A 72,089-nucleotide genomic window follows, 5' to 3' on the forward strand; every position below is an offset into this window, starting at 1 on the left:
GGCAAAGATGTAGAACCAAGTTCTATATGCAGTTGAAATTCGTCATGACATAGTAAATTGGACTGGCAATAAATTTCAACTGTAGGCTTGACAGTTCTGTAGATATAGGCATAAAAGCAAATCGGGGTGCTGTAGCGCCCCCCTCTGACTGACTGTGACGGGTCAGTGTGACTGAGTAGTGGGTAGGAATAGGAATCTTGTTGCCAAATTTGGTCAGTCTAGGACTTACGGTTTAGGCTGGGCATTCAGTTGTAGGGAAGAAAAATAATTATTGTTCAACTATATGAAGGAGTCCCTGAGCCCGTCTAAATTATAATAAAAGAAGCTTCATTAATCCTCATCTCCCCAGCTCACTTTATGGAGAGTATGCTGTGCACATCAGGATGCGTAGCTCGAGTACCCACCGAAGCTGGGTTCAAACCTGCGACCCTCTGATTACAAGCATACAAGTTTAGCCCACTGAGCCACCCACTGCCGTGGGCAAAATGGGTGAGATCGGTAGACACCTTCCTACCTGATCTGGTAACTCATTTTAGCTCAATGAGCCTAGGTGGGTCTTAGACACATACAGACAGTGGCCGTAGCATTACCGTTTGACCGATCGACACGAAATTTGTATGGTATCTCTGCGGTACAGCCATACATTTGCGAGAGAAATTTTGTAATGATTGGCTGAAGCATCCCTGAGATATAGCTGTCTGATTGAAATGGGCGAGGTACCAGTACAGTCAGGTTGTGGCTGGTGGCTGTACCTTGCCGAAAGTTTAAGTTTTTTTCTGTAAGTCTTTAAAAGGACTGTTTCCTGATTATAAAGACAGCAGATTTATGTAGGTTCGGTGAAAATCCTTGCAGTTTAATGAAATAACCTGTTTTCAAAGAACTATAAATCATGCAAAAACACAAAGATGCAGAACCAAGTTCTATACGTTGTCAGGTTTGACATGACGTTGTGAATTCGATTGGCAATAAATTTCAACTGTAGGCTTGACAGTTCTGTAGATATAGGCAGAAATGCAAATCAGACTGCTGTAGCGCCCCCATCTGACTGACTGGGACGGGTCATAGGGGCTGAGTAGTGGGTAGGAATAGGCATCTTGGTGCCAAATTTGGTCAGCCTAGGTCTTATGGTTTAGGCTGGGCATTCAGTTTTAGGGAAGAAAAATAATTATAATCTAACCGTTTTGAAGAGAGCCTGAGCCATTCTGAATGGCTGGTTTAAATAAAATTTTGTGTATTTTTTTTCCCTCATGTGGAAAATACCTTTACGTCTCCCCACTTGCTTTACGGAGAGCATGCTGCGCACATCGGGCTGTCTAGCTCGAGTACCCACCGAAGCTGGGTTCGAACCGGCGACCCTCTGATTACAAGCATGCAAGTTTAGCCCACTGAGCCACCCGCTGCTGTTGGTAAAATGGGTGAGATCGCTGGACACCTTCCTACCTGATCTGGTAACTCATTTTAGCTGAATTGGCCTAGGTTGGTCTTAGTAACATATGAACAGTGGCCGTAGCGCTCCCATTTGACCAATCGACACAAAATTTGGAGGGTCTCTCCGTGGTAGAGCCCTACAATAGTGAGAGAAATTTGGCAATGATTTGATGAAGAATGCCTTAGATATAGCTGTCTGATTGAAATGGACATGGCATCAGTATGGTCATGGTGTGGCTTTTGGCAGTACCTTACCGAAAGTTTAATTTTTTTTCTCTCAATATTTAAAAGGACTGTCTCCTGATTTTAAAGACAACAGACTTATGCAGGTGAGGTGAAAATCCTAGGAGGATAATGAAAAAGCCTGTTTTCAGAGAAATATAAATCATGCAAAAATGCAAAGATGTAGAACCAAGTGCTATATGCAGTTGCATTCAGCTGGACATAGTGAATTGGACTGGCAATAAAATTAAAGTGTAAGCTTGGCAGTTCTGGAGAAATAGGCAGAAATGCAGATGGGGGCGCTGTCACGCCCCCATCTGGCCTAATGAGATGTCCTTAACAGGGTGGGCTGAGGGTCAGAGCACAAATGTACCAGCTAAATTTGATTTGGATTGGTCATCATTAAGCCAGTCAAATTGCTGCTTGATTTTGATTGGCTGATGACGGCCACTGTTTCAGGACTTATGACTGTCATTGTAGGTGACTGACCTCAGGCTGGGACCTAGTACATATGGGCCAAATTTCACTTGGATTAGCCAAGGCAGTCAGGAGATATTGGCAGTTTTTAGTTGTAGCGCCCCCTATGGACGAAATGCGGACCGCTTTGGACGTTGTCCCCAGAATGCTGTACGGAGCTGGCATTTCAAATTTGGTCAACGTAGGCCAAGGCACGGCCAAGTTATAGCCATCAGACCAAAACAGGACAAATTTGGACATTGTTTCGGCGTGGCTAATGGCCGTACAATACAAAAATGTCTCAATTTTTTTAGAAATTCTTGATTAGCTCACAGTTCTGATTCGTTTGACAACTCATTTGTCTGATTTGGTAGGACAAGCTAGGACTTTAAGAGATAAGTAGTATTTGCAAAATATGCAAATTAGCAAAAAATCTAAGTAGGCGGAGCTTCATGGTCCCATTGACTTTTTGGTAGGGCATGGCTGTCTGTATAAGCAGAAAAAAGAATTTCGGTTGTAGGACAAACAGGACAGGAGATATCGACCGAAACGTGTTGGGGGGTGCTACGGCGCCCCCCTCTGGCTGAGTCGGACGGGTCGGACAACCTGAGTAGTGGGTAGGAATACCAATCATCGTACCAAGTTTGGTCAGCCTAGGACTTACGGTTTAGGCTGGGCATTCAGTTTTAGGGAAGAAAAATAATAAAAACTAGAAACTGCAAGCAGTTACGAAAGGGTCCAAAGCGTAGGATGATCGGACTGGTAGGACAGTAGAGGAATAAGGGCAGAGATCCGGCGGCCATGGTAGTAGAAAGTCAGAAAGAATTAGTCAGCCATAACATGATGGAGATTCAGCGTAGGTCTAATGAGATATGACTATATATGTTCCTGGATTTGGCATGACATTGTGAATTTGACTGACAATAAAATTTAAGTGTAGAACAAGTAGATCAGGAGATATCGACCAAAACATGTTGTGGGGCGCAACGGCGCCCCCCTCTGACTGACTGGGATGGGTCGGAGAGGCTAAGTAGTGGGTAGCAATAGGAATCTTATTGCCAAATTTGGTCGGCCTAGGACTTACGGTTTAGGCTGGGCATTCAGTTTTAGGGAAGAAAAATAATTATAATCGAACCCTCCGGAGTAGTGCATAAGCCTGTCTTAATGGCTGGGTTAATAACAAAAATAGAAGCTTCATTGACCTTCATGTGGAAAACGCCTTTCCATCTCCACAGCTTGCTTTACGGAGAGCATGCTGTGCACATCGGGCTGCCTAGCTCAAGTACAAACTGAAGCTGGGTTCGAACCGGTGACCCTCTGATTACAAGCACACAGGTTTAGCCCACTGAGCCACCCGCTTCTGATGGTAAGATGGGTGAGATCAGTAGACACTTTCATAACTGATCTGGTAACTCAGTATAGCTGAATTGGCCTAGGTTGGTCTTAGTAAGATATAAACAGTGGCCGTAGCGCTCCCGTTTGACTGATCGACACAAAATTTGGAGGGTCGCTCGGTGGTATAGCACTACATTAGTGAGAGAAATTTGGTAATGATTGGCTGTAGCATGCCTGAGATATAGCTGTCGGATTGAATTGGGCATGGCACCTGTATGGTTTGTGTGTGGCTGGTGACTATACCTCATGCAAAGTTTATGATTTTTTTATGAATTATTTATTATGACTGTCTCCTGATTTAAATGATACCAGATTTGTGTAGGTTTGGTGAAAATCCTAGGAGGTTAACGAAATGTCTTGTTTTCAGACCAATATGAATTATGCAAAAACGCAAAGATGCAGAAGCAAGTTCTACATGTTGTTTGATTTGGCATGTCGTACTGAATTGACCTGGCAATAAATGTCGATTGTAGACTTCACCCTTCTCGAGAAATAGGCAGAAATGCAAAAGTTGTCACTGTAGCGCCCGCATCTGGCCGAGTGAGGTGTCCTTTGCATGGTGGGCTGCGGGTCAGAGGACAAATATACCACAAAAATTTGGTATAGATTGGTCATTTATAAGCCTGTCAAATGCCTGCTTGATTTTGATTGGCCGATGGCGGCCACTATTTAAGGAATGATGACTGTCATTGTATGTGACTGACCACAGGCTGGGTGCTAGTACATATCTGCCAAATTTCAGTTAGATTGGCAAAGGCAGTCAGGAGATATTGCCAGTTTTTAGTTGTAGCGCCCCCTATTGACGAAATGCGGCCCGCTTCGGACCGTGTCCCCAGAATGGTGTAGGGAGGAAGCATTTCAAATTTGGTCAAGGTAGGCCAAGGCACGGCCAAGTTATAGCCATCAGACCAAAATTGGCCAAATTTGGACATTGTTTTGGTGTGGCTAATGGCCATAGGATATAAAAATGTCTGGATTTTGTTGATGATTCTTGATCAGCTGAAAATTCTGATTCGTCTGACACCTCATTTGTCTGATTTGGTAGGACAAGCCAGGACTTTAAGAAAAAAGTATGATTTGCAGATTATGCAAATTAGCAAAAAATCTAAGTAGGCGGAGCTTCATGGTCCCATTGACTTTTTGGTAGGGCATGGCTGTCTGTATCAGGAGAAAAAAGAATTTTGAAGGTAGGACAAACAGGACAGGAGATATCGTCCAAAACGTGTTATGGGGCGCTACGGCGCCCCCCTCTGGCTGATTCGGACGGGTCAGAAAACCTGAGTAGTGGGTAGGAATTCCAATCATCCTACCAAATTTGGTAGGCCTAGGACTTACGGTTTAGGCTGGGCATTCAGTTTTAGGGCAGAAAAATAATAATAACTAGAAACTGCAGGCAGTTACTGAAGGGTCCAAAGGGTATGACAAGTAGGACAGGTAGGACAGGTAGGACAACAGATGGTTTGAGTAGAAGGTAGAAATCAGGATGGAGATTGTTGAGTGTCCGTCTAACAGGTCAGGAAATGTAGGACAGAATGTAGGACCCTGTGGTGTAGTGCCTGAACCTGACTGAATGCAATGTTTTGGTGAGATAGTCTGAGTAGTAGGTAGAAATCAGGATATAGACTAGTTAGTATCGGTCTAACAGGTCAGCAAATGCAGGACAGAATGTAGAACCCTGTGGTGGAGTGCCTTAGCCTGACTTAATACATGTTTTGGGTCAGATGGCCTGACTAGTTGGTAGATTTAGGGACCTTCATACCTGGTCTGGTAAGTGTAGATATTACATAGTTGCTTTTTTATACTGCCTGTGTAAACATAGGCTGTGTTGCATATTCTTAACAAAGTGCTGAGTTGCGGGAGTGTGACATGTAACAGCAGTAATATCATGCTGTATGCTATTCTAGGATGTATATTTAGACAGGAGAAAGGCTAAAAGTATTGAAGGCATTATTGAAATGGAGCGCTGACTCCACCTGCTGGCCAATTTATTATAAAATTGTAATTGCTGTAGTGTACACAGCCTGAAGAAAGATTAAAGTTTGAAAGATTTGTAAAAGTCAAATGGCAGGAGAATATAAGCAGATTAAAAATATGGACTTAGATGAAGGGAAAGGTGATTAATATTTTAATTTTTAAATAAACAATAAGCAGATTTCAGCTGCATTAACCAAGGTTGGTCTTAGACATATTATGACAGTGGCTGTAGTGCCCCCGTTTGACTGATTGCCACCAAACTTGGAAGGTCTTTTGCAGCTTGGCTGAGGCAGTCTAGTAACACAGCCGTGCATCAAATTTTGTGAGGATTGGATGAAGCATGCCAGAGATATAGCTATTTGAATGAAATAGGCATGGAAACAGTGTGGCCAGCAGGTGGAGTCAGCGCTCCATTTTAGAAATTGTATTCAATACTTTCAGGCCTTCTTATGTGTAAATTAAGTCTGATAATGTTCTATGAGGCAAATTGGTGAAAAATGAAAGTGAATAAAAAATATGGACTCAGGTGAAGGGAAAGGTAACAATTCTTTCAAGGTTTTATGAGAAATAAGGACATTTCAGCTGAATTTGCTAAGGTGGGTCTTAGACATATATGGACAGTGGCTGTAGCGCCCCTGTTTGACCGATTGGCACCAATATTGGAGGGTCTGTCTGAGGTCCCTTACTACATTAGGCCGTCAAATTTGATGAGGATTGGCTGAAGCACGGCTGAGATTCAGATGGTTGATTGAAATGAGCATGGATATGGTGCAGGTTTGTTGTAGCTGGTGGCCATAGCATACAGGTCAAGATATTTTTATGAATTATCCATAAGGGCAATGTCCTGATTGATGTACTACCAGAATGACCTACTTGGGCTGGATATTGTAGAAGTTACAGTAATATGTTATTTATTAAGTTATTAAACATCACAAGGGAATGAAAATGACTATCATTGGGCATTGCATATGTCTTGATTTGGCATGACTCACAGAACTGGCAGTACAAAATATTTTAACCAGTAATATGTCACTAGAACAGAAATGAGATAAATGTAAGTTGAACTGATTTTCAAGGTTTATACAGACATGTTATATTGTTGTAGCGCCCCCGTTTGACCGATCGGCACCAAATTTGGAGGGCCCTTCCGGACTACTATTCTACAGGATATATTAAAGTTTGGTGATGATTGGCTGAGGCAGGCCTGAGATATAGCTGTCTGATTGAATTGGGCATGGCACCTGTATGGTTTGTGTGTGGCTGGTGACTATACCTCATGGAAAGTTTATGATTTTTTTATGAATTATTTATTATGACTGTCTCCTGATTTAAATGATACCAGATTTGTGTAGGTTTGGTGAAAATCCTAGGAGGTTAACGAAATGTCTTGTTTTCAGACCAATATGAATTATGCAAAAACGCAAAGATGCAGAAGCAAGTTCTACATGTTGTTTGATTTGGCATGTCGTACTTAATTGACCGGGCAACAATTAGACTGCCATAACAGGATGGAGATTTAGCGTAGCTCTAATGTGACAGGAGATGTAGGGCAAACCGTAGAGGAGGATACTAAAAAGTCAGACAGAACTACAGGTCAGCAGATGTCAGACAGAACAGAACTTGTTTAGGTCAGATGGTTTGAGTAGAAGGTAGAAATCATGATGTAGATTGTTGAGTGTCGGTCTAACAGGTCAGGAAATGTAGGACAGAATGTAGAACCCTGTGGTGTAGTGCCTGAACCTGACTGAATGCATTGTTTTGGTCAGATGGTCTCAGTAGTAGGTAGAAATCAGGATATAGATTAGTTAGTATCGGTCTAACAGGTCAGCAAATGTAGGACAGAATGTAGAACCCTGTGGTGGAGTGCCTTAGCCTGACTGAATGCATGGTTTGGGTCAGATGGCCTGACTAGTTGGTAGATTTAGGGACCTTCATACCTGGTCTGGTAAGTCTAGATATTACAGAGTTTTCTTTTTTATACTGCCTGTGTAAACATAGGCTGTGTTGCATATTCTTAACAAAGTGCTGAGTTGCGTATTGTGACATGTAACAGCAGTAATATCATGCTGTATCATATTCTAGGTTATACATTTAGACAGGAGAAAGGCTAAAAGTATTGAAGGCATTATTGAAATGGAGCGCTGACTCCACCTGCTGGCCAATTTATTATAAAATTGTAATTGCTGCAGTGTACACAGCCTGAAGAAAGATTGAAGTTTGAAAGATTTGTAAAAGTCAAATGGCAGGAAAATATAAGCAGATTAAAAATATGGACTTAGATGAAGGGAAAGGTGATTAATTTTTTAATTTTTAAATAAACGATAAGCAGATTTCAGCTGCATTAACCAAGGTTGGTCTTAGACATATTAGGACAGTGGCTGTAGTGCCCCCGTTTGACCGATTGCCACCAAACTTGGAAGGTCTTTCTGAAGTCTAGTAACACAGATGTGCGTCAAATTTTGTGAGGATTGGATGAAGCATGCCAGAGATATAGCTATTTTAATGAAATGGGCATGGAAACAGTGTGGCCAGCAGGTGGAGTCAGCGCTCCATTTTAGAAATTGTATTCAATACTTTCAGGCCTTCTTATGTGTAAATTAAGTCTGATAATGTTCTATGAGGCAAATCGGTGAAAAATGAAAGTGAATAAGAAATATGGACTCAGGTGAAGGGAAAGGTAACAATTCTTTCAAGGTTTTATGAGAAATAAGGACATTTCAGCTGAATTTGCTAAGGTGGGTCTTAGAAATATATGGACAGTGGCTGTAGCGCCCCCATTTGACCGATTGGAACCAAAATTGGAGGGTCTGTCTGAGGTCCCTTACTACATTAGGCCGTCAAATTTGATGAGGATTGGCTGAAGCACAGCTGAGCTTTAGATGGTTGATTGAAATGAGCATGGATATGGTGCAGGTTTGTTGTAGCTGGTGGCCATAGCGTACAGGTTAAGATATTTTTATGAATTATCCATAATGGCAATGTCCTGATTGATGTACTACCAGAATGACCTACTTGGGCTGAACATTGTAGAAGTTACAGTAATATGTTATTTATTAAGTTTTTAAACATCACAAGGGAATGAAAATGACTATCATTGGGCATTGCATATGTCTTGATTTGGCATGACTCACAGAACTGGCAGTACAAAATATTTTAACCAGTAACATGTCACTAGAACAGAAATGAGATAAATGTAAGTTGAACTGATTTTCAAGGTTTATACAGACATGTTATGTTGTTGTAGCGCCCCCGTTTGACCGATCGGCACCAAATTTGGAGGGCCCTTCCGGACTACTATTCTACAGGATATATTAAAGTTTGGTGATGATTGGCTGAGGCAGGCCTGAGATATAGCTGTCTGATTGAATTGGGCATGGCACCTGTATGGTTTGTGTGTGGCTGGTGACTATACCTCATGGAAAGTTTATGATTTTTTTTATGAATTATTTATTATGACTGTCTCCTGATTTAAATGATACCAGATTTGTGTAGGTTTGGTGAAAATCCTAGGAGGTTAACGAAATGTCTTGTTTTCAGACCAATATGAATTATGCAAAAACGCAAAGATGCAGAAGCAAGTTCTACATGTTGTTTGATTTGGCATGTCGTACTGAATTGACCTGGCAAGAAATGTCGATTGTAGGCTTCACCGTTCTCGAGAAATAGGCAGAAATGCAAAAGTTGTCACTGTTGCGCCCCCATCTGGCCGAGTGAGGTGTCCTTTACAGTTTAGGCAGAGGGTCAGAGCACAAATGTATCACCCAAATTTGATTTAGATTGGTCATTGAGAAGCCTGTGAAATGCCTGCTTGATTTTGATTGGCTGATGGCGGCCACTCTTTAAGGAATAATTACTGCCATTGTAGGTGACTGACCACAGGCTGCTTCCTAGTACATATCTACCAAATTTCAGTTAGATTGGCAAAGGCAGTCAGGAGATATTGCCAGTTTTTAGTTGTAGCGCCCCCTATTGACGAAATGCGGCCCGCCTCGGACCGTGTCCCCAGAATGGTGTAGGGAGGTAGCATTTCAAATTTGGTCAAGGTAGGCCAAGGCACGGCCAAGTTATAGCCGTCAGACCAAAACGGGCCAAATTTGGACATTGTTTGGGCGTGGCTAATGGCCGTAGGATATAAAAATGTCTGAATTTTGTGGATAATTCTTGATCAGCAGAGAATTCTGATTCGTCTGACACCTCATTTGTCTGATTTGGTAGGACAAGCCAGGACTTTAAGGAAAAAGTAGGATTGGCAAATTATGCAAATTAGCAAAAAATCTAAGTAGGCGGAGCTTCATAGTCCAAATGGCAAGTTGGTAGGGCTTTGCTGTCTGTATATGTAGAACAAAGAATTTCGATTGTAGGTCTAACAGGACAGGAGATATCGACCGAAACGTGTTGGGGGGCGCTAAGGCGCCCCCATCTGGCTGGCAGGACTGGGTAGGACAACCTGAGTAGTGGGTAGGAATTGACATCATCTGACCAAGTTTGGTTGGTCTAGCTCTTACAGTTTAGGCTGTACATTCAGTTTTAGGGCAGAAAAATAATAATAATAATAATAATAATAATAATCCTAAGAAAAACAATAATGGTCCATAAGGACTTCGTCCTTTGGACCCTTAATAATAATCCTAAGAAAAACAATAAGGTTCCATAGCATTTCATGCTTTGGACCCTTAAAAAGATAACTGCAAGCAGTGACAATCGGGTCCAAAGCAAATGGACAGAAGCAATGAATAGGAATGAAGTGAATGACATAAACTTAAAAGTTCACTAATTATTGTAAATGAAGTACAGACTGTAATTGATGGCCAATGCATTTAAATAGTCAGAAAATATGACATGCTAAAATGATATGATGATATCTAACCTTTAAACATTACTGTAGAAATGTTCATCAATGTTTGATAAAAGGAAAAGGGAAGATGAGAAACAGAAGGGAAATGTGGTGACTAGCTGTTTGAGAAATATTGCAATTGCTGCAGTGTACACAGGATGAAGTAACATTGAAGTTTGATAGATTTCTAAAAGTCAAATGCCAGTAACATATAAGCAGATTAAAAATATGGACTTAGATGAAGGGAAAGGTGATTAATATTTAAATGTCTAAATAAACAATAAGGAGATGTCAGCTGCATTAACCAAGGTTGGTCTTAAATATATTCGGACAGTGGCTAAATTGGAAATGAAGTACAGACTGTAACTGATAGCCAATGCATTTAAATAGTCAGAAAATAGGAAATGCTACTATGAACATGCAGCTTTCTGGTTTTACTCTCTTTTCCAGTGCCTTATCTTCATATCAGTGACACCATACTCACTACATCAAGTTTCCCTGCGCCCATTTTTTCGACAACCAAAGCGTTCTCTAAAGAACTCAGAGACTGCACACAGACAGTATGAACTACAAACAGATACCTGAAGTGAAATGGACTAGAAATCATCTCCACGCACTATAGTCTGACAGCAAAGGTACTTTGAGTAAAATGTGCTGTCTCTTGTGGATATTTATTGCTGTGATGTCTCACAATTTTTTTTGTAGTATTTATTAAGTTATTTTCAGTTTTACTATGCAATAACAAAACATTAATGATGTGTTGTAACAGTTCTGTACTACATATGTTACGTAATATACAGTCACGATGCCATGGTTAAATTGATGTCAAAATAACGGTCCAGCTTTGTTTGTGATGCCTGTGTTGACTTACAATGAATTGTATATTCAAAAGAATATTGCCATGTTGGTAGTTTTGTAGTATATATATATGAGTGCTACTATCACACTTTGTGTTCTTTATACACTGTTTATGTAAGAATGCTATGCACATCATATGCGAAATATTATGTCAATTGTGCTGGCTCAACTATTGTGGTCTCAATGTACTTTTTCAGCCTCCTCAAACAATGACACAAACCTAAATATTTGGCTAAGACAGATGTATTTAATTGCAATTTTACAATGTGTATAATGTGTTTTCCATTATGTCTCTAATGAGTAATAATAAATATTATAATCATTAATACAGTCATCATTCTTAAGCATGTAAAATACACATGTAAATGTCATAATAAATTTCAATTACGGTAGGTGAAACAGGCAGTAAAGGAAATATACATATAAAAAGTATTACAATGTCCTGAGCAACATTTAAGGAAAAACATACTACACTATAATGACATTATATAGTAAATGGCCATAATGTATAATATTAGCCTGCTGTATGCATGCACTCCCTGGTGTGGCAGTTTGACTACTGCCATTAGCAGAAGCAGCCTTAGTACACCAATATAGGATAAAATATAGAACCCTTTGGTGAAGTGCCTCAGCCGAAGACAATGTATGGTTTGTGTCAGATGGTCTAAGTAGTTGGTAGAAATAGGCACCTGCATACCTAATATTTTAAGTCTAGATCATACAAGTTAAGCTTACTTTATACTACCTCAGTGAACACATGCCGTCTTGTATATTCAAAACAACAGTGGCTTACTCCATTTGTAAAGTATTCTTCTAGACATAAGAAGCCCTAAAAGAATTTAATGGCATTAATGAAATAGAGGACGAACTGCACCTGCTGGCGAATCTATAAAAAAAAAATCCAAAGTGCAATATAAATAGAGCACGATCTCCACCTACTGGCCAATTTATTACAAAAAAGCGAAAAATCTGCAATATATACTGCCTGGCTTATAAATAAAATCTGATAATTTTCTATAAGTCAAATAGCAGGAAAATTAAAGGAGCTTAAAAATATGGACTGAGGTGAAGGGGAAGTTAACAATTGTTTGAAAGTATTATGAAGGATATTTCATCTGAATTACCAAAGGTACGAATTAGACATACTACGACAGTGGTTGTATGGCTCCCGTTTGATTGATCGCCACCAAACTTGGAAGGTCTGTCTGTAGTCCACTGATACAGAAGTGAATCAAATTTTGTAAAGATTGGATGAAGCATGCCAGAGATATAACTGTTTCATTGAAATGGGCATGGAATGGGCATTGGCCAGCAGGTGGAGTCAACGCTCCATTTTAGAAATACTATTTAATACTTTCAGGCATTGTCATGTGTAAATGAAGTCTGATAATGGTAAAAAGGGAAATTGGTGCAAAATTAAAGGAAATTAAAAATTTGGAGTAAGGTGAAGGGAAAGGTAACAATTCTTTGAAAGTTTCATGAGGAATAAGGACATTTCAGCTGAATCTGCTAAGGTGGGTCTTAGACATAATACAACAGTGGCTGTAGCGCCCCCGTTTGACCGATAACCACCAAACTTAGAAGGTCTGTCTGTAGTCCAGTGCTGCAAGAGTTAGTCAATTCATCCAATCCAATTTTGTGGGGATTGGATGAAGCATGGCTGAGATTTAGCTGTTTTAGTGAAATGGGAATGGAAATGGTGTGGCCAGCAGGTGCAGTCAGCGCTACATTTTAGAAATTGCATTAAATACTTTTAGGTCTTCTGATGTTTATATGAAGTCTGATAATATTGAAATGAAATTTAAAATATTAACTGAGGAGAAGGGAAAGGTGACTATTGTTTTTAATGTTTTATGAGAAAGAAGGACATTTTAGCTGAATTTGCTAGTTCCCCCTTTTGACCGATCAGCACCCAAGTTGGACGGTCTGTCTGGGGTGTAGTGCTACATTTGTGGGTCAAATTTTGTGAGGATTGGATGAAGCATGACTGAGATTTAGCTGTTTGAATGAATTTGGTATGGAAATAGTGTGGCTAGCAGGTGCAGTCACCGCTACATTTGATAAATGGTATTTAGTAATTAATATTTAGTATACAAGTCAAAATATTTAGTTTGTTTTGTGTATATATATAAAATATATATATATATTTAAAAAGTAAAGTGTGAAAGGTTTTAAGTGTTGTTTTTTTATGTTTTTTTTTTTCAATGCGACAAAAACTGGTAGAGATAATTAAATGTTTGGCGAAATTTTTGTTTTATCTCGCTGGTAGGATAGCGGACTCCACAGTGTTAAAATGTGAAGGCATGTTGCACGACTTGAAAAGTGGCTGAGAGGCGTCAGACTTCAGAGGGTTAAGGGAGGTTGTTGATTAGAAGGACTTTGAAATTGTCAGTCAGTCCTGTAAGTAAAGGTCAGACTGTGGAGAAGCTTGGCGCTAGGCTAGTAGGAGCCGCGATGGAGACGTAAATTGTCTGCTGTATGGAAATAAAAATGTAACGGTTGTGTATGTGTAAAGCAATTAAAATTAAAATGTGTTATAGGTTAAGGTGTATGTGGTAAATAGTACCATAATAAATGGTAATATGAAAAGAATAGTAGGGGAGTGAAAATGTAGAAGGTTTGAAGGCTTAGGAACACAACCTTTCGGCAATCCTACGAGACTTTTTGGCACCTGAGGTGGGCCTCCGCACTCCCCGCACAAGCTAGCCGTTGCATTATCAGGGACAATCAACACGTATTGTTTTGCAAATGAAAGGGGGTTTCACGGTTAAACGTCGGGTTTGCAGAGAGACATTTCTACTGTAGTGTGGTTTGAGGAATCGTAAAATATCGGTGGTAATATATCGGAATTTGAAATGTAATTTAATCCCAATTTGTTTTTATTCTGCAATTGGTATTTCAGTTTTGTATGATTAGCGAAATACATTGCAGTTGCCTAAACCACCTTTAAAAGAAAAAATAAGCACACGCGCACATCAGTTTTTTGTAGATGTGCTGAGGCTGGGTTTCAACTTGTAATTACAGGGACACGGCTTAGCCCACTGAGCCACACGCTTAAACACTTTTAAGTTTTTTCAAGTTTAAATGAAGTCTGATAATGTTCTACGAGGCAAATGAGTGAAAATTAAATTAAATTAAAAATAGTAACTTAGGTGAAGGGAAATATGACCATTGTTTACAGGTTTTATGAGAAATAAGAATATTTCAGCTGAACTTGCTAAGGTGGGTCATAGAAATATATGGACAGTGGCTGTAGCACTGTCGTGTGACCGATGGGCAGGAAAGTTGGACGGTCTATCTGAGGTGTAGTTCTACATTAGTGCGTTAAATTTAGTGTGGATTGGATGAAGCATGAATGAGATTTAGTCGTTTCAATAAATTGGGTATGCAAATAGTTTGGCGAGCAGGTGGAGTCAGCGCAACATTCGATAAATGGTATTTAGTATTTAATATTCACCATAGTATTTAAAGTATTTAGTGTGTGTGTCTGTGTCTGTATATATATATAGCTATATATACACACACTAGGAGATCAAGACATAGACACACTAGGCCTATATAAATATATATAATATATATATATATATGCTTATGTTTGTAATGAGGTATATATTTGAAATAATTTAAACGAAAACAGTTTTAATAATCTATGATACAGTGACATTGTTAACGTCATAATAGAAACAGGACATTGGTTTTGGTAATAATAAGAAAGATTTTCGCGTGCGTGTATATGGTTTCGTATGACATTGAAGCGGTTTTATGTATAACAGGAGCATACACAGAGTCGTTTTTAACGACTAACAGTCGCCACACACGCTTACGTAGTTGTACACGTTAGAGGTAAAAGATACATTTATGGGCGTATAGTTGGCGAAATTTTTGTTTTATCTCGCTGGTAGGATAGCGGACTCCACAGTGTTAAAATGTGAAGGCATGTTACGCGACTTGAAAAGTGGCTGAGAGGCGTCAGACTTCAGAGGGTTAAGGGCGATTGTTGATTAGAAGGACTTTGAAATTGTCAGTAAGTGCTGTAAGTAAAGGTCAGACTGTGGAGAAGCTTGGCGCTAGGCTAGTAGGAGCCGCGATGGAGACGTAAATTGTCTGCTGTATGGAAATAAAAATGTAAGGGTTGTGTATGTGTAAAGCAATTAAAATTAAAATGTGTCCTAGGTTAAGGTGTAGGTGGTAAATAGTGCCATAATAAATGGTAATATGAAAAGAATAGTATGGTAGTGAAAATGTAGAGGGTTTGAAGGCTTAGGAACACAACCTTTTGGCAATCCTACGAGACTTTTTGGCACCTGAGGTGGGCCTCCGCACTCACCGCACAAGCTAGCCGTTGCATTATCAGGGACAATCAACACGTATTGTTTTGCAAATGAAAGGTGGTTTCACGGTTAAACGTCGGGTTTGCAGAGAGACATTTCTACTGTAGTGTGGTTTGAGTTATCGTAAAATATCGGTGTTAATATATCGGAATTTGAAATATAATTTAATCCCAATTTGTTTTTATTTTGCAATTGGTATTTCAGTTTTGTATGATTAGCGAAATAGGACTACATTGCAGTTGCCTAAACCACCTTTAAAAGAAAAAATAAGCACACGCGCACCCATCAGTGTCTTGCAGATGTGCCGAGGCTGCGTTTGACCTTGTAATTACAGGCACACGGCTTAGCCCACTGAGCCACACGCTTAAATACTTTTAAGTCTTCTCAAGTTTAAATGAAGTCTGATAATGTTCTACGAGGCAAATAAGTGAAAATGAAATTAAATTAAAAATATTAACTTAGGTGAAGGGAAAGATGACAATTGTTTAAAGGTTTTATGAGAAATAAGAATATTTTATGTGAGTTTGCTAAGGTGGGTCATAGAAATATATGGACAGTGGCTGTAGCACTGTCGTGTGACCGATGGGCAGGAAAGTTGGACGGTCTATTTGAGGTGTAGTTCTACATTAGTGCGTTAAATTTAGTGTGGATAGGATGAAGCATGAATGAGATTTAACCGTTTCAATAAATTTGGTATGGAAATAGTGTGGCGAGGAGGTGGAGTCAGCGCAATATTCGATAAATGGTATTTAGTATTTAATATTCACCATAGTATTTAAAGTATTTAGTGTCTGTGTTTGTGTGTGTGTGTATATATACACATACATATAGCTATATATACACACACTAGGAGATCAACACATACACACACTATATAAATATACATACTATATATATATAGGCCTAGTTATGTTTGTAATGAGGTATATATTTGAAATAATTTAAACGAAAACACTTCTAATAATCTATGATACAGTGACATTGTTAACGTCATAATAGAAACAGGACATTGGTTTTGGTAATAATAAGAAAGATTTTCGCGTTCGTGTATATGGTTTCGTATGACATTGAAGCGGTTTTATGCATAACATGAGCATACACAGAATCGTTTTTAACTACTAACAGTCGCCACACACGCTTACGTAGTTGTACATGTTAGAGGTAAAAGATACATTTACGGGCGTATATTGGTGAAAGGAACCTACTGTGATATTACAGAGGTAGGCCTATATATGCATCATAAATGTCTTACAAAGTAAAAACCAAATATTCTGTATGTGTGTGCAGCATGAGAGAGAGCCTGAGTTAGAAGAACCACATGCAGTACATAGAGCTGTGTGCTGTGACAGAAACAACTGTGACGAGTGTTAGTGGCTATAGAAATGGTTTTGTACGTTTTGTGTATGTGATTTTTATATAATAAATGTGTATCTTTTACTTGAATGACAGTAAGTCTGTCTCTGTCAGTAACACACATGCTTTTCAGCTTTACATCATCTGATGTATGAGGTGTTCACTTAAAAAATGTACTTACGTGCAGATGTAGAAGATTGTCTGAAAAGCCGAACATTTATTATTTTATCATAAATTTTTATATATCGTGGTAGACATGGAACATATATGAAATATTTATTTTTTATTGGAATATATAAATATATTATATTTATACATTATATATATTTGTGTAATTGATACCACAGTTACCGTATAGTATATTTCACAGTTCTACGACCGTTTGAAGTTATGCATGGTATTGCAGAGTATGTATACGATATCTTACAAGACACCGTTAGATAAAGTCTTTAGTACAGTAGATCTGAGATGAAGAAGTGCATTTAGGCTGGCGGATGATCTTCACTGAGTGACCGTGATTCATTTGCAGAATAAAAAGGTGTTAATAGTGCTGAGGAGGGGGCAGGCAGCTTGTGGTGTATGTGGGGGGGGGGGGTGCTCGTCGTGAGGAGATTGTTTTTTTTTGGAATGCTAGTGTTTATAAGTCCCTTATAGAAATGTGCACTTAACTGTATCTGAAGGTTTCGTGGTTTAGTTTGAAAACTACATGTTTCATCAATACAGTCGAGCACGGTTAATACGATTTTCTGTGGCCGGCAGATTTCTTTCGTTATAACCGAATTTCGTTATATCAATTTTCATGTAAGATTGCTATGTATTATGACTGATCGCTAGGCACATGTATTATGACTGTATAAAATAAGACTGACCTTCTAGTTCTGTCTATGAAGCTTTGTTTCATGTAATGATCAACATAAAACATCTTTTTTACTATCAAGCAACGTGTATTTTGTAATTCAAAAACCATTTAGTATACTGTAAACAGGTAGCCTACTGACTGCTGCTCGCTTTCGCTACGCAATTAAGCTGACGTCGGACTTATTTTAAACTATTAAATCTGGAATGATTGAGGCAAATCGTTGTAACCGAATAAAAATTCATTCAAATATTTCTTTGGGGAAGACAGTAGACATCATTATAGCCGAATTTTCGCTATAAAAGAATCGCTAGCGCTATATGCGTGTTTTCTTTAAGGAATTTAACGTTACTGAAGGTCGGGGATTTGGAATCGAAGCGTTACAAGCGTGTTTTCGTTATAAGCCCAATCGTAATAACTGTGCTGGACTGTAGTATACAACTTCCATACATTGTATAGTACTTGAGTTTTATGTCATCGTTTTCGATGAATGCTTTTCTGATCTTAAGTTTTTTTAGTTTTTGTTTTATTTTTTGGTTATCATCTATCAGGAGGCTTATTTAAGGTCTAGTAATGTGATGTAAACAACACGCATAGCAGAAATGCACAAAGGCAATTGAAGCGCTTCAGGTAGAGGTTTTTGCCTTTACATTTGCAAAACAAACGGTCACTGCTAGTGATGTTGGTAGAAGACCCTAATTTGGGTAACCGCGATTTAAAGCAAATATAAAATTACCGTGTTATGATAAGAGACGGGATGCACAGTATAATCGCTATGAATGCCATTTCTTGAGGGAGCGACATGGATGTAAAGTTTTCCTAGTTGAGTGGCAATGAAGCACTATATTTTGTAAGATATGCAGCGTGTGGCTCAGTGGGCTAAGCCGTGTGCCTGTAATCACAAGGTCAAGCCCAGCCTCAGCACGTCTGCGGGTCCTTGAGCAAGACCCTCAATCCCCAGCTCACTGGGCGCCGCTACGGGTGGCTGCCCTTCGCGGACAGCTTGCTCTACAAAGAGCAAGTTGAGGGAGGCGTAAAAACAATTTCCCCACGGGGATCAATAAAGTATCAATTATAATTATTATTATTATTATTATATGCTAGACACTGCGGAGGTATGCTTTATAAATGTCAGCTTATTAGGATTTTGCTGTGTAAACATGTAGTGTGCTAGGAAATTACCATTAATTGGTTGTGTTTGTAAGAAGAACCTGGCTATTTAAGGATTGGAGGTATTAATTCGTTGTAATATGGAACACAGCCGTCACACGCAAAATATATTTATTTAAAAGGAACAATTGAAGACTTACGAAATATATAAATAACGTTAAATAGAAAATATCAAACAATTTTGAAACACACACACAAAAATTACAAAACACAGCTACTGAGGTGCATTTGAAGTATCTTTGTCCTGATAATCAGCAGCGTCAGGTTTGTCTTCAACAGTCCGCGTGATTTTGCTGATCAGTCCGTCCTCATTTAGGAGGACAGAAAAATCACCCGCATTAATGAAATGCTCCTCCATGTCTTGTACGTCCTGCAAAAGATGGCACATATCCTGCTCACTGAAATAACTTCGAATTGCAGAATTTGTTATGGTGAGTGTGTGATCTGTGCCATCTTTTGTTAGCGACACAGTCCCAGTGTAGGTCTTGTTATATGAAGAACACTTCTGCATTAATTTGCAACCAATGCATCTGTGTACAGAGGATTTACCAGCAAACTCATTTTGTGCGGTTTGGCATTTCGCACACCGATGTTTGCATAAAATCTGTATGCCAGTAATAGTTCCTGACCATTCAGATAGTTTTTCAGCGTCAGTGAGTTCGCTGAATTCAGGGATTTGCAGGTCGTCAATCTCGACGATGGTGGTCGATGGAGTCCCCGACAAATATATCCGTCCTTCTCGTTCTCTTGTGGATAAGTTCGTAAATTTGTAAGATTTTTGAGGTTCGACTTGAACAATTTGTTGATCCCATAAAGACAGCTTCAGGTGTCCAGATGAATCTCCTATTTGGAATTCCTGCAGTTCCAAGTCACTGCCATTAACGTTGACAACTCTGTTGTGGCTTCCCGGGGCTAGAATTTTAGCTGTAAGAACACCGACCTGTTGGAAATCAGCGCAGGGTCATTTACATGCATTTTATTCCGAGTTAAAAGAGGTTTTAATACATTGCGGTAAAACAAGTTATAAACCACATAAACAAAGTAACTGGTTAATTTAATTGTACAGGCACGTTAGAAATGTATTTCTTACGACGGATTAACGCGCTTCTAATCATTGGCTATTTAATAACAATGCATGACTAAACTTCATAGTACTACTTATAAGATTATTACATCTACTTACAGTTTGCCTCGGTCCAAGTCTTTGTACTTTGGCGATGGTCAGCTTTGCGCTGCTGGGGGGGACTTTTGGCAAAAAAGACAGGGTCACGACTTCCAGAGTTGTGCTTCTGTTGCACAAAATGTCGAATCCCGAAGGATCTGAGTAGCCTAGAAAACATGAACATCGAGTAAACACCGGCTTGATTTAGGTTAAATAGGCACTTCATCTGAAGCAGAAGGTCCTGTTCTGTTTTGTTTTATTTTAAGAAAATTAAGACTTACTGATGCTTCGTTTGACGTTGGTCAGCTTCACCCCAGTCTTATTTTTCGAAGCTTGCGCAAACGATGTCTGCTTTTCTTGGCAAAAACAAATAACTTTGTGGAAGTCGTCCCTGCTGGTTTGAAGTAGTGCCGTGAAATATTTAGAATTTCGTTTTGATACAAGCGTTGACGACACGCAGTGCAGAAAGCCCTGCAATGTCTCGAGCTCCTGCTTTGCGATTTTAGCGGGGCTGGCCATTGCTGCAGAATGACAGACAGAACTACTGGCTTCTCTCTAGAGTGAGGACCCAGACTTTAAGGCGCTAGATGACACAAAAAAAAATGACACGCAAAAGTCGCGAGAGTACTAAAAGGCGGCACACCCGACAAAAGAGAACGACTTTGCATAAGGCGCTAAACTGGGAAAAAAATATTGAGGGGAAACCAATGTATACACGAGACCGATTTAAAGCTAGCGAAAGTACGCAGGTGCCAGATCCAGAAGCAGTCTAGCACTAGCAAAAGACTGCATATTAATTTCTATAAATGCTAAACAAAAACAAGTACTGCAACCGTGTGCGTCCTCTCCGCTTTTCATATCTCTTCACCTTATGTTGTCATCTCACAAAACAGAATATGTACTTTTGATGTAAGCAATGAAGCAGTTCGTCACATATATGTGCCTCACACCTCGAATATATCCATCATAGATGATACTTTATAATCTTTTTCGTATTTAACGTTTACTGTACTAACGAGTCACCATATACATTAGGTAATGTTGTAAATAGAAAATATAACTTATTGAACCATTTATTGTCTTACTTCACCCAAGTGTACACTATACCTACTGAATAGGTTGACATCTTAAAGCTAAATTCAAAATACAAACTTAGGACCCAATGCTGACAGCACTGATAAAAAAAAATAGCCTACATATATAAGAAAAAATTGATTGCACGAATAGGTGGCGGGACCATGAGAAAATATATTTTTTGGTAATAACTATTGATCACTCTGTTGTAGAAAAATTAATATTATGTATTTTAATTGTGGGGAATGGCCGAGGCACATACTTGCAAATTGTAATGTCCCCCAAATGCATGTGACTGTCATATCTGATTCTAGTGATCATTTCAGTATTTCCCACATGAGACGAATTTGCGTCAATATTCAGCTTTGAAATTTCACATAGTGATAGACGGAAAGGTTTTTTGGGAAGGTTTTTTTTTTTTTAATTTTTAGTTCGGTCTTCGGCAATAGTGTTTGAGCCGCGGAGGCGTGTGTGTCTGCCGTGTTAAATGCGGGCATTTTAGGTGTTTTTTTTTGCTAAGCATGTGCACATATACGGAATAAAAATAGAATGGGATCCCAGTGTAGTTATTAATTAAATGGGACTTACACGGAAATATAGTTTTATTCAGTCCATTTTTCTTGTATAGTGCAGTGTCATAACGTTAAATTATGCGAAAGCGCTTTACATTACCCCCGCTTAATATATATAGGCATATGTTTTAACGTGACATTTCGTAGTGCAGTCGGTAAGCATTCGGCAGCATTAAATAACGTGTAAATAGATAACATGTATTTTCGTACACAAGCAGAGTATGTTTTAAACGCGGATGTTGGACTTTTATGTTTTAACATTTATAATTATGGCACACATATCTCTGGTTAAAGCTTATTTTCGTTTAGTAACATTTTGCCCATTGTCTAAGGTATGTCTGTCTGGAATCCGACATTATCGCGGTAAAGGAAAAGGTAATGTATTTAGAAAAAGATCGCTAATGCCGGTGTGATTGCTAAATGCTTCTGTGTCATTGAAATTTAAGTATCTTTTTACATTTAAAAAACAACTAAAGAATACCGGCGCGCAAAGGATTACTGTTATATGTGTTGGTTAGTGTCACAGTATAGTAATTTCCTAGTTTTTGTTTTAAAGAGTTGGGTTATGTTAATAAAGATGTTAATAATATTAATAAAGATTTTAATGTGGTTTGACTAGTTCGAATTTCCGAGTTCCGAGAGAAAAACGAACGCCCCATTGTTTTTACGGTTTTGATTGGGTGACGTACTGACCGCTCCCAGGTAAGCAAGGCTTGTCCTGTACATTTTACTTCTGGATTTGTAAGAGGTAAGACGCAACATATATGTAACGGTGTATTTTTATTTGTATGTTGACGCTTTGCTGTTTTCTAATTGTACGTGGTTTATTTTGTGGTAAGGTTTTAAAAAAATGTTTTTATTTCGGTCTTAGGCAATAGTGTTTGAGCAGCGTGAGCGTTTGTCTCTGCGGTGTTAAATGCGTCACGACTATAGCGGTTATAATGGCGGCCATTTTATGTTTTATGTGTTTGCTAAGCATGTCGACATATATGGCATGGGATCTCCATGTGGTTATCAATTAAATGGGACCTGCACGGAATCATAGTTTTATTCAGTCATTTTTTCTTTTATAGCGCACTGTCACAAGATTAAGGTCTGTGAAAGCGCTGTACATTATACTTGCTCATATAGTCCTATGTTTTAACGTGACATGTTCCGTAGTGCAGCCGGTAAGCATTAGGCAGCAGTGAATAACGTGTAAGTGCATAACATAAATTTCCGTACACAAGCGCAGAGTATGTTTTAAACGCTGTGTCTGTGACATGTTATATTTTAGCTTTTTAAATTACGGTAAACGTATCTCTGGTTAAAGTTTTTTTTCGTTTAGTAACATTTGGTATATTGTTTAAGGTATGCCTTTGTGGAATCAGACGTTATTGGTGTAAAGGAAAAAGTAATGTATTTTGAAAAAGGTAGCTGATGTTTGAAATCCTTCTCTGTCATTGAAATTTGATAAATATTTTTTATATTTTAAAAGAAATTTAAAGCATAACGGCGCGCAAAGGATTACTGTTATACTACTTCGTTAGTGGCGCAGTAGTAATTCAGTAGTTTTATCTTTTAAAGAGTTGGGTTATGTTCTTTGTTAGGAAAGTATCTTTACTTGTATGCTAATGGTTTGGTACTAAATGAAGAGTTAAGTCTGTATAATTTAGCTTAAATAAATAACGTAAAGTGGTAAGGTAATTAAGCATTAATTTAGAATAGTCGTGAAGGGGCGTTTTAGTGGCAGCCATTTCGTTTATTGGTTTCGCTGAGCTAGGTTGACAGAGAGACAGGGACTTGTTTTTACGGTTTTGATTGGCTGACGCAAGTGACCACGCTCATCTGAAGCAAGGCTTGTCCTGTGCATTTTATTTCTGGATTTGCAAGAGGTAAGTCGCTACATATATGTAATGCTTTTATTAGTTTGTTGACGCTTTGCTTTTTTTTTATTATAGGTGATTAATTTTGTGGTCGTCAGTTTTTTACAACATATTTTTGTTAGGTGTTGGGCAATAGTGTTTAAGCAGGGTAAGCGTTTGTTTAGGTAGTGTGAAATGCGCCACAGAGCTGTTTCTGTGGCGGCCATTTTAGGTGTGTTGTATATTTGCGCTTTACATTATCCTCGTTCTTGTACGCTTATGTTTTAAAGTAATATATTTTGTAAAGTAGCAGACAAGGATGTGGCAACAGTAAATCATGTGTAAGTGGTCAAAATTTAATTTTGTTTCAGAAGCGCAAAGTATGTTTTAAACGCTGTGTCTGTGGCATGTCGTACTTTTCTGTTTTAACATTTATAATTACGGTAGATTTCTTTAAATTAAATTGTAATATTAAATGCGCCACAGAGCGGTTTCCGTGTCGGCCATTTCAGATGTCTTGTTTTTGCTGAGCATGCGCACATGTACGGAATACAAGTCGTACATTTTGTATTTTTTTACTCTATGTCGTTTTGCACAGTCTTTAGATTGGTCAGGGTTTATTTCACTGCATGTTGTACTTGTTATATCTATGTATGTGACGAAGAATCTTAATATTGAAATCTTCAATGTGATCACTATCCGGTTATCAATTTACAATTAAATATACTTTTATTTGGTTCACAACATTAAATTGTCTGAAGGCGCTTTACTCTATCCCCATCTATGTAGCCATATATTTTAAAGTAACATATTTTGCAATGCAGCCGATAACGATTCGGCAGCAGTCCATTACGGTATTACCGTAAGTTGCATGCTAAACGTCCGTAGTGGTTACGTCGTAGTTATAGACCTGTAAAGTAAGGCAATGACTGCTTAGTTACTACTGCAGCAGTTCACGGTAAATACCGACAGAATTAACCGGCAAGGAGCCATGCCTGCGTGTTTAGGAACTGTAACAGTACGAAAACAGATACAGACCGGTGTGAAACAAATGTATGTGAGGCTGCATTACATCGCAGCGATGTTTGTAGGGTGCACTTTTGTCATTCCTCTCAGTCGATGTGAATTTACTGCGTATATTTTACAGTAAAAATGTAATATGTATTTTACTAGTAATGTAAGCCATTATGAAAGAAACTTAATGTTAAAGGACTGCTTGGAATGCTACAGTAAAAAAATGTTTGTGGTATCCATGTTTCGTATACTAATGAAATGTATACACATGTCAGTTAAGTCATACATCTTGTCTTTATAGACTTTCAAGAGGTCTGACGACAGAGGGATCAAAGGTGAATATTTTGAAGCTGCTGTCTACCACCAGTTGTTTGAGAATGACTGTGGAGAAGGTTTCAAATGTACATGGTGTTTTCAATAAAGACTGACTATTGAGAAATGTTGATGCTATGAAAGTCATCTGTCACTTTTCTCTACAGATTTCTGCTGGAGAAAGACATTTCCAAGGAGAAAGTGATAAACGGTATGCTTTGTGCACTTGGAGAAGTTAGCATTGCCACTACATCAGTTAGCTATAGAAATAGAAGCTTAATATGTTAGTTGTTAAAATCTTATCTATCTGATTCAAGGTAACCCAGGGTTTTGGGTTACAATTTACTACCTGGAAGACTATTCCATATTTCAGCAGTATGCTGTAAATGCATTTGCTATAGGAAGAGAAGCATAGTATTTTATAGGTAATTGTTATTGCTTAATATGTTATAGTTGTTAATCTTATCTAGGTTTGATTTAAAGGAACGTACGGTTTTAGTTTGTGCTACACTAGTACGAAGACTTTTCTGTACTGTAGGTACATGCTGTGTAAAAAAAAAAAGTGCTTACTTAAATTCAATTTAAAACATAAAAATTAACATAGTTGTTTATGCAACAGCACATTGAATATATAGTGGCAGAGGTGCTTTTTCCCCAATATGGTAAATGGCCATGATATTGATTTTAAGGTATATTTGTGTCTGTGAGATTAGTAATTTGTAGCATTTGTAATAAATTGCATTGTAGTGACAGGAAAAATTGAAATACATGTGAGAAACCCATCAGTTAGTGTTGAGGTGAAGCTTGTGTAATATTGTTTTGCAGTGTGACTTCACAGGTAAATGTGTCATTTTAACAATGAAAGTCATGTGAGAGATTGATTGTAGGATAAGGATTGTAATGCTTCATAAAATGTTTAGTGTGTAAATTGTGGTTTACTGTCTAGACACTTCAATATTGATTTAGCTGCATCACTGTTTCTAAGTAGCTGAGATATAGAACATAGTTCTCACAGAAAAACAGCATTGTAATTGCTTTAAGTAATGCATATCAATTAAACTTAGTTTTGTGATAACTGATAATTACTGAGTCACCACACACTGCACAACCATAAAATATCTTCTACATGTAACCCATATGGAACACTGTTGGGAACTGGCAGAAGAGAAGACGCTATGAAGTTCCATCCAAGGAGGAACAACTTGACAGATGCATCATTATAGCATTTCATAAAATGTTTATTGTGTAAATTGTGGTTCACTGTCCATACACTTCAATATTAATTTAGCTGCATCACTGATTCTAAGTAGCCGAGTTGTGTTAGTGTACATAGTTCTCACAGAAGAACAGCATTGTAATTGTTTTAATACATATCAATCAAAATTAGTTTTGTGATAACTGATAATTACTGAGTCACCACACACTGCACGATCATAAAATGTCTTCTACATGTAACCCGTATGGAACACTGTTGGAAACTGGCAGAAGAGAAGACGCTATGAAGTTACATCCAAGGAGGAACAACTTGACAGATGCATCATTCGAGCAGTTGTTCGAGGTGGTACTTTGCTGAGGGTAACTCAGTGGTACCTTGCTTGTTGGGGATTTGAACCTGTGATTTTAAATTACAAGTGTACATCCCTAGCTATTAGGACGTATAATTGAGATGTCAGTGCAAAGTAAGGTTGTAAGCAGGTGTGCCTTGTGTTGTGTCCCCCCCTTTGTTCATTTGCAGATGCCTCGCACCAAGGCGTCCAAGCGTTCAGCAGCAGCGAAGAAGAGGCTGATGGACCGGCGGCGAGCTGCTGATAGTTTTGATGTGGCTATGACTGATGACGGGGTTACGTCTTTTCCCCCCTACCGGAATACCAAAAAGATCACGACTGTGACTTTCCCGACGAGCCACGACCAACAACCTGAGCAGGCCGCACAGCCGCGGCCTGACTCTGTCATGGCTATGACTGACGGGGTTATTTCTTTTCCCCCCTACTGGAATACCAAAAAGATCCTGACTGTGACTTGCCCGACGAGCCATGACCACCAGGTTCCCACTCTGGGTGCCATTTGTAGGACTGATGACAATTTGTTTATACCTTCTCTTTATAAAGACAAGGCTTTGACTGATGACGAGGTTTTGCAGCCACCTCAAAAAAGAAAGGCTGCAGCTATATTACCATCCATACCACCATCTATATTACCATCCATGCGACCATCTAATTCTTTGGCAATTCCTCTGGCAAACTCCTTGGCAATTCCTCTGGCAATTCCTCTGGCAATTCCTCTGGCAATTCCTCTGGCAAACTCCTTGGCAATTCCTCTGGCAAACTCCTTGGCAATTCCTCTGGCAAAACCCTTGGCAAAATTTGAATGTACCGTTGATCAAGAGCAGCATCTGAACCCTGTAAATATCTGTGCATCTCCTCATTTTCCTCAGGCACGTACTGTGAGAGGCTCCTTCCATCAAGGACACCCACAATTTGGTGTTAACAGGAACAAGCAATGTGTTGCTAATAGTTTGATTGCCATACTAATGTGTAAGATAAAGAACGTTTTAAGCTGGTCAGTCACAGACATTGATCAAGTACTGCTGAATGGAGATGACCTCTACACTACCATCAGAGATGCTGGGAGAATTCAAGATGCTTCTGGGTATCTGTTTGTGAGAGATCTACCAACTGAGTACACATTGAATGGTGATAAATTTGAAATAAACTACCATGATGACATGTTTGTTGGCTTGTTTGGTGTGAGCGAATATGGAGATATGTGCAACATTCTCATGTCAGCTGATCAAGCGGTAAGAAAAGTATTCTCACAGTATGATGCATGTCTTTTTACTCTTAAAGTTAATACATGTGCCATCATTAAGCAAGGGTCATGGTATGTGGTGATCGACTCCCATTCCCGACGAGGAGATGGAGCAAGCGATGCATCAGGCAGAAGTATATTGGTGTACCACTCTAACATAGATTCTTTGTTAGACCATGTGAATACCCTAGGACTGTCTTTAGATGCAACAGGGGAACAGTTTGAGATTACAGCTGTGAGTGTGACCAGTCGAAGCATCCTGCACCAGCATCCAGATGGTAACTCCTCAGTCACCAGTCTCAACCAGCCTACCAGCATGTCAGACCATCCAGACGGTGACTCCTCAGTGACCAGAGTCCAGCAGTTTGCCAGCATGTCAGAGAGCGAATATGGTGTGGTAAGGCCAAATGTGACAGACGATGCAGAACCTGAGGTTGATATGCATGTTAGTAATGAAGGTGATGTAGTATTTATCAGTGAGTTATGCAGTGAGCAGTTTTTGTTCAGTCCTTTGACAACACAGCAGCAAAGAAGCCTTTCCTGTAAGCTTGGTATGGTGTACATTGATCATGGTCATGTGAACATGGCTGCACAATTTCCAATGGGTGACCCTTGCAGAATGGTGCCTATTACTGGTGATGGTAACTGCTTTTTCAGATCTCTGGCTTTTGCCATTTCCGGAAATGAGAAAGAACACAGGAAAATTAGATGTGCTGTTGTTGCTCACATACTAAAAAATCAATCCAGGTATGTTGCTTGTCTTAGGGAAGGTCACTCTTCTGTCACTGAGTATGTCACTGCATCACGGATGAAATATGTTGGTACTTGGGCATCTGAGGTAGAGATTCAAGCTGCTGCTGATCTGCTTGGTGTGCATATTTTCACATACTCCAATAACAAATGGTTGAAGTACTCCACATGTATTGGTTCTGATCCGAGAGGTATATACCTGAAACATTGTAATGAGTCACACTATGAGGCTGTAACTTGTGTGAAAAGGTGTGATACTGAGGGTTGTGCCACACGATGCTCTGAAATTCACAACACATCATCTGAAATGGCATCAAGTCGACGAAAACTGGAACGAGGCAAAAGACGGTATGAAGAAAGTATGGTGTACAAGGAGGAACAACTTGAGAGAAGCATAAAGCGCTACCATGACGATGAAGTGTATAGAGAACATGTGAAACAGTCAAGTGTAAGTAAGTATGCAACAGACTTGGGTCACCGCAAACATATACAGCAGTCAAGTGTGAGTAAGTATGCGACAGATAATGAACATAGGCAACGTGTGAAGCAGTCGAGTGTGAGCAAGTATGCGACAGATAATGAACACAGTCAACGTGTGAAGCAGTCGAGTGTGAGCAAGTATGCGACAGATAATGAACATAGGCAACGTGTGAAGCAGTCGAGTGTGAGCAAGTATGCGACAGATAATGAACACAGTCAACGTGTGAAGCAGTCTAGTGTGAGCAAGTATGCGACAGACACTGAACACAGGCAATGTGTGAAGCAGTCGAGTGTGATTAAGTATGCAACAGACACTGAACACAGGCACTGTGTGAAGCAGTTGAGTGTGAGCAAGTATGCGAGAGACACTGAACACAGGCAACATGTGAAGCAGTTGAGTGTGAGCAAGTATGCGACAGACCCTGAACACAGGCAACATGTGAAGCAGTCGAGTGTGATTAAGTATGCGAGAGACACTGAACACAGGCAACATGTGAAGCAGTCGAGTGTGAGCAAGTATGCGACAGACACTGAACACAGGCAACATGTGAAGCAGTCGAGTGTGAGCAAGTATGCGACAGACACTGAACACAGGCAACATGTGAAGCAGTCGAGTGTGAGCAAGTATGCGACAGACACTGAACACAGGCAACATGTGAAGCAGTCGAGTGTGAGCAAGTATGCGACAGACACTGAACACAGGCAACATGTGAAGCAGTCGAGTGTGAGCAAGTATGCGACAGACACTGAACACAGGCAACATGTGAAGCAGTCGAGTGTGAGCAAGTATGCGACAGACACTGAACACAGGCAACGTGTGAAGCAGTCGAGTGTGAGCAAGTATGCGACAGACACTGAACACAGGCAATGTGTGAAGCAGTCGAGTGTGAGCAAGTATGCGACAGACACTGAACACAGGCAATGTGTGAAGCAGTTGAGTGTGATTAAGTATGCGACAGACACTGAACACAGGCACCGTGTGAAGCAGTCGAGTGTGATTAAGTATGCGACAGACACTGAACACAGGCACCGTGTGAAGCAGTCGAGTGTGATTAAGTATGCTACAGACACTGAACACAGGCACCGTGTGAAGCAGTCAAGTGTGCAGAAGTATGCAACTGACATTGAACACAGGGAACGTGTAAAAGACTTTATGGTTAGTAAGCATATCACAAATGAAAGTTACAGAGAAGCTGTGAAGAAACAGAAATTTGAAGCCTACCATTGTAATCCAGTATACCAATCAGCTCAGAAGCAAAGTTGCAGTAATAGATATAAGACAGACAGGTGTTATGCCACCGCAGTGAAAAGCAGAAATATTGGAAAACGGACTAAAGAGAAGGATAACAGAAAAGACATTAAGTATGTGGTTGAACAGTTTAGACAGAAAATAACTAAAGGCCCAGAATACATTTGTTCAGTGTGTCATCGAATGCTATTTAAACACCAAGTTCTGATTTGTAAGAAAGATGAGTACTTCAAAAAATCACAGGCAATTGCGTTAGTGGCTTCACAGTGTATAACTGAGACATACTTGCATAAATGTATAGATATGTGTTCTGATGATTGTAGCAGTGTTATTGGCTCTAGAGGTTCCTTGTGGATCTGCCACACGTGTCACAGAAAAATTCTTGATGGGAAACTGCCAGCAGAGAGTGTTGCAAACAATCTAGCTTTAGACCCTGTCCCTGTAGAGTTACAGCATCTAAATTCACTGGAACAGCATCTGATTTCTATGCATATTCCTTTTATGAGAATTGTGTCTTTGCCAAAAGGTGGACAAAATGGTGTTCATGGTCCTGTGACTTGTGTCCCATCTAGTGTTCCAAATGTAGCTGAAGTTTTACCGAGAGTCGACAATGATGACCTTATGATTCGTGTAAAGTTGAAGAGGAAGTTAACTTACAAAGGACATTACAAATATGAATTTGTGCATCCAGAAAAAATAAAGAAGGCTTTGGTGTATCTTACAGAGAATAACAAATTTTACAGCAATGTGGAGTTCAACAATGACTGGATTAATCCCCTGCAGAAAACTAAAGAAGTACCTGGTTATGTAGGTGACACACATGCAGATGAAGAGCATAATGAAAATAACATAGATGATGAGGAAATGGATGAAACTTTGCATGATAGACAACAACATGGCATGTATATGGATACGTGTCTTCAACCTGTAGACATAGCACAAGAGATCTTGGATCAGCACTTTGATGGAATCATGTCGATGGCACCTGCAGAAGGAAACAATCCAGTGAGGCTTCTAACTGATGAGTCAAATGAAGCTAAATGTTTTCCAGTCCTTTTCCCAAAAGGAACAGGTACTTTTCATGACAGAAAGAAGGAAAAACTGACACTGTGTAGGTATTTAAATACAAGAATTCTTAATGCAGATGGACGTTTTGGAAAAAACTTAGACTATATATTTTATGGGCAGTATTTGTCTGAGCTTCAGCAGGTTGTGTCAAATGTGTCAATTGCTGTGAGAAAAGGCTATGATGCACGGGATAAGTGTCCTGTCACATCAGAAACTTTGACAAATAAGGAGTCTCTACAAAAGATGTTCAATTTTGATGAAGGTTATAAATTTCTAAGACCAATCAGAGGCACCCCTGTTTTTTGGCAAAGTGTTCAGAAAGATTTGTTTGCAATGGTAAGACAGCTTGGTATTCCCACATGGTTTTGCTCTTTTTCTTCTGCTGATTTACGCTGGACAGAACTGATGACAGCAATCTTCAAACAAGACGGCATAGATGCATCAAGTGCTGAGCTCGACTGGTCAGAAAGGTGTGCACTGTTGAAAAACAATCCTGTGACAGCTGCCAGAATGTTTCATTATCGATTCCACTGCTTCCTGAAAGATGTCATCATGTCAGAAGCACAACCGATTGGCAAAATAGTTGATTATTTCTACAGAGTAGAATTTCAGCAACGGGGATCACCTCACACTCACTGTTTGTTTTGGGTGGAAGATGCACCTAAGGTTGGCAAAGATGATGAAGATGAGGTATCAGCTTTCATTGATCAATATGTAACATGTGAAATGCCAGAGGGTGACAATGAAATGCATGAAATTGTATGTAGTGTACAGCAACATAGTAAGAGGCACTCAAAAACATGCAAGAAAAAAGGGAAAACTTGTAGATTCAATTTCCCACGTCCTCCAAGCAACAGAACATTTGTGTCATCATGCAAACTTGGAGATGGTGAGACAGACGGACAGCCCCTGAAAAAAGAAGTAGCAGATGCTATCATGAAAAGAGTGAAGGATGCTGTACTAAACCCTGATGCCAACTATGAGTCTGTTGATTCCTTATTTAGTGCAATTGGTATCAGTCAGGAAATATTTGAAGCTGCGTACTCAAGAATCACAAAGAAAACTACCATTGTTCTTAAGAGGAGACCATGTGAAGTGTGGGTGAACCAATATAACAGAGACCTTTTACGCTGTTGGAATGCAAACATGGACATTCAGTTTGTGGTTGATGCATATTCATGTATTGTGTACATCATTTCCTACATTTCCAAAGCTGAGAGAGAGATGGGACTGCTACTGGCAAATGCTCAGAAAGAGGCCACCCAGCAAGGTAACCTTGATGCAAAAGAAGCTCTTCGGCAACTTGGCAGTGTTTTCCTACACAATCGTGAAGTTTCAGCTCAGGAAAGTGTTTATCGTCTGACTAACATGAGGTTGAAAGAGGGATCACGAAAGGTGCAGTTTATCCCAACTGGAGAAAATGTGGTAAAAATGAGCCTTCCATTGAATGTCATACGGAAGAAAGCTGAGTGTGAGAATGAGGATGAACAAGGAATTTGGATGAACAGTATCACTGATAGATATAAAGCCAGACCAGAAACAGAAGTGTTTGCAGGAATGTGCCTGGCGAGATTTGCATCTGAGTACAGAATACTGTCTAAGTCTCAAAGCTCATGCCCTGGAAGTGTGCAGTTGGACAGAAAATTAGGATTTGTGAAAAAAAGGACACGCACAGATGCAGCTGTTGTTCGGTATGCTCGCTTTTCACCCACAAAGGACCCAGAAAAATATTACCACAGCATTTTGCAACTTTTTCTGCCACATTATTTCGATGCACAGTTAAAACCTTCTACTTTTGGCAGTTACCAAGAATTTTATGAGATTGGTTGTGTCAAGTTTCTTGATGATGAATTGCATTCAGTGAAACTGGTTGTGGAGTCAAACATGTCAAGTTTTGAAAAGGAATCACGTGCAATAGACAAAGCTCAGGAAGACCTACAGCTGCATGGTGCAATGGAAGATGCTTGGGCAGAGATTTGTCCAGAGACTGAACGTGAACGGTTAGAATGTCTTGCCAGCAAATCCAACATTACACCAGAAATGAGAGAACAACGTGATGAGATACCAGATTTGTTACCAAGACTGAGTCGCTATATGTTGCATGACAATCCTTGTGGTATGTCCAGGCAGGAAGTCTTGGCTTTGCTTCGCTCACTGAATAACAAGCAATCTGAGATCTTTTACAAAATACGAAACTGGTGTTTACAGAAGGCACGTGGTGAAAACCCAGAACCATTTCATGTATTCATATCTGGACCTGGAGGTGTGGGCAAGTCAGTCTTGATCAAAGCAATACAGTATGAGGCAGCTCGTATCTTGTGTCAGTTGTCACATAATCCAGATGAGACCCATGTGTTACTCACTGCTCCAACTGGAGTTAGTGCTTACAACATAAAAGCTGCAACGATACACACCTGTTTCCATATTGCAACAGATGTAAAGTTGCCATATGAACCACTTGGAGATGAAAAAATAAATTCATTGAGAGCTGAACTGGGAAACCTGCAGATATTGATTATAGATGAAATTTCAATGGTTGATCACAAGCTGCTTGCGTATATTCATGGCAGATTAAGACAAATCAAACAAATTGGAGATTATTCTGCTTTTGGAAATGTTTCAATCATTGCTGTTGGAGATTTCTACCAACTTTGTCCTGTGAAAGGGAAAGCTTTATATACTGAGGGTAAAGGTGTGAATCTATGGCAGAATCATTTTGCTATGGTGGAGCTGACTGAAATTATGAGACAGAAAGATATGGAGTTTGCACAGTTGCTGAATCGACTAAGGAAACGCAAAAGGGGTGATGCAATGCTGGAGGAAGACATCGCTATGCTGAAACAATGTGTGACAGGCGAAGGACAAGACAGTACTGCTCTTCATATTTATGCAACCAATGACGAAGTTGATCAGCATAACTACCATATGCTGCGGAAGATATGCTCAGACCATGTCATCATTCATGCTCAGGATTTTGAAAGGGTTGCTGCAACTGGCAGACTGGAAAGGAAACATGGACATCATGCCAATGTTCAGAAAACATGTCTCCTAGAATCACTACATGTAGGTGTCAATGCACGAGTAATGCTGCTGAAAAACATTGATGTTTCAGACGGCCTGGTAAATGGTGCATTTGGTACAGTCAGTGACATCTGCTTTGATACTGATGAGGATTTTCCATCAGAGATATACATCACATTTGACAATGAAGCAGCTGGAAAGTCACTCAGGGGAAAGAAGCCATGCCTCAAAGTAGGGTTGGACAAAGCTACACGAATCAAACCAGAGGAGGAGAGAGTGACAAACAGTGGTGGAACACGACGGCAGTTTCCACTGAAATTAGCTTGGGCTTGTACAGTACACAAGGTACAAGGTCTGACAGTGGATAAGGCTGTTGTATCACTAAAGAAGATATTTGCAGCTGGACAAGCGTATGTAGCATTAAGCCGTGTGACTTCTCTGGAAGGCCTCATAATAGAAGACTTTAAGGAGACTGCTATATATGCAAAACAAGACATTGAGACTGCAATGCAAAGCATGCCTGCGTTTATTGAGCCTGTCATAGAAGTGCCATCATCATGCAAAATTCTCCTACATAATGTTGAAGGACTTACATGTCACCTGGATGACCTAAAGCAAGACAGAAGGTATATGGAAGCTGATATCATCTGCTTGACAGAGACATGGTTAAATTTGGAGGAAGGCACAGAAGATGTACAGCTGCCTGGATTTTCATACCATGGGAAGCCCAGACATCAGGCATATGATGGTAGTGATGCTATCTTTGCTGAACTGAAGAAGCAACAACATGGTGGTGTGGGTTTGTATTATAAAGAACATACCAACTGTACTGTGACTGATGTGCAGTGTGTCAACATTGAGTGTGTGCAGTTCAGTGTGGGCCTACTAAGAACAACAGTCTTGGTACTATACAGACCACCCTTGTATAATCTGACAATCTTTCAGAAGAACCTGATGCAGTTGATCACTCGCTTGGACAGTGTGGAAGGTGGAAAAATCATCATGGGCGACTTCAATGAAAATCTTTTGCAAGTAAGTACAATTGCTAATTTTATGGAAGAACATGGGTATGCTCAACTTGTCAAAGAAGCAACCACTGGGAAAGGCACTTTGATTGATCATGTGTATGTGAAAGACATTGTGACTAACAGCATCTCTGTTTCAGTAATGCCGACGTATTTCAGCCATCATGAATGTATAGTGCTACATTATCTATAAGAAACTGTATAAAAAAACAAAAAAAAATTTGTCATGCAGTAAATCATTTGGCAGTAAGTACAATTGCTAATTTTATGGAAGAACATGGGTATGCTCAACTTGTGAAAGAAGCAACCACTGGGAAAGGCACTTTGATTGATCATGTGTATGTGAAAGACATTTTGACTAACAGAATTTTTGTTTCAGCAATGCCAATGTATTTCAGCCATCATGAATGTGTAGTGCTACATTATCTAGCCATCAGTAGCTACCACTGGGGTTGCCAGTAGGCTGTCGGGGGCTAGGACTGGGGTTGGCCTTCAGAACGTTGCAACTGGGTCTCAAAGGTTAGCAGTGGAGCTGGTGTTTCAGGGCTTGGCATTTAGCCTGAGGCTGATGTTGGGCTTTGGCGGTTGGGGTCGACCTTGAGGTGGCTGTTGCTAGGCCTGCAGCTGGCACCATGCTTTAGGTGGCTGCAGCTGGACTTCAGTGAGCTGGCACTAGGGCTGAGGCAGGGGGGACTAAAGCTGGACATAGCGGCCTGTTGCTCGGGAGTAGTCTGAGGTGGGCTGATTGGGTTACCACTAGGCATAGGACTAAGGTTACGGGAGGGTCAGTAGCGCTAGGCATAAGGGGACTAGGATGTGACACCTGGCACTGGGGGTTGGTGTGGGGGCTAGGGAAAGATTAGGACAGAGCAAGCAATGTGGGCTTTGAAAAGGGAGGTAATGTGCTCTGTCAAGTACCTCACAACAGCAGTATCCCAAAATTTTGAAATGCTATAAATAAAAAATAATTTTTTTTTTAGATATCCTGCAATATAATTGACTATTCATAAAAATTATTGTTGTGTACATAGAAATTCTGTGTTGTGGGCCAGTACAGTGCACTGAACCTCTTTACAAAGCACCACACCTTTCAAAAATGTAAATGTGTAGTTTTGTATACAACATGTTAGCTACCACTAAGCATAGGCTAATCTTAGGGGAGCGGTGTTGGGCTTCAGCTTCTGGGACAGGGGGCCTAGAGCTAGGGCTGGCTGGGAAGCAGGGGAGGATGGGGCACCTGGCACTGGGGGTGGGTGTGGGGGCTAGGGGAAGATTAGCACAGAGGACGTGACATGGGCTTGGAAAAAGGAGGTAATGTGCTCTGTCAAGTGCCTCACAACAGCAGTATGCCAAACTTGTTGATGGTATGAATTTTCCACAAAAACATAAATAATTTTAGATGTCCTGTGATTTAATTGACTATTCATGAAATGCATTGTTGCCTATATAGAAATTCTGTGTTGTGGGGCAGTACAGTGCACTGAACCTCTTTACACAGCACCACACACTTGCAAAATGTAAATGTGTAGTTGTTTATATAACATAGAATATATAATTACAATGAATTAAATGTAAGGAAATTAAGAAGTACCATCAGATGTAGACAGTACCAAACTAATGTCTTGTACTACAAAACATGCTAAAAAGACACAGAATTTCACAGAGCAAGGCTTTGATCGAAAAGAATGATGAGAGGGCGAAGAGGCAGAGACATCTATGGGCTAAGGTAAGACCATATACTGACGTGTGTTTGTATAGTGTTGTACAGTGTAGTTTCACACTCTAAAAGGAAATGTTGGACATATGTACACTGACTGTATAATGGTATTATGTATATGATGCAATTTTTGTAGTAATGTGTATGTTCTGTGTCTTTCTTCAAACAGCTAAAATGAAGTAACACTAAACAGTCATACATGTGGATGCCCTAAGATCTAAGTGGGAAAGCTGGGCAGTGAGTGTGAGACGTTTATCTAGACACAGTGGATGTGCCATGACTGGGTGGGCAAAGCAAAGGTGCGTGAGTGACAGTTTTCTCACTTAACATAGGCATGTTAGTTAAAACATACCAGTTTGCAGTGTATGAGCTTATAAATTGGGCAACTAAGTATTGTCAGAAATCCCTACTACATTGTTATATTCCATGTTTTAACCTGCCTTCTCCTATGTATAACCTCAGGTCACTAAGGCACAACTACCATGTCCTTCCCTGATGATCAAGCTAAGGCACATCTGTCTGTCCAAGCTCTGCTATACTGCATCCTTTGTCATACAGCTGTACATTGGGAGTGTGACACATCACACTGTATGCTACATGGCCAGAGGAGCAGGCACTGATCTTGTGAGTTTGCCTTTTTCAGAGGTTTCTTCCTCTTTCATGTACTTCTAGTTTTACTCTGTCAGTGTTTGTCTAACTTACATGCCAGTTTATGCTTTTAATCTTTTCCAGCGCCTGCTGTTGATGACACTGACCCCATGCCCACCACATCAAGTTTCGTTAACACATCACACTGCCTGGTACATTGGAACAATCAGATGGTCTGGCCTGGTGAGTTTACCTCTTTGAAAGATTATTTTGTCTGTGAAGTAGTTTTACTTTACAACTGCAAGTGTCTGATTGGCTGACATGCAACTTTCTGGTTTTACTCTCTTTTCCAGTGCCTTGTCTTCATATCACTGACACCATACTGACCACATCAAGTTTCCCTGCGCCCATTTTGTCGACAAGCAAAGCGTTCTCTAAAGAACTCAGAGACTGCACACAGACAGTATGAACAACACACAGATACCTGAAGTGAAATGCATCAGAAATCATCTCCACACACTATAGTCTGATGAAGGTACTTTGAGTAAAATGTGCTGTTGCTTGTGGATGTTTATTGCTATGATGCAGGGGTGCCGCCAAGGGAGGAAAGGTTAGAACAATTCTAGGGGCCCAGCACTGACATGGGGCCCTGTTAGGGGCTTTACGTTTTCGCAAAAAGGGGGGGAGGGGGCAAAATTGTAATCTTTCATGGGGCCCAAGATTTCTGGCGGCGCCCTTGCTATGATGTCTCACAATTTTTTTTTGTAGTATTTATTGAGTTATTTTCACTTTTACTCTGCAATAACAAAACATTAATGATGTGTTGTAACAGTTCTGTACTACATAATATGTTATGTAATTCACAGTCATGATGCCATGGTTAAATTGATGTCAAAATAATGATCCAGCTTTGTTTGTGATGCCTGTGTTGACTTACACTAAATTGTATATTCAAAACAATATTGCCATGTTGGCAGTTTTGAAGTATATATATATGAGTGCTACTATCACACTTTGTGGTCTTTATACACTGTTTATGTAAGAATGGTATGCACATCATATGCAAAATATTATGTCAATTGTGCTGGCTCAACTATTGTGGCCTCAATGTACTTTTTCAGCCTCCTCAAACAATAACACAAACCTAAATGTTTGGCTAAGACAAATGTAGTTAATTGCAATTTTACAATGTGTATAATGTGTTTTCCATTATGTCTCTAATGAATAACAATAAATATTATAATCATTAATACAGTCATCATTCTTAAGCATCTTAAATACACATGTAAATGTCAGAATAAATTTCAAATTATGGTAGGTGAAACAGGCAGTAAAGGAAATACACATAGAAAAAGTATTACAATGTCATGAGCAACATTTAACAAAAATCACACTAAACTATAATGACATTATATAGTAAATGGCCATAATGTATAATATTTGCCTGCTGTATGCATGCAGTCCCTGGTGTGGCAGTTTGACTACTGCCATTAGCAGAAGCAGCCTTAGTACACCAATATAGGATAGAATATAGAACCCTTTGGTGAAGTGCCTCAGCCCAAAAGAATGTGTGGTTTGTGTCAGACGGTATAAGTAGTCGGTAGAAATAGGCACCTGCATACCTAATATTTTAAGTCTGGATCATACAAGTTAAGTTTACTTTATACTACCTCAGTGAACACATGCTGTCTTGTATATTTAAAACAACAGTGGCCTACTACATTTGTAAGGTATTCTTCTAGACATAAGAAGCCCTGAAATAATTGAATGGCATTAGTGAAATAGAGGACGAACTGCACCTCCTGGTGAATCTATAAAAAAAAATCCAAAAAAGGCCAATATAAATAGAGCACCATCTCCACCTACTGGCCAATTTAATACAAAAAAGCGAAAAATATGCAATATATACTGCCTGGCTTATAAATAAAATCTGATAATTTTCTATAAGTCAAATAGCAGAAAAATGAAAGGAGCTTAAAAATATGGACTGAGGTGAAGGGAAAGTTAATTCCTTGAAAGTATTATGAAGGATATTTCAGCTGAATTAGCCAAGGTAGTTATTAGACATACTAGGACAGTGGTTGTATGGCTCCCATTTGACTGATTGCCACCAAACTTGGAAGGTCTGTCTGTAGTCCACTGATACAGAAGTGAATCAAATTTTGTAAGGATCGGATGAAGCATGCCTGAGATTTAGCTGTTTGAATGAAATGGGAATGGAAATGGTGTGGCCAGCAGGTGGAGTCAGCGCTCCATTTTAGAAATGATATTAAATGCTTTCTGACCTTCTCATTTGTAAATGAAGTCTGATAATGTTGTATAAGGCAAATTGGTGAAAAATGAAAGGAAATTAAAAATATGGACTCAGCTGAAGGGAAAGGTAACAATTATTTGAAGGTTTCATGACGAATAAGGACATTTCAGCTGAATCTGCTAAGGTGGGTCTTACACATATATGGACAGTGGCTGTCACGCCCCCATTTGACCGATCAGCACCAAATTTGGAAGGTCTGTTTGAGGTCCAGTGCTACATTAGTGGGTCAAATTTGGTGATGATCAGACAAAGTCTGCCTCAGATTTAGCTGTTTGATTGAAATGAGCATGGAAATGGTGCAGGTTTGGTGTAGTTGGTGGCCATAGCATACAGGTAGGTCAAGTTATTTTTTTAAATTATCCATAAGGGCCGTGTCATGATTGATCTACTACCAGAATGACCTGCTTGGGCTGGACATTGTAGTTGTTATAGCAATATGTTATTTATTAAATTTTTAAATGTCACAAGGGAATGCAAATGACAATCATTAGGCATTGCATATTTCTTAATTTGGCATAACTAAGAGAACTTGCAATACAAAAGATTTCAATCAGTCATATGTCACTGGAACAGAAATGAGATAAATGTAAGTTGTACTGATTTTGCAGGTCTATAAAGACATGTTATATTGCTGTAGCACCCCCGTTTGACTGATCGGCACCAAATTTGGAGGGCCCTTCTCCAGTAATATCGTACATTACATATTTAAGTTTGGTGATGATTGGTTGAGGCACGCCTGAGATATAGCTGTCTGATTGAAATTGGTGTGGCATCACTATGGTTTGGGTGTGGCTGGTGGCCGTACCTCATGGAAAGTTTATGATTTTTTTAATAATTTTATATAAGGACTGTCTCCTGATTTAAATGATACCAGATTTGTGTAGGTTTGGTGAAAATCATAGGAGGATAAGAAAAAACCTTGTTTTCAGACTGTTACAAAATAGGCAAAAATGGCAAGAGATATGATGAAGTTCTTTATACCATTAAATTTGCCATGAGCGAGTGGATAGGATTCCCAACAATTCTAAATACTATCTTTATCAGTTCAAGAGAAATAGACAGAAATGCAAAACTTGTTGCTGTAGCGCCCCCATCTGGCTGATTGCGGTGTCCTTAACATGGTATGCTAAGGGTAGGGAATCAAATGTGACAGCCTGTTTTGGTTGAGATTCGGTATTGTTTAGCCTGTCAAATGGCTGCTTCAATTTGATTGGCTGATGATGACCAAGATTTTATGATCAATGACTGCTATGATATATGTCTGATCTCAGAATTGGTTGTAGTACATATCTGCCAAATTTCAATTAGATTGGTCAATGCAGTCAGGAGATATTGGCAGTTTTTAGTTGTAGCGCCCCCTATTGATGAAATGGGGCCAGCGTTATATATGGTCCCCAGAATGGCGCTGGGAGGTAGGAATTCAAATTTGGTTAAGATCGGCTAAAGCAGGGCCAAGTTATAGCAGTCAGACTGAAACTGGCCAAATTTAGGTGGAGTTTGGGCGTAGCTAGTGGCCATAAAATAGACAAATGTCAGACTTACTTTAATATATATTGATCAGCTCAGTGCACTGATCGGTTTGACACCTCATTTGTCTGATTTGGTCCAGTAGTGTAGGACTTGAAGGCAGAAGTCAGTTTCACAAATTATGCAAATTAGCAAAAAATCTAAGTAGACAGAGCTTCATAGTCCAAATGGCACGTTGGTAGAGCAAAGCTGTCTGTATCAGAAGAAAAAAAAAATTAAATTGTAGCACTAATAGGACAGGAGATATGGACTGAAACGCGTTGGGGGGCGCTAGAGCGCCCCCATCTGGCTGACAGGCCTGGGTCAGAGAATCTGAGTAGCGGGTAGGAATTGACATCATATTACCAAGTTTGGATGGTCTAGCTCTTACGGTTTAGGCTGTACATTCAGTTTTAGGGCGCGAAAAATAATAATAATAATAATAATAATAATAATAATAATAATAATAATAATAATAATAATAAAAGAGAAAAATCCTAAGAAAAACAATAATGGTCCATAAGCATTTCATGCTTTGGACCCTTAACTAGAAACTGCAAGCAGTTACGAAAGGGTCCAAAGAGCAGGACAATCGGACTGGTCGGACAGTAGAGGAATAACGGCAGAGAACCGGCAGCCAGGGTAGTAGAAAGTGAGACAGAATTAGACTGCCATAACAGGATAGGAGATGTAGGACAGAGCAGGACGGTCTCAGTAGTAGGCAGACATTATAATGGAGATGCATTTAGTGCAGGTGTAACAGGCCAGTCAACATCAGAGAGTACACTGTGCACATCAGGATACCTAGCTGAAATACCAAAATACTAAGCTGGGTTCGATCCGGCGATCCTCTGATTACAGGAACACAGGATTAGCACACTGAGCCACCCGCTGCTGTGGTTAGAACTGGTCAGATCGGTAGACACCTTCCTACCTGATCTGGTAACTCGTTTTAGCTAAATGAGCCTAGGTTGGTCTTAGATGTATATAGACAGTGGCGTAGCGCTCCCGATTGACCGATTGACATGAAATTTGCAAGGTATCTCTGTGGTACAGTCCTACATCAGTGAGCCATATTTTGTAATGATTCACTGAAGCAGCCCTGAGATATAGCTGTCTGATTGAAATGGGCGAGGCACCAGTACCGTCAGGGTGTGGCTGGTGGCTGTATCTTACCGAAAGTTTAAGTTTTTTCTCTAAATCTTTAATAGGACTGTCTCCTGGTTTGAATGACATCAGATTTATGGATGTTGGGCGAAAATCGGAGGAGGTTAACAAAATAACCTGTTTTCTAACAACTATAAATCATGCAAAAAGGCAAAGATGGAGAACCAAGTTCTATATGCAGTTGAAATTCGTCATGACATAGTGAACTGGACTGGCAATAAATTTCAACTGTTGGCTTGACAGGTCTGTAGATATAGGCATAAATGCAAATCATGGTGCTGTAGCGCCCCCATCTGACTGACTGGGACGGGTCAGTGAGACTGAGTAGTGGGTAGGAATAGCAATCTTGTTGCCAAATTTGGTCAGTCTAGGTCTTACGGTTTAGGCTGGGCATTAAGTTTTAGGGAAGAAAAATAATTGTTCAACGCTCTGTAGTAGTGCCTGAGCAGGTCTTAATTAACAATAATATAAGCTTCATTGACCTGCGTGGGGAAAACGCCTTCACGTCTCCCCAGCTCACTTCACGGAGGGTATGCTGTGCACATCAGGCTGCCTAGCTTGAGCACCCACCGAAGCTGGGTTCGAACCTGCGACCCTCTGATTACAAGCATACAAGTTTAGCCCACTGAGCCACCCGCTGCTGTTGGTAAAACGGGAGAGATCGCTGGACACCTTCCTACCTGATCTGGAAACTCATTTTACCTCAATGAGCCTAGGTGGGTCTTAGATGTATATGGACAGTGGCGTAGCGCTCCTGATTGACCGATTGACATGAAATTTGTATGGTCTCTCTGTGGTACAGTCCTACATCAGTGAGCCAAATGTTGTAATGATTGGCTGAAGCATCCCTGAGATATAGCTGTCTGATTGAAATAGGCAAGACATCAGTACAGTCAGGGTGTGGCTGGTGGCTTTATCTTACCGAAAGTTTAAGTTTTTTCTGTAAATCTTTAAAAGGACTGTCTTCTGATTTGAATGACACCAGATTTAAGGATGTTAAGCAAAAATCCTAGGAGGTTAACAAAAAAACCTGTTTTCAAAACATCTGCAAATCATGCAAGAAGGCAAAGATGTAGAACCAAGATCTATATGCAGTTTGATTCGTCAGGACATAGTGAATTGGACTGGCAATAAATTTCAACTGTAGGCTTGACAGGTCTGGAGATATAGGCATAAATGCAAATCGGGGTGCTGTAGTGCCCCCATCTGACTGACTGGGATGGGTCAGTGGGACTGAGTAGTGGGTAGGAATAGGAATCTTGTTGCCAAATTTGGTCAGTCTAGGACTTACGGTTTAGGCTGGACATTCAGTTTTAGGGAAGAAAAATAATTATTGTTCAACCATCTGGAGTAGTGCCTGAGCAGGTCTTAATTAACAATAATATAAGCTTCATTGACCTGCGTGGGTAAAACGCCTTCATGTCTCGCTAGCTCACTTCACGGAGAGTATGCTGTGCACATCGGGCTGCCTAGCTCGAGTACCCACTGAAGCTGGGTTCGAACCTGCGACCCTCTGATTACAAGCATACAAGTTTAGCCCACTGAGCCACCCATTGCTGTGGTTAAAACGGGTGAGATCGGTAGACACCTTCCTACCTGATCTGGTTACTCATTTTAGCTCAATGAGCCTAGGTGGGTCTTAGACACATATAGACAGTGGAAGTAGCACACCCATTTCACCGATCGACATGAAATTTGCAGGGTATCTCTGTGGTACAGCCCTTTATTAATGAGAGATATTTGGTAATGATTGGCTGAAGCATCCCTAAGATATAGCTGTCTGATCGAAATGGGAAAGGCTGCAGTACAGTCAGGGTGTGCCTGGTGGCCGTAACTTAACGAAAGTTTATGTTTTTTCCCTTAGTCTTTAAAAGGACTCTCTTGATTTAAATGACAACAGACTTATGTAGGTGTGGTGAAAATCTTAGGAGGTGAACGAAATTACCTGTTTTCAGAGAAATATAAATCATGTAAAAACACAAAGATGGAGAACCAAGTTATATATATTACTGGATTTGGCACAACAAAGTGAATTGAACTTGAAATAAAATTTAAGTGTAGGACAAGTAGGACAAGAGATATCGACCAAAACGTGTTGTGGGGCGCAATGGCGCCCCCCTCTGACTAATTGCGATGACTCGGAGGGGCTGAGTAGTGGGTAGCAATAGGCATCTTACTGCCAAATTTGGTCAGCCTAGGACTTATGGTTTAGGCTGGGCATTAAGTTTTAGGGAAGAAAAAAATTTATAATCGAACCCTTTTGGAGGAGTGCCTGAGCCTGTCTGAATGGCTGGTTAAATAAAAATTTTATTTTATTTTTTTTCCCTCATGTGGAAAACACCTTTACGTCTCCGCAGCTTGCTTTACGGAGTGCATGCTGCGCAGATCAGGCTGCCTAGCTCAAGTACCCACCGAAGCTGGGTTCGAACCGGCGACCCTCTGATTACAAGCACGCAAGTTTAGCCCACTGAGCCACCCGCTGCTGTTGGTAAAATGGGTGAGGATCGCTGGACACCTTCCTACCTGACCTGGTAACTCATTTTAGCTGAATTAGCCTAGGTTGGTCTTAGACATATATAACCAGTGGCTGTAGCGCTCCCGTTTGACCGATCGACACGAAATTTGGAGGTTCTGTCTGGGTTACAGCCCTACATTAGTGAGATAAATTTGGTAATGATTGGCTGAAGCATGCCTGAGGTATAGCTGTCTGATTGAAATGGACATGGCACCAGTATGGTCATGGTTTGGCTATTGAACGTACCTTACTGAAAGTTTAAGATTTTTTGCCAAAATCTTTAAAAGGACTGTCTTCTGATTTGAATGACACCAGATTTATGTAGGTGTAGCAAAAATCAAAGTAGGTTAATGAAAAAGCCTGTTTTCAGACAAATATAAATCATGCAAATACATAACAATGTATAACCAAGTTACATATGTGGATGGGTTTGGCATGACATATTGAATTGGACGGGCCATCAATTTCAACTGTAGGCTTGATAGTTCTGTAGAAATAGGCAGAAATGCAAATAGGGCCACTGTAGCGCCCCCATCTGGCCGAGTCAGTTGTCCTTTACAGGGTTTGCAGATGGTCAGAGGATGAATGAACCAGCCAAATTTTGGTTTGATTGGTCATCGTTAAGCCTGTCAAATGGCTGCTTCATATTGATTGGCTAATGGCGGCCAATCTTTTATGATTTATGACTGGCATTGTACGTTTCTGTCCTCAGGCTGGGTCCTAGTATAAGTCTGCCAAATTTCAGTTGGATTGGCCAAGGCAGTCAGGAGATATGAGAATTTGGTATTTGTAGCGCCCCCTATTGACGAATTGAGGCCCGCTTTGGAGAGTGTCCCCACAATATAGTATAGAGGTAGGATTTAAAATTTGGTCAAGGTAGGCCAAGGCACGGCCAAGTTATGGCAGTCAGACCAAAATGAGCCAAATTTTGATATTGTTTGGGCGTGGCTAATGGCCGTATGATATAAAAATGTCTGAATTTTGTGGATGATTCTTGATCAGCTGAGATTTCTGATTCGTCTGACACCTCATTTGTCTGATTTGGTAGGACAAGCCAGGACTTTAAGGAAAAAGTATGATTTGCAAATTATGCAAATTAGCAAAAAATCTAAGTAGGCGAAGCTTCATGGTCCCAATGACTTTTTGGTAGGGCATGGCTGTCTGTATCAGGAGAAAAAAGAATTTTGAAGGTAGGACAAACAGGACAGGAGATATCATCCAAAACGTGTTATGGGGTGCTACGGCGCCCCCCTCTGGCTGAGTCGGACGGGTCGGAAAACCTGAGTAGTGGGTAGGAATTCCAATCATCGTACCAAATTTGGTAGGCCTAGGACTTACGGTTTAGGCTGGGCATTCAGTTTTAGGGCAGAAAAATAATAATAAAGATAACTGCAAGCAGTGACAATCGGGTCCAAAGCTAATGGAAAGAAGAAATGAAGAGGAAAGAAGTGAATGGCATAAAATTAGAAGTTCACTAATTATTTGAAATGAAGTACAGACTGTAATTGATGAGCAATGCATTTAAATTGGCAGAAAATATGAAATGCTACTATGAGATGATATCTAACATTTAAACATTACCTTGGAAATGTTTATTAAGGTACGATAAAGGGAAAAAGGTAGATGAGAAACAGAAGGGAAATGTGGTGACTAGCTGTTGGAGAAATATTGCAATTGCTGCAGTGTACACAGGCTGAAGTAACATTGAAGATTGATAGATTTCTAAAAGTGAAATGGCAGTAATTTATAAGCAGATTAAAAATATGGACTTAGATGAAGGGAAAGGTGATTAATATTTAAATGTTTAAATAAACAATAAGGAGATGTCAGCTGCATTAACCAAGGTTGTTGTTAGACATATTAGGACAGTGGCTAAATTGTAAAAGAAGTATAGACTGTAACTGATGGCCAATGCATTTAAATAGTCAGAAAATACGAAATGCTACTATGAGATGATAGCTAACATTTAAACATTATTGTGGAAATGTTTATCAAGGTATGATAAAGGAAAATGGTAGATGAGAAACGGAAGGGAAATATGGTGACTAGCTTTTAGAGAAATATTGAAATTGCTACAGTGTACACAGGCTAAAGTAACATTGAAGTTTGACAGATTTCTAAAAGTGAAATGGCATGATTCAATAAGCAGATTAAAAATATGGACTTTGAAGAAGGTAAAGGTGAATAATATTTAAATGTTTAAAAAAACAATATGGAGATGTCAGCTGCATTAACCAAGGTTGGTCTTAGACATATGACAGTGGCTAAATTTGAAATGAAGTACGGACTGTAACTGATGGCCAATGCATTTAAATAGTCAGAAAGTAGGAAATGCTTCTATGATAAGATAATACCTGACATTTTGAACATTGATTTTGATATGTTGATTAAGGTACGATAAAGGGAATATGGTAGATGAGAAACAGAAGGGACATGTGGTGACTAGCTGTTGGAAGAAATTGCAATTGTTGCACTGTACACAGCCTGAAGTATCTCTGAACTTTGATACATTTCTAAAAGTGAAATGAAATGGAAATGTCAATAATCTTTGAAGGTTTGATGAAAAATAAAGAAATTTCAGCTGCATTAACTATGAGTATATTTTGACAGTGGCAGAAGCGCCCACGTTTAACCGAATGTCACCAAAGTTAGATGGTCTATTCATAGTCCAGTGCTACAGAAGTGAGTCAAATTTTGTGAGATTTCGATGAAGTATGAATGAGGTTTAGCAGACTTAATGAATTCGGTATGGAAACAGTGAGGCCAGCAGGTGGAGTTAGCGCTACATTTGATAATTGGTAGCATGCAGTCCCTGGTGTGGCAGTTTGACTACTGCCATTAGCAGAAGCAGCCATAGTACAACAATATAAGATATAATATATAACCATTTGCTGAAGTGCCTCAGCCCAAAAGAATTTGTTTTTTGTGTCAGATGGTCTACTGTAAGTAGACGGTAGAAATAGGCACCTGCATACCTAATATTTTAAGTCTAGATCATACAAGTTAAGCTTACTTTATAGTACCTCAGTGAACACATGCTGTCTTGTATATTAAAAAAAAACAACAGTGGCTTACTGCATTTGTAAAGTATTGTTCTAGACATAAGACGCCCTGAAATAATTTAATGCCATTAATGAAATACAGGACGAACTACACCTGCTGGCTAATCCATAAAAGAAATCCAAAAAACTGCAATATAAATAGAGCACCATCTCCACGTACTGGCCAATTTAATACAAAAAAGCCAAAAATCTGCAATATATACTGCCTGGCTTATAAATAAAATCTGATAATTTTCTATAAGTCAAATAGCAGAAAAATGAAAGGAGCTTAAAAATATGGACTGAGGTGAAGGGAAAGTTAATTCCTTGAAAGTATTATGAAGGATATTTCAGCTGAATTAGCCAAGGTAGTTATTAGACATACTAGGACAGTGGTTGTATGGCTCCCATTTGACTGATCGCCACCAAACTTGGAAGGTCTGTCTGTAGTCCACTGATACAGAAGTGAATCAAAGGATTCGATGAAGCATGCCTGAGATTTAGCTGTTTGAATGAAATGGGAATGGAAATGGTGTGGCCAGCAGGTGGAGTCAGCGCTCCATTTTAGAAATGATATTAAATGCTTTCTGACCTTCTCATTTGTAAATGAAGTCTGATAATGTTGTATAAGGCAAATCGGTGAAAAATTAAAGGAACTTAAAAATATGGACTCAGCTGAAGGGAAAGGTAACAATTATTTGACGGTTTCATGAGGAATAAGGACATTTCAGCTGAATCTGCTAAGGTGGGTCTTACACATATATGGACAGTAGCTGTCACGCCCCCATTTGACCGATCGGCACCAAATTTGCAGGGTCTGTCTGAGGTGCAGTGCTACATTAGTGGGTCAAATTTGGTGATGATCAGATGAAGTATGCCTCTGATTTAGCTGTTTCATTGAAATGATCATGGAAATGCTGTAGGTTCAGTGTGGCTGGTGGCTATACTGTACAGGCAAGTGAAGTTATCTTTATAAATTATACATATGGGCAGTGTCCTGATTTTTCTACTACCAGATTGACCTACTTAGGCTGGACATTGCAGTAGTTACAGTAATATGTTATTAATTAAGTTTTTAAATATGACAAGGGAATGCAAATGACTATCATGGGACATTGCATATTTCTTGATTTGACATGACTCACAGAACTTGCAGGGCAAAAGATTTTAACCAGTAATATGTCACTGGATCAAAAATGAGATAAATGTAAGTTGAGCTGATTTTGCAGTTTATACAGTGATGTTATATTGCTGTAGCACCCCCGTTTGACTGATCGGCACCAAATTTGGAGGGCCCTTCTCCAGTAATATCCTACATTATATATTTAAGTTTGATGATGATTGGTTGAGGCAGGCCTGAGATATAGCTGTCTGATTGAAATGGGTGTGGCACCACTATGGTTTGGGTGTGGCTGGTGGCCATACCACATGGAAAGTTTCAGATTTTGTTAATATTTCTTTATAAGGACTGTCTCCTGATTAAAATTATCACAGAAATACGAAGGTTTGGTGAAAATCCAAGGAGGTTAAGGAAAAGTACTGTTTTAAGACTTTTACGAAATAGGCAAAAATGGCAAGAGATATGATGAAGTTCTTTATAACATTAAATTTGTCATGAGCTAGTGGATAGCTTAAGCAACAATTGTCAATTTTATAATTAACAGTTCAGGAGAAATAGGCAGAAATGCGCTGTAGCGCCCCCATATGGCAGACTGACATGTCCCTTACAGGGTGGGCTCAGGGTCAGAGGACAAATGTACAACCCAAATTTCGTTTGGATTGCTCATTGTTTAGCCAGTCAAATGGCTGCTTGATTTTGATTGGCTAATGGTGGCCAGTATTTTACAACTAATGACTGCCATGATACTTGCCTGACCTCAGGCTTGGACGTAGTACATATCTGCCAAATTTCAATTAGATTGGTCAAGGCAGTCAGGAGATATTGCCAGTTTTTAGTTGTAGCGCCCCCTATTGACGAAATGTGGGCCGCATTGTATGGTGACCCCATAATAGAGCAGGGAGGTTGGATTGTAAGTTTGGTTCAGGTAGGCTAAGGTATGGAGAAGTTATAGCATTCAGACTGAAATAGGCCAAATTTAGGTGGGATTTGGGCATGGCTAGTGGCCATAAAATAGACAAATGTCAGACTTTCTTGAATATATTTTGATCAGCTCAGTGGACTGATCGGTTTGACACCTCATTTGTCTGATTTGGTTCAATATTGTAGGACTTGAAGGCAGAAGTCAGTTTCACAAATTATGCAAATTAGCAAAAAATCTAAGTAGGCGGAGCTTCATAGTCTAAATAGCCAGTTGGTAGAGCAAAGCTGTCTGTATCAGCAGAAAAAATAATTTCAATTATAGGACTAATAGGACAGGAGCTATGGACTGAAACGCGTTGGGGGGCGCTAGAGCGCCCCCATCTGGCTGACAGGCCTGGGTCGGAGAATCTGAGTAGCGGGTAGGAATTGACATCATATTACCAAGTTTGGTTGGTCTAGCACTTACGGTTTAGGCTGTGCATTCAGTTTTAGGGCGCGAAAAATAATAATAATAATAATAATAATAATAATAATAATAATAATAAAAGAGAAAAATCCTAAGAAAAACAATAATGGTCCATAAGGACTTCGTCCTTTGGACCCTTAACTAGAAACTGCAGGCAGTTACTGAAGGGTCCAAAGGGTATGACAAGTAGGACAGGTAGGACAGGTAGGACAAGTAATAGAGCAATAACGGCAGGGGACTGGTGACCAGGAAAGTAGAAAGTCATACAGAATTAGACTGCCATAACAGGATGGAGATTTAACGTAGCTCTAATGTGACAGGAGATGTAGAGCAAACCGTAGAGGAGGGTACTAACAAGTCAGACAGAAATACAGGTCAGCAGATGTCAGACAGAACAGAACTTGTTTGGGTCAGATGGTTTGAGTAGAAGGTAGAAATCAGGATGGAGATTGTTGAGTGTTGGTCTAACAGGTCAAGAAATGTAGGACAGAATGTAGAACCCTGTGGTGTAGTGCCTGAACCTGACTGAATGCATTGTTTTGGTCAGATGGTCTGAGTAGTAGGTAGAAATCAGGATATAGATTAGTTAGTATCGGTCTAACAGGTCAGCAAATGTAGGACAGAATGTAGAACCCTGTGGTGTAGTGCCTGAACCTGACTGAATGCATTGTTTTGGTCAGATGGTCTCGGTAGTAGGTAGAAATCAGGATATAGATTAGTTAGTATCGGTCTAACAGGTCAGCAAATGTAGGACATAATGTAGAACCCTGTGGTGGAGTGCCTTAGCCTGACTGAATGCATGGTTTGGGTCAGATGGCCTGACTAGTTGGTAGATTTAGGGACCTTCATACCTGGTCTGGTAAGTCTAGATATTACAGAGTTGCTTTTTTATACTGCCTGTGTAAACATAGGCTGTGTTGCATATTCTTAACAAAGTGCTGAGTTGCGTAGTGTCACATGTAACAGCAGTAATATCATGCTGTATCGTATTCTAGGTTATACATTTAGACAGGAGAAAGGCTAAAAGTATTGAAGGCATTATTGAAATGGAGCGCTGACTCCACCTGCTGGCCAATTTATTATAAAATTGTAATTGCTGCAGTGTACACAGCCTGAAGAAAGATTGAAGTTTGAAAGATTTGTAAAAGTCAAATGGCAGGAAAATATAAGCAGATTAAAAATATGGACTTAGATGAAGGGAAAGGTGATTAATATTTTAATTTTTAAATAAACAATAAGCAGATTTCAGCTGCATTAACAAAGGTTAGTCTTAGACAGATTAAGACAGTGGCTGTAGGGCCCCCGTTTGACCTATTGCCTCCAAACTTGGAAGGTCTTTCTGAAGTCTAGTAACACAGATGTGCGTCAAATTTTGTGAGGATTGGATGAAGCATGCCAGAGATATAGCTATTTGAATGAAATGGGCATGGAAATAGTGTGGCCAGCAGGTGGAGTCAGCGCTCCATTTTAGAAATTATATTGAATACTTTCAGGCCTTCTTATGTGTAAATTAAGTCTGATAATGTTATATGAGGCAAATTGGTGAAAAATGAAAGTGAATAAAAAATATGGACTAAGGTGAAGGGAAAGGTAAGAATTCTTTCAAGGTTTTATGAGAAATAAGGACATTTCAGCTGAATTTGCTAAGGTGGGTCTTAGACATATATGGACAGTGGCTGTAGCGCCCCCGTTTGACCGATTGGCACCAAAATTGGAGGGTATGTCTGAGGTCCCTTACTACATTAGCCGGTCAAATTTGATGAGGATTGGATGAAGAATGCCTCAGATTTAGCTGTTTGATTGAAATGAGCATGGAAATGCTGTAGGTTCAGTGTGGCTGGTGGCCATACTGTACAGGCAGGTGAAGTTATCTTTATAAATTATACATAAGGGCAGTGTCCTGATTGATCTACTACCAGAATGACCTACTTCGGCTGGACATTGCAGTAGTGATAGTAATATGTTATTTATTAAGTTTTTAAATATGACAAGGGAATGCAAATGACTATCATGCGACATTGCATATATCTTGATTTGGCATGAATCACTGAAATTGCTGGACAAATGATTTTAACCAGTGAAATGTCACTGGATCAACAATTAGATAAATGTAAGATGAACTGATTTTGCAGGTTTACACAGACATGTTATGTTGCTGTAGCGCCCCTGTTTGACCGATCGGCACAAAATTTGGAGGGCCCTTCCGCAGTAATGTCTTACATTATGGATTTAAGTTTGGTGATGATTTGGTGAGACATGCCTGAGATATAGCTGCCTGATTGAAATGGGCGAGGCACCAGTACAGTCAGGGTGTCCCTGGTGGCCATACCTTACCGAAAGTTTATGTTTTTTCTGTAAATCTTTAAAAGGACTGTCTCCTGATTATAATGACAACAGACTTATGTAGATTGGCCGAAAATCCTAGGAGATGAATGAAAAAGCCTGTTTTTATAAAAATATAAATTGTGCAAAAACGCAAAGATGAAGAGAAAAGCTCTATATGTTGTTTGATTTGTCATGACATAGTGGATTAGACTGGCAATAAATTTCAACTGTAGGCATGACAGTTCTGCAGATATAGGCAGAAATGTAAATCAGGGCACTGTAGCGCCCCCATGTGGCTCAGTGAGGTGTCCTTTGTATAGTGGGCTGCGGGTCGTAGGCCAAATATACCACCAAAAGTTGGTCTTGATTGGTCATTGATAAGCCTGTCAAATGGCTGCTCGATTTTGATTGGCTGATGGCGGCCACTCTTTAAGCAATAATGACTGCCATTGTATGTGACTGACCTCAGGCTGGGCCCTAGTACATATCTGCCAAATTTCAGTTTGATTGGCCAAGGCAGTCAGGAGATATTGCCAGTTTTTAGTTGTAGCGCCCCCTATGGACGAAATGCAGCCCGCCTTGGACCGTGTCCCCAGAATGGTGTAGGGAGGTAGCATTTCAAATTTGGTCAAGGTAGGCCAAGGCACGGCCAAGTTATAGCCGTTAGACCAAAACGGGCCAAATTTGGATATTGTTTGGGCATGGCTAATGGCCGTAGGATATAAAAATGTCTGAATTTTGTTAATGATTCTTGATCAGCTGAGAATTCTGATTCGTCTGACACCTCATTTGTCTGATTTGGTAGGACAAGCTTTGACTGTAAGGAAAAAGTATGATTTGCAAATTATGCAAATTAGCAAAAAATATAAGTAGGCGGAGCTTCATGGTCCCATTGACTTTTTGGTAGGGCATGGCTGTCTGCATCAGTAGAAAAAAGAATTTCGAACGTAGGACAAACAGGACAGGAGATATCGTCCAAAACGCGTTGGAGGGCGCTACGGCGCCCCCCTTTGGCTGAGTCGGACGGGTCGGACACGCTGAGTAGTGGGTAGGAATTGCAATCATCCTACCAAATTTGGTCGGCCTAGGACTTACGGTTTAGGCTGGGCATTCAGTTTTACGGCAGAAAAATAATAATAATAATAATAAAAGAGAAAAATCCTAAGAAAAACAATAATGGTCCATAAGGACTTCGTCCTTTGGACCCTTAATAATAATCCTAAGAAAAACAATAAGGTTCCATAGCATTTCATGCTTTGGACCCTTAATAATAATAATAATAATAAAGATAACTGCAAGCAGTGACAATCGGGTCCAAAGCTAATGGAAAGAAGCAATGAAGAGGAATGAAGTGAATGGCATAAAATTAGAAGTTCACTAATTATTGGAAATGAAGTACAGACTGTAACTGATGGCCAATGCATTGAAATAGTCAGAAAATAGGACATGCAACAATGAAATGTGATACCTAACATTTAAACATTACTGTAGAAATGTTCATCAATGTTTGATAAAGGGAAAAGGATAGATGGGAAACAGAAGGGAAATGTGGTGAGTAGCTGTTTGAAACAATTGCAATTGCTGCAGCATACACATCTTGAATAAACATTGAAGTTTGATAGATTTCTGAAAGTCAAATGCCAGGAAAATATAAGCGGATTAAAAATATGGACTTAGATGAAGGGAAAGGTGATTAATATTTAAATGTTTAAATAAACAATAAACAGATGTCAGCTGCATTAACCTAGGTTGATCTTAGACATATTATGACAGTGGCTAAATTGGAAATGAAGTACAGACTGTAACTGATGGCCAATGCATTTAAATAGTCAGAAAGTAGGAAAATGGTAAATGAGAGACAGAAGGGAAATATGGTGACTAGCTTTTAGAGAAATATTGAAATTGCTACAGTGTACACAGGCTAAAGTAACATTGAAGTTTGATAGATTCCTAAAAGTCAAATGGCAGGATTGTATAAGCAGATTAAAAATATGGACTTAGATGAAGGGAAAGGTGATTAATATTTAAATGTTTATATATACAATAAGGAGATGTCAGCTGCATTAACCAAGGTTGATTTTAGACATATTTGGACAGTGGCTAAATTTGAAATGAAGTACAGACTGTAACTGATGGCCAATGCATTTAAGTAGTCAGAAAAAGTAGGAAATGCTTCTATGATAAGATAATACCTGACATTTTGAACATTGACTTTGATATGTTGATTAAGGTACGATAAAGGGAATATGGTAGATGAGAAACAGAAGGGACATGTGGTGACTAGCTGTTGGAAGAAATTGCAATTGTTGCACTGTACACAGCCTGAAGTATCTCTGAACTTTGATACATTTCTAAAAGTGAAATGAAATGAAAATGTCAATAATCTTTGAAGGTTTGATGAAAAATAAAGAAATTTCAGCTGCATTAACTATTAGTATTTTTTGACAGTGGCAGAAGCGCCCCCGTTTAACCGAATGTCACCAAAGTTAGATGGTCTATTCATAGTCCAGTGCTACAGAAGTGAGTCAAATTTTGTGAGAATTCGATGAAGTATGAATGAGGTTTAGCAGACTTAATGAATTCGGTATGGAAATAGTGAGGCCAGCAGGTGGAGTTAGCGCTACATTTGATAATTGGTATCATGCAGTCCCTGGAGTGGCAGTTTGACTACGGCCATTAGCAGAAGCAGCCATAGTACAACAATATAAGATACAATATATAACCATTTGCTGAAGTGCCTCAGCCCAAAAGAATTTGTTTTTTGTGTCAGATGGTCTAAGTAGACGGTAGAAATAGGCACCTGCATACCTAATATTTTAAGTCTGGATCATACAAGTTAAGCTTACTTTATACTACCTCAGTGAACACATGCTGTCTTGTATATTAAAAAAAACAACAGTGGCTTACTGCATTTGTAAAGTATTCTTCTAGACATGAGAAGCCCTGAAAGAATTTAATGCCATTAATGAAATACAGGACGAACTCCACCTGCTGGCTAATGTATAAAAAAAATCCAAAAAACTGCAATATAAATAGAGCACCATCTCCACCTACTGGCCAATTTAATACAAAAAAGCAAAAAAATCTGCAATATATACTGCCTGGCTTATAATTAAAATCTGATAATTTTCTATAAGTCAAATAGCAGAAAAATGAAAGGAGCTTAATAATATGGACTGAGGTGAAGGGAAAGTTAATTCCTTTAAAGTATTATGAAGGATATTTCAGCTGAATTAGCCAAGGTAGGTATTAGACATACTAGGAAAGTGGCTGTACCGCTCCAGATTGACTGATCGCCACCAAACTTGGAAGATTTGTCTGTAGTCCAGTCATACAGAAGTGAATCAAATTTTGTAAGGATCAGATGAAGCATGCCTGAGATTTAGCTGTTTGAATGAAATGGGAATGGAAATGGTGTGGCCAGAAGGTGTAGTCAGCGCTCCATTTTAGAAATGATATTAAATGCTTTCTGACTTTCTCATTTGTAAATGAAGTCTGATAATGTTGTATAAGGCAAATTGGTGAAAAATGAAAGGAAATTAAAAATATGGACTAAGGTGAAGGGAAAGGTAACAATTCTTTGAAGGTTTCATGAGGAATAAGGACATTTCAGCTGAATCTGTTAAGGTGGCTCTTAGACATAATACAACATTGGCTGTAGTGCCCCCATTTGCCCGATCACCACCAAACATAGATGGTCTGTCTGTAGTCCACTCCTGCAGGAGACAGTCAAATTTTGTGAAGATTGGGAGAAGCATGCCTGAGATTTAGCTGTTTGAATGAAATGGAAATGGAAATGGTGTGGCCAGCAGGTGGAGTCAACGCTCCATTTTAGAAATGCTATTTAATACTTTTAGGCCTTCTCATGTTTAAATGAATTCTGATAATGTTCTGAGGCAAATGGGTGAAAAATGAACAGAAATTAAAATATGGACCTAGTTGAAGGGAAAGCAAACAATTCTTTGAATGTTTGAAGAGAAATAAGGACATTCCAACTGAATTTGCTAAGGTGGGTCTTAGAAATATATAGACAGTGGCTGTAGCTCCCCCATTTGACCGATCGGCACCAAAGTTGGAGGGTCTGTCTGTGGTCTATGGTTACATTAGCTGGTGAAATTTTATGAGGATTGGATGAAGAATGCCTCAGATTTAGCTGTTTGATTGAAATGAGCATGGAAATGGTGCAGGTTTGGTGTAGTTGGTGGCCATAGCATACAGGTAGGTCAAGTTATTTTTATAAATTATCCATAAGGGCCGTGTCATGATTGATCTACTACCAGAATGACCTTCTTGGGCTGGACATTGTAGTAGTTATAGCAATATGTTATTTATTAAGTTTTTAAATGTCACAAGGGAATGCAAATGACAATCATTAGGCATTGCATATTTCTTGATTTGGCATAACTAAGAGAACTTGCAATACAAAAGATTTCAACCAGTCATATGTCACTGGAACAGAAATGAGATAAATGTAAGTTGTACTGATTTTGCAGGTTTATAAAGACATGTTATATTGCTGTAGCGCCCCCGTTTGACTGATCGGCACCAAATTTGGAAGGTCTGTCTGTAGTCCACTGATACAGAAGGGAATCAAATTTTGTTAGGATTGGATGAAGCATGCCAGAGATATAACTGTTTGATTGAAATGGGCATGGAAATAATTTGGCCAGCAGGTGGAGTCAACACTCCATTTTAGAAATGCTATTTAAAACTTTTAGGCCTTCTCATGTGTAAATGAAGTCTGATAATGTTCTATGAGGCAAATAGGTGAAAAATGAACAAAAATTAAAAATATGGACCTAGTTGAAGGGAAAGGGAACAAATCTTTGAATATTTGATGAGAAATAAGGACATTTCAGCTGAATTTGCTAAGGTGGGTCTTACACATATATGCACATTAGCTGTAGCGCCCCCATTTGACTGATCGGCACCAAATTTGGAGGGTCTGTCTGAGGTGCAGTGGTACATTAGTGGGTCAAATTTCGTGAAGATCATATGAAGTATACCTCATATTTAGCTGTTTGATTGAAATGAGCATGGAAATGTGGTAGGTTCAGTGTGGCTGGTGGCCATACTGTACAGGCAGGTGAAGCTATCTTTATAAATTATACATAAGGGCAGTGTCCTGATTGATCTACTACCAGAAAGACCTACTTTGGCTAGACATTGTAGTAGTTATAGTAATATGTTATTTATTAAGTTTTTAAATATCACAAGGTAATTCAAATGACTATTATGGACTATCTTGATTTAGCATGACTAAATCAACATTTTAGAACATGCAGGACAAAAGATTTTAACGAGTAATATGTCACTTTATCAAAAATGACAACAATGTAACTTGAACTGATTTTGCAGGTTTATACAGACATGTTATATTGCTGTAGCGCCCCCGTTTGACCGATTGGCACCAAATTTGGAAGGTCTGTTTGAGGTCCAGTGCTACATTAGTGGGTCAAATTTGGTGATGATCAGACAAAGTCTGCCTCAGATTTAGCTGTTTGATTGAAATGAGCATGGAAATGGTGCAGGTTTGGTGTAGTTGGTGGCCATAGCATACAGGTAGGTCAAGCTATTTATATAAATTATCCATAAAGGCCATGTCCTGATTGATCTACTACCAGAATGACGTACTTCGGCTTGATATTTTAGTAGTTATAGCAATATGTAATTTTTTAAGTTTTTAAATATCACAAGGGAATGGAAATGACGATCATTAGGCATTGCATATATCTTGATTTGGAATGACACACAGAACTTGCAGGACAAATGATTTTTATCAGTAATATGTGACTGAAACAGAAATAAGAACAATGTAAGTTTAGCTGATTTTGCAGTTTATACAGTGATGTTATATTGCTGTAGCGCCCCCGTTTGACTGATCGCCACCAAACTTGGAAGATTTGTCTGTAGTCCAGTCATACAGAAGTGAATCAAATTTTGTAAGGATCAGATGAAGCATGCCTGAGATTTAGCTGTTTGAATGAAATGGGAATGGAAATGGTGTGGCCAGAAGGTGTAGTCAGCGCTCCATTTTAGAAATGATATTAAATGCTTTCTGACTTTCTCATTTGTAAATGAAGTCTGATAATGTTGTATAAGGCAAATTGGTGAAAAATGAAAGGAAATTAAAAATATGGACTAAGGTGAAGGGAAAGGTAACAATTCTTTGAAGGTTTCATGAGGAATAAGGACATTTCAGCTGAATCTGTTAAGGTGGCTCTTAGACATAATACAACATTGGCTGTAGTGCCCCCATTTGCCCGATCACCACCAAACATAGATGGTCTGTCTGTAGTCCACTCCTGCAGGAGACAGTCAAATTTTGTGAAGATTGGGAGAAGCATGCCTGAGATTTAGCTGTTTGAATGAAATGGAAATGGAAATGGTGTGGCCAGCAGGTGGAGTCAACGCTCCATTTTAGAAATGCTATTTAATACTTTTAGGCCTTCTCATGTTTAAATGAATTCTGATAATGTTCTGAGGCAAATGGGTGAAAAATGAACAGAAATTAAAATATGGACCTAGTTGAAGGGAAAGCAAACAATTCTTTGAATGTTTGAAGAGAAATAAGGACATTCCAACTGAATTTGCTAAGGTGGGTCTTAGAAATATATAGACAGTGGCTGTAGCTCCCCCATTTGACCGATCGGCACCAAAGTTGGAAGGTCTGTCTGTGGTCTATGGTTACATTAGCTGGTCAAATTTTATGAGGATTGGATGAAGAATGCCTCAGATTTAGCTGTTTGATTGAAATGAGCATGGAAATGGTGCAGGTTTGGTGTAGTTGGTGGCCATAGCATACAGGTAGGTCAAGTTATTTTTATAAATTATCCATAAGGGCCGTGTCATGATTGATCTACTACCAGAATGACCTTCTTGGGCTGGACATTGTAGTAGTTATAGCAATATGTTATTTATTAAGTTTTTAAATGTCACAAGGGAATGCAAATGACAATTAGGCATTGCATATTTCTTGATTTGGCATAACTAAGAGAACTTGCAATACAAAAGATTTCAACCAGTCATATGTCACTGGAACAGAAATGAGATAAATGTAAGTTGTACTGATTTTGCAGGTTTATAAAGACATGTTATATTGCTGTAGCGCCCCCGTTTGACTGATCGGCACCAAATTTGGAAGGTCTGTCTGTAGTCCACTGATACAGAAGGGAATCAAATTTTGTTAGGATTGGATGAAGCATGCCAGAGATATAACTGTTTGATTGAAATGGGCATGGAAATCATTTGGCCAGCAGGTGGAGTCAACACTCCATTTTAGAAATGCTATTTAAAACTTTTAGGCCTTCTCATGTGTAAATGAAGTCTGATAATGTTCTATGAGGCAAATGGGTGAAAAATGAAAAAAAATTAAAAATATGGACCTAGTTGAAGGGAAAGGGAACAAATCTTTCAATATTTGATGAGAAATAAGGACATTTCAGCTGAATTTGCTAAGGTGGGTCTTACACATATATGCACATTAGCTGTAGCGCCCCCATTTGACCGATCGGCACCAAATTTGGAGGGTCTGTCTGAGGTGCAGTGGTACATTAGTGGGTCAAATTTCGTGAAGATCATATGAAGTATACCTCATATTTAGCTGTTTGATTGAAATGAGCATGGAAATGTGGTAGGTTCAGTGTGGCTGGTGGCCATACTGTACAGGCAGGTGAAGCTATCTTTATAAATTATACATAAGGGCAGTGTCCTGATTGATCTACTACCAGAAAGACCTACTTTGGCTAGACATTGTAGTAGTTATAGTAATATGTTATTTATTAAGTTTTTAAATATCACAAGGTAATTCAAATGACTATTATGGACTATCTTGATTTAGCATGACTAACAGAACTTGCAGGACAAAAGATTTTAACGAGTAATATGTCACTTTATCAAAAATGACAACAATGTAACTTGAACTGATTTTGCAGGTTTATACAGACATGTTATATTGCTGTAGTGCCCCTGTTTGACTGATTGGCATGAAAATTGGAGGGCCCTTCCCCAGTAATGTCCTACAATATATATTTAAGTTTCGTGATGATTGGCTGAGGCACGCCTCAGATATAGCTGTCTGATTGAAATGGGTGTGGCACCAGTATGGTGTGGGTGTGGCTGGTGGCCATACCACATGGAAAGTTTCAGATTTTTTTAATATTTCTTTATAAGGACTGTCTCCTGATTAAAATGATCACAGAAATATGAAGGTTTGGTGAAAATCCAAGGAGGTTAAGAAAAAGTACTGTTTTAAGACTTTTACAAAATAGGCAAAAATGGCAAGAGATATGATGAAGTTCTTTATGCCATTAAATTTGTCATGAGCTAGTGGATAGCGTAAACAACAATTGTCAATTTTATAATTAACAGTTCAGGAGAAATAGGCAGAAATGTGCTGTAGCGCCCCCATATGGCAGACTGACATGTCCATTACAGGGTGGGTTCAGGGTCAGAGTACAAATGTAGAACCCAAATTTGGTTTGGATTGCTCATTGTTTAGCCAGTCAAATGGCTGGTTGATTTTGATTGGCTAATGGTGGCCAGGATTTTACAACTAATGACTGCCATGATACTTGTCTGACCTCAGGCTTGTACGTAGTACATATCTGCCAAATTTCAATTAGATTGGTCAAAGCAGTCAGGAGATATCAGCAGTTTTTAGTTGTAGCGCCCCCTATTGACGAAATGTGGGCTGCATTGTATGGTCACCCCATAATAGAGCAGGGAGGTTGGATTCTAAGTTTGGTTCAGGTAGGCAAAGGTATGGAGAAGTTATAGCAGTCAGACTGAAATAGGCCAAATTTAGGTGTGATTTGGGCGTGGCTAGTGGCCATAAAATTGACAAATGTCAGACTTTCTTGAACAGCTTTTGATCAGCTCAGTGGACTGATCGGTTTGACACCTCATTTGTCTGATTTGGTTCAATATTGTAGGACTTGAAGGCAGATGTCAGTCTCACAAATTATGCAAATTAGCAAAAAATCTAAGTAGGTGGAGCTTCATAGTCCAAATGGCAAGTTGGTAGAGCAAAGCTGTCTGTATCAGCAGAAAAAATAAATTCAATTGTAGGACTAATAGGACAGGAGATATGGACTGAAACGCGTTGAGGGGCGCTAGAGCGCCCCCATCTGGCTGACAGGACTGGGTCAGAGAATCTGAGTAGCGGGTAGGAATTGACATCATCTTACCAAGTTTGGTTGGTCTAGCTCTTACGGTTTAGGCTGTACATTCAGTTTTAGGGCAGGAAAATAATAATAATAATAATAATAATAATAATAATAATAATAATCCTAAGAAAAACAATAATGGTCCATAAGCATTTCATGCTTTGGACCCTTAATAATAAAGATAACTGCAAGCAGTGACAATCGGGTCCAAAGCAAATGGACAGAAGCAATGAATAGTAATGAAGTGAATGGCATAAAATTAAAAGTTTACTAATTATTGTAAATGAAGTATAGACTGTAATTGATGAGCAATGCATTTAAATAGTCAGAAAATAGGAAATGATACTATGAGATGATGATACGAAACATTTTGAACATTACTGTAGAAATGTTTATCAAGGTATGATAAAGGAAAATGGTAGATGAGAAACCGAAGGGAAATGTGGTGACTAGCTGTTGGAGAAATATTGCAATTGCTGCAGTGTACACAGGCTAAAGTAACATTGAAGTTTGATAGATTTCTAAAAGTGAAATGGCATGATTCTATAAGCAGATTAAAAATATGGACTTTGAAGAAAGGAAAGGTGAATAATATTTAAATGTTTAAAAAAATAATAAGGAGATGTCAGCTGCATTAACCAAGGTTGGTCTTAGACATACAGTATTAGGACAGTGGCTAAATTTGAAATGAAGTACGGACTGTAACTGATGGCCAATGCATTTAAATAGTCAGAAAGTAGGAAATGCTTCTATGATAAGATAATATCTGACATTTTGAACATTGACTTTGATATGTTGATTAAGGTACGATAAAGGGAATCTGGTAGATGAGAAACAGAAGGGACATGTGGTGACTAGCTGTTGGAAGAAATTGCAATTGTTGCACTGTACACAGCCTGAAGTATCTCTGAACTTTGATACATTTCTAAAAGTGAAATGAAATGAAAATGTCAATAATCTTTGAAGGTTTGATGAAAAATAAATTTCAGCTGCATTAACTATTAATATATTTTGACAGTGGCAGAAGCGCCCCCATTTAACCGAATGTCACCAAAGTTAGATGGTCTATTCATAGTCCAGTGCTACAGAAGTGAGTCAAATTTTGTGAGATTTCGATGAAGTATGAATGAGGTTTAGCAGACTTAATGAATTCGGTATGGAAATAGTGAGGCCAGCAGGTGGAGTTAGCGCTACATTTGATAATTGGTAGCATGCAGTCCCTGGTGTGGCAGTTTGACTACTGCCATTAGCAGAAGCAGCCATAGTACAACAATATAAGATATAATATATAACCATTTGCTGAAGTGCCTCAGCCCAAAAGAATTTGTTTTTTGTGTCAGATGGTCTAAGTAGACGGTAGAAATAGGCACCTGCATACCTAATATTTTAAGTCTAGATCATACAAGTTAAGCTTACTTTATAGTACCTCAGTGAACACATGCTGTCTTGTATATTAAAAAAAACAACAGTGGCTTACTGCATTTGTAAAGTATTCTTCTAGACATAAAAAGCCCTGAAAGAATTTAATGCTATTAATGAAATACAGGACGAACTACACCTGCTGGCTAATGTATAAAAAAAATCCAAAAAACTGCAATATAAATAGAGCACCATCTCCACCTACTGGCCAATTTAATACAAAAAAGTGAAAAATCTGCAATATATACTGCCTGGCTTATAAATAAAATCTGATAATTTTCTATAAATCAAACAGCATAAAAATGAAAAGAGCTTAAAAATATGGACTGAGGTGAAGGGAAAGTTAATTACTTGAAACTATTATGAAGGATATTTCAACTGAATTACCCAAGGTAGGTATTAGACATACTAGGACAGTGGCTGTACTGCTCCAGATTGACTGATCACCACCAAACTTGGAAGATCTGTCTGTAGTCCAGACTTACAGAAGTGAATCAAATTTTGGAAGGATCGGATGAAGCATGCCTGAGATTGAGCTGTTTGAATGAAATGGGAATGGAAATGTTGTGGCCAGCAGGTGGAGTCAGCGCTCCATTTTAGAAAAGATATTAAATGCTTTCTGACCTTCTCATTTGTAAATGAAGTCTGATAATGTTGTATAAGGCAAATTGGTGAAAAATTAAAGGAAATTAAAAATATGGACTCAGCTGAAGGGAAAGGTAACAACTATTTGAAGATTTCATGAGGAATAAGGACATTTCAGCTGAATCTGCTAAGGTGGGTCTTACACATATATGGACAGTGGCTGTCACGCCCCCATTTTACCGATCGGCACCAAATTTGCAGGGTCTGTCTGAGGTGCAGTGCTACATTAGTGGGTCAAATTTGGTGATTATCAGATGAAGTATTACTCTGATTTAGCTGTTTGATTGAAATGATCATGGAAATGCTGTAGGTTCAGTGTGGCTGGTGGCTATACTGTACAGGCAAGTGAAGTTATCTTTATAAATTATACATATGGGCAGTGTCCTGATTTTTCTACTACCAGATTGACCTACTTAGGCTGGACATTGCAGTAGTTACAGTAATATGTTATTAATTAAGTTTTTAAATATGACAAGGGAATACAAATGACTATCATGGGACATTGCATATTTCTTGATTTGACATGACTCACAGAACTTGCAGGGCAAAAGATTTTAACCAGTAATATGTCACTGGATCAAAAATGAGATAAATGTAAGTTGAGCTGATTTTGCAGTTTATACAGTGATGTTATATTGCTGTAGCACCCCCGTTTGACTGATCGGCACCAAATTTGGAGGGCCCTTCTCCAGTAATATCCTACATTATATACTTAAGTTTGATGATGATTGGTTGAGGCAGGCCTGAGATATAGCTGTCTGATTGAAATGGGTGTGGCACCACTATGGTTTGGGTGTGGCTGGTGGCCATACCTCATGGAAAGTTTATGATTTTTTTAATAATTTTATATAGGGACTGTCTCCTGATTTAAATGATACCAGATTTGTGTAGGTTTGGTGAAAATCCTAGGAGGATAAGAAAAAGTACTGTTTTAAGACTTTTACAAAATAGGCAAAAATGGCAAGAGATATGATGAAGTTCTTTATACCATTAAATTTGTCATGAGCTAGTGGATAGCTTAAGCAACAATTGTCAATTTTATAATTAACAGTCCAGGAGAAATAGGCAGAAATGTGCTGTAGCGCCCCCATATGGCAGACTGACATGTCCTTTACAGGGTGGGCTCAGGGTCAGAATACAAATGTATAAGCCAAATTTGGTTTGGATTGCTCATTGTTTAGCTGGTCAAATGGCTGCTTGATTTTGATTGGCTAATGGTGGCCAGGATTTTACAACTAATGACTGCCATTTTACTTCTCTGACCTCAGGCTTGTACATAGTACATATCTGCCAAATTTCAATTAGATTGGTTAAGGCAGTCAGGAAATATTGGCAGTTATTAGTTGTAGCGCCCCCTATTGACGAAATGTGGGCCGCATTGTATGTTGACCCCATAATAGAGCAGGGAGGTTGGATTGTAAGTTTGGTTCAGGTAGGCTAAGGTATGGAGAAGTTATAGCATTCAGACTGAAATAGGCCAAATTTAGGTGGGATTTGGGCATGGCTAGTGGCCATAAAATAGACAAATGTCAGACTTTCTTGAATCTATTTTGATCAGCTAAGTGGACTGATCGGTTTGACACCTCATTTATCTGATTTGGTCCAATATTGTAGGACTTGAAGGCAGAAGTCAGTTTCACAAATTATGCAAATTAGCAAAAAATCTAAGTAGGCGGAGCTTCATAGTCCAAATAGCCAGTTGGTAGAGCAAAGCTGTCTGTATCAGCAGAAAAAATAATTTCAATTATAGGACTAATAGGACAGGAGCTATGGACTGAAACGCGTTGGGGGGCGCTAGAGCGCCCCCATCTGGCTGACAGGCCTGGGTCAGAGAATCTGAGTAGCGGGTAGGAATTGACATCATATTACCAAGTTTGGTTGGTCTAGCACTTACGGTTTAGGCTGTGCATTCAGTTTTAGGGCGCGAAAAATAATAATAATAATAATAATAAAAGAGAAAAATCCTAAGAAAAACAATAATGGTCCATAAGGACTTCGTCCTTTGGACCCTTAACTAGAAACTGCAAGCAGTTACGAAAGGGTCCAAAGCGGAGGACGATCGGACTGGTAGGACAGTAGAGGAATAACAGCAGAGAACTGGTGGCCAGGGTAGTAGAAAGTCAGACAGAATTAGACTGCCATAACAGGATAGGCGATGTAGGACAGAGCTGGACGGTCTCAGTAGTTGGCAGACATTAGGATGTAGATGCTTTTTGTGCAGGTGTAACAGGCCAGTCAACATCAGAGAGTACACTGTGCACATCAGGATACCTAGCTGAAATAGCAACCTAAGCTGGGTTCGAACCGGCGACCCTCTGATTACAGGCACACAGGATTAGCACACTGAGCCATCCGCTCCTGTGGGTAAGATGAGTGAGATCAGTAGACAACTTCCTACCTGATCTGGTAACTCATTATAGCTGAATTAGACTAGGTGAGTTTTAGACATATATGGACAGTGGCTATAGCGCTCCCGTTTGACCTATTGACACGAAAATTGGAAGGTCTCTCTGCGATACAGCCTTTCATCCGAGATAGATATTTGGAAATGATTGGCTGAAGAGTGCATGATATATAGCTGTCTGATTGAAATGGACGTGGCACCAGTAGAGTCAGGGTGTGGCTGGTGGCCATACCTTACCAAAAGTTTCATTTTTTTCTCTAAATCTTTAAAAGGACTATCTTCTGATTTGAAGGACAACAGATGTATGTAGGTTTGTTGAAAATCAAAGGAGGTTAACAAGAAAAGCTGTTTTCAGACAAATATAATTTATGTAAAAACAGAAAGAGGGAGAACCAAGTTATATATGTTGTTAGATTAGTCATGACATAGTTAATTGTAGTCGCAATAAATATCAACTGTAGGCTTGACAGGTCTGGAGATATAGGCAGAAATGCAAATCGGGGTGCTGTAGCGCCCCCATCTGACTGACTGGGACGGGTCAGTGGGACTGAGTAGTGGGTAGGAATAGGAATCTTGTTGCCAAATTTGGTCAGTCTAGGACTTACGGTATAGGCTGGGCATTCAGTTTTAGGGAAGAAAAATAATTATTGTTCAACCCTCTGAAGTAGTGCCTTAGCACGTCTAAATTAAGAATAATATAAGCTTCATTGATCCTCGTGGGGGAAAACGCCTTTATGTCTCCCCAGCTTAGTTCACGGAGGGTATGCTGTGCACATCGGGCTGCCTAGCTCGAGTACCTACCAAAGCTGGGTTCGAACCTGTGACCCTCTGATTACAAGCATACAAGTTTAGCCCACTGAGCCACCCGCTTCTGTGAGTAAAACGGGTGGGATCACTAGACACCTTCCTACCTGATCTGGTAACTCATTTTAGCTCAATGAGAATAGGTGAGTCTTAGACACATATAGACAGTGGAAGTAGCACACCCATTTGACCGATCGACACGAAATTTGGAGGGTATCTCTGTGGTACAGCCCTACACGAATGAGAGAAATATGGTAATGATTGGCTGAAGCATCCCTAAGATATAGCTGTCTGATTGAAATGTGAAAGGCAGCAGTACAGTCAGGGTGTGCCTGGTGGCCGTACCTTACCGAAAGTTTATGTTTTTTCCATACATCTTTAAAAGGACTGTCTCCTGATTAGAATGACAACAGATTTATGTAGGGTGGGCAGAAATCCTAGGACGTTTACAAAATAACCTGTTTTCAAACAACTATAAATCATGCAAGAACGCAAAGATGGAGAAGCAAGTTCTATATGCATTTGGATTCGTCAGGACATAGTGAATTGGAATGGCAATAAATATCAACTGTAGGCTTGGCAGTTCTGGAGAAATAGGCAGAAATGTTGAGGGGGGCGCTATCGCGCCCCCATCTGGCCTAGTGAGGTGTCCTTTACAGGGAGGGCTGAGGGTCAGAGGACAAATATACCACCAAAATTTGATTTAGATTGCTCATCGTTAAGCCTGTCAAATAGCTGCTTGATTTTGATTGGCCGATGGCGGTCACTCTTTAAGGACTAATGACTGCCATTGTACATGACTGACCTCAGGCTGCGTCCTAGTACATACCTGCCAAATTTCAGTTGGATTGGCCGAGGCAGTCAGGAGATATTGGCAGTTTTTAGTTGTAGCGCCCCCTATGGATGAAATGCGGCCCCCCTTGGACCGTGTCCCCAGAATGATGTCCGGAGGTAGAATTTCAAATTTGGTAGAGGTAGGCCAAGGCAAGGCCAAGTTATAGCTGTTAGACCAAAATGGGCCAAATTTGGGAATTCTTTGGGCGTGGCTAATGGCCATAAAATACATAAATGTCTAAATTTTTTTAGAAATTCTTGATGAGCTCAGAGTTCTGATTAGTTTGACACCTCATTTGTCTGATTTGGTAGGACAAGCTATGACTTTAAGAGATAAGTAGTATTTGCAAAATATGCAAATTAGCAAAAAATCTAAGTAGGCGGAGCTTCATGGTCCCATTGACTTTTTGTTATGGCATGGCCGTCTGAATCAGCAGAAAAAAGAATTTCGATTGTCGGACAAACAGGACAGGAGTTATCGACCGAAACGTGTTGGGGGGCGCTACGGCGCCCCCCTCTGGCTGAGTCGGACGGGTCGGACAACCTGAGTAGTGGGTAGGAATTCCAATCATCGTACCAAATTTGGTCAGCCTAGGACTTACGGTTTAGGCTGGGCATTCAGTTTTAGGGAAGAAAAATAATAAAAACTAGAAACTGCAAGCAGTTACTAAAGGGTCCAAAGCGTAGGACAATCGGACTGGTAGGACAGTAGAGGAATAAGGGCAGAGTTCTGGCGGCCATGGTAGTAGAAAGTCAGACAGAATTAGTCAGCCATAAAATGATGGAAATTTTGGCATAGGTCTAATGCGATATGACTATATATGTTCCTGGATTTGGTACAAGATAGTAAATTTGACTGCCAATAAAATTTAAGTGTAGGACAAGTAGGACAGGAGATATCGACCAAAACGTGTTGTGGGGTGCAACGGTGCCCCCCTCTGACTGACTGGGATAGGTCAGAGAGGCTCAGTAGTGGATAGCAATAGGAATCTTACTGCCAAATTTGGACGGCCTAGGACTTACGGTTTAGGCTGGGCATTCAGTTTTAGGGAAGAAAAATAATTATAATCGAACCCTCCGGAGGAGTGCCTAAGCCCATCTGAATGGCTGGGTTAATAACAAAAATAGAAGCTTCATTGACCATCATGGGGAAAATGCCTATATGTCTCCCCAGCTTGCTTTACAGAGAACATGCTGTGCACATCGGGCTGCCTAGCTCAAGTACCAACTGAAGCTGGGTTCGAACCGGTGACCCTCTGATTACAAGCACACAGGTTTAGCCCACTGAGCCACCCGCTTCTGATGGTAAGATCGGTGAGTCAAGTAGGCACTTTCTTAACTGATCTGGTAACTCAGTATAGCTGAATTGGCCTAGGTTGGTCTTAGTAACATATAAACAGTGGCCGTAGCGCTCCCGTTTGACTGATCGACACAAAATTTGGAGGGTCGCTCGGTGGTATAGCACTACATTAGTGAGAGAAATATGGTAATGATTGGCTGAAGCATCCCTAAGATATAGCTGTCTGATTGAAATGTGAAAGGCAGCAGTACAGTCAGGGTGTGCCTGGTGGCCGTACCTTACCGAAAGTTTATGTTTTTTCCATACATCTTTAAAAGGACTGTCTCCTGATTAGAATGACAACAGATTTATGTAGGGTGGGCAGAAATCCTAGGACGTTTACAAAATAACCTGTTTTCAAACAACTATAAATCATGCAAGAACGCAAAGATGGAGAAGCAAGTTCTATATGCATTTGGATTCGTCAGGACATAGTGAATTGGAATGGCAATAAATATCAACTGTAGGCTTGGCAGTTCTGGAGAAATAGGCAGAAATGTTGAGGGGGGCGCTATCGCGCCCCCATCTGGCCTAGTGAGGTGTCCTTTACAGGGAGGGCTGAGGGTCAGAGGACAAATATACCACCAAAATTTGATTTAGATTGCTCATCGTTAAGCCTGTCAAATAGCTGCTTGATTTTGATTGGCCGATGGCGGTCACTCTTTAAGGACTAATGACTGCCATTGTACATGACTGACCTCAGGCTGCGTCCTAGTACATACCTGCCAAATTTCAGTTGGATTGGCCGAGGCAGTCAGGAGATATTGGCAGTTTTTAGTTGTAGCGCCCCCTATGGATGAAATGCGGCCCCCCTTGGACCGTGTCCCCAGAATGATGTCCGGAGGTAGAATTTCAAATTTGGTAGAGGTAGGCCAAGGCAAGGCCAAGTTATAGCTGTTAGACCAAAATGGGCCAAATTTGGGAATTCTTTGGGCGTGGCTAATGGCCATAAAATACATAAATGTCTAAATTTTTTTAGAAATTCTTGATGAGCTCAGAGTTCTGATTAGTTTGACACCTCATTTGTCTGATTTGGTAGGACAAGCTATGACTTTAAGAGATAAGTAGTATTTGCAAAATATGCAAATTAGCAAAAAATCTAAGTAGGCGGAGCTTCATGGTCCCATTGACTTTTTGTTATGGCATGGCCGTCTGAATCAGCAGAAAAAAGAATTTCGATTGTCGGACAAACAGGACAGGAGTTATCGACCGAAACGTGTTGGGGGGCGCTACGGCGCCCCCCTCTGGCTGAGTCGGACGGGTCGGACAACCTGAGTAGTGGGTAGGAATTCCAATCATCGTACCAAATTTGGTCAGCCTAGGACTTACGGTTTAGGCTGGGCATTCAGTTTTAGGGAAGAAAAATAATAAAAACTAGAAACTGCAAGCAGTTACTAAAGGGTCCAAAGCGTAGGACAATCGGACTGGTAGGACAGTAGAGGAATAAGGGCAGAGTTCTGGCGGCCATGGTAGTAGAAAGTCAGACAGAATTAGTCAGCCATAAAATGATGGAAATTTTGGCATAGGTCTAATGCGATATGACTATATATGTTCCTGGATTTGGTACAAGATAGTAAATTTGACTGCCAATAAAATTTAAGTGTAGGACAAGTAGGACAGGAGATATCGACCAAAACGTGTTGTGGGGTGCAACGGTGCCCCCCTCTGACTGACTGGGATAGGTCAGAGAGGCTCAGTAGTGGATAGCAATAGGAATCTTACTGCCAAATTTGGACGGCCTAGGACTTACGGTTTAGGCTGGGCATTCAGTTTTAGGGAAGAAAAATAATTATAATCGAACCCTCCGGAGGAGTGCCTAAGCCCATCTGAATGGCTGGGTTAATAACAAAAATAGAAGCTTCATTGACCATCATGGGGAAAATGCCTATATGTCTCCCCAGCTTGCTTTACAGAGAACATGCTGTGCACATCGGGCTGCCTAGCTCAAGTACCAACTGAAGCTGGGTTCGAACCGGTGACCCTCTGATTACAAGCACACAGGTTTAGCCCACTGAGCCACCCGCTTCTGATGGTAAGATCGGTGAGTCAAGTAGGCACTTTCTTAACTGATCTGGTAACTCAGTATAGCTGAATTGGCCTAGGTTGGTCTTAGTAACATATAAACAGTGGCCGTAGCGCTCCCGTTTGACTGATCGACACAAAATTTGGAGGGTCGCTCGGTGGTATAGCACTACATTAGTGAGAGAAATTTGGTAATGATTGGCTGAAGCATGCCTGAGATATAACTGTCTGATTGAAATGTATGTGGCACCAGTATGGTCATGGTTTGGCTTTTGGCCATACCTTACTGAAAGCATAAGGTTTTTTCTATAAATCATTAAATGGACTGTCTCCTGATTTTAATGACAGCAGATTTAAGTAGGTGAGGCAAAAATTCTAGGAGGGCAACGAAAAAGCCTGTTTACAGACAAATATAAATTATGCAAAAATGCAATGATATATAACCAAGTTCCATATGTGTTTAGATTTGCATTGACATATTGAATTAGACTGGCAATCAATTTCAACTGTAGGCTTGAT

General features: G+C 39.7%; 1 protein-coding gene across 1 annotated transcript; it reads left to right on the forward strand.

Annotated features, from left to right (window-relative positions):
* Window positions 1-24,842: 24,842 nt before the first annotated feature.
* On the forward strand, window positions 24,843-28,302 carry LOC140582772 (uncharacterized). Its single transcript, XM_072707083.1, has 5 exons — window positions 24,843-24,878; window positions 25,023-25,066; window positions 26,591-27,652; window positions 27,932-28,060; window positions 28,282-28,302. The coding sequence occupies exons 3-5, from the start codon at window positions 26,591-26,593 to the stop codon at window positions 28,300-28,302; spliced, it is 1,212 nt and encodes a 403-aa protein (XP_072563184.1). The 5' UTR covers window positions 24,843-24,878; window positions 25,023-25,066.
* The last annotated feature ends 43,787 nt before the right edge of the window (window positions 28,303-72,089 follow it).

Source organism: Paramormyrops kingsleyae, chromosome 25 (genome assembly GCF_048594095.1).
Source record: "Paramormyrops kingsleyae isolate MSU_618 chromosome 25, PKINGS_0.4, whole genome shotgun sequence".
NCBI classification, from domain to species: domain Eukaryota; kingdom Metazoa; phylum Chordata; class Actinopteri; order Osteoglossiformes; family Mormyridae; genus Paramormyrops; species Paramormyrops kingsleyae.

Bases quoted from the DNA above. Each gene is read 5' to 3' on its own strand.
- LOC140582772 (XM_072707083.1), top strand. From the start codon at position 26,591: ATGCCTCGCACCAAGGCGTCCAAGCGTTCAGCAGCAGCGAAGAAGAGG. The intron at 27,653-27,931 runs GTAAGAAAAGTA...ATCCTGCACCAG, and splicing joins TCATGTCAGCTGATCAAGCG to CATCCAGATGGTAACTCCTC. The intron at 28,061-28,281 runs GTAAGGCCAAAT...TGACCCTTGCAG, and splicing joins CAGAGAGCGAATATGGTGTG to AATGGTGCCTATTACTGGTG.